Here is a 66,117-nt window from a genome sequence, read left to right on the forward strand (position 1 = left end):
CTTTGATTTCGGGTCTGACCATGATGCGATGATGGACAGTTGTTCCTGAGTAGACTCATCACCAATTGAACTTAAACCATTGGTAAGTCGGTCTTCCAAGGCTAGTAAAGGAGTTAGCCACCCTGAAGAAGTAGCTGAATTGGACTTATCTAAAATTAATTTGTTACCACCTCTTGCAATAAACCCATTGCCATTCCCTTCAAGTGAAAAGAGTTTCCACAGCAGGTTTGCTCTGAAGGAAAGTATCCCTGATGGCACGGCATAAGTTAGTCAGGACGGGGACAGTATGGACTGTGAAGTGATATCAAGCGAGTGGCTGGTTGACCCACATCGTTTTGAAGGTTCACATTGCCTCTTCGAGGTAGCAGAGGTAGATAGCCAAGAAGGTGTTGAAATTGGTCATCAATCCTTTTCAACATTTAAGGGGAAGGTGGATGGTGAATCCTGTGGTGGTTCAGCAACCACAGAGGCCAGGAAGACCCAAATCGTTTGTAGAAGCAGTGATGCCCCATACACTGTTTCTGCAAGTGGAGATGCAGGCAATGGTTATGAAAACTCTGATTAGGAGGTAAAAGTTGTCACCCCAGGTGCTTCTCAAGTCAACCAGCTCTGAGGGGACTGACCCCTCAGCTGCACTTGTTGCTGACGGTGGCCATGTGAAGGGCAAGAGAAAATGTAAAGCTGGTGGGGTTGCAAAATGTCTATCAGTCAGATGTGAACCCAATACTTCTCTCAACGTTGACAATCTTACTTGTAGTTTTGATGAAGGAGATCCTTGAAATTTGAGTCGACGTTCATTAGCTAGTCAGCTAGGACAGATAGTGCTACATGATGAACAGAAAGAGACAAACATAGTGAAATATAGGGAAGGTACCAAAGGAGCATAGATGAAGTTGTAGGGAAGCACCAGGGGCACTCTGTTATCTATCCATGCTGTGGGCCTCAAAACGTTTGAACCACCAAAGCCACCTCCTTCTTGACTAAAACCATAGAGACTAGCTCAGCAAGAGACTGAGGAACAATGCATGTTGGACATAGCTCATAACATGGCCTGACATTTGTTATTGAAAATATGGACAGATGTGTCATTTGAAACATGGAAGTCTGGCAATATCTGGTCTGAGAGAAACATGAGAGGATACAGGGAAAGATCCCACAAAGGGTTAACAGCAGCTGCCAGGGAACGATTGTAAAATGCAGATATCCTTGGTCAAGCAGGCTTAGCAAACAAGACAAACAGGATTTTGAATGAAGCCAAAGACAATGGCTCACACCTTCGTTGAAAGTAACTATCTTAGTAAGGATCTGGAAAAGAATGGATGAGCTTCAGTTGACTTTGGTGATAATTCTAGGTGTGAAAAGTTGCTAATACCAGGTTTATCAGTCTATGAGAAACATAATTCAAAGCCAAAATCAAAGTCAAAATTGAGCTGAGGACACAATTGGAAAATAAAACTATAGAAATAACAGGAATTAAAAGTAACACCTCTTGAAGTCAAAGCATTTTGAACATCACAAAGGAAACAATGTAATCAGATCTATGAGATGAAGTCATGTCAAAATGAATACTTCGTTGGATTAGACTGTTTTAGATCAAAAGATACTTTTTACAATCATAAAAACTTGATTGTTAGAAAGCAAATATAAACCGAGAGACCAGAGCAGGAACTACCAAAACGAGAATCAGAGCTCAGAGGGAGAGAGGGAGAAGCAGAGAAGGAACAAGCAGCTAGAGTCAGATTACAATCAGCTCGGTCATGGGAAAGAGACCGGGCAGAGCAGCCGAGCTAAAATAGCTAAGTACGTCTAAGGAAGACTAGAATTTAAAGAATAGGCAGATTCAGCTCAGAATCAGATCAGAGATAGCTCTCACAGCTCTGTACATGGGAAAGATAGGACACAGCAACTGAGCTAACCAGCGAATACATCTAAAGAAGACCAGACTTTAATGAAGATTGATTGTCAAGTTGGGCCTGAAGGTCCCTTCAACCAACCAGAAGGATCCAGAAGCAAGATCTTTTTACTTTTCTATAAAGACAGTGATTTCATCTTTTAAAAAGAGGAAAAAATACATAATAATAAAATAACTTAAAAGTTTTAACCTGAAACAGTGGTTATTAGTCTACTTTACTTACTTGGCAATGCGGGACCTAGGATCGATGCTACTAAGTGGTAAGTAGATGAAATCTTTGGTGAAGGTATGGGTTATACCGGGGGATAACTTGAAAATATAGTCTGACCTAAATAGCACCCACTGAAGCTTGCATCGGAGTCGGGGAGTGAGAATCCCTGATCACCATTTAGAATGTCGGCCCTTTTTGGTATAGGGGGAATTCTAAGAATATTGGTGAGTTTTCAAAAACACGTTTCATTCTTTTAGGGGGGGAAGTTATGTATGGAACTTGTTAAATCTTTGTCTGTTCCATGTTTCTCTTTTTAATTCCTGTCCTGCAACATTACAGATTTTTGGTTTTGAGCTGAAACTTTGGTTTTTAACTGGACAACCCCCCCCCCCGCCCCCCCGCCCCCACCCCCCCACTCCACCGCTCCTCGCGAGGCCTCTCACGAGACTCAACGGCCTCGTCCCAACACTAATTGGGCGACGAGACCGCTGACTCATACTCAAAGTATAGTTTTTTTTAATATAAATTTAGTGTACCCAATTCATTTTTTCCAATTAAGGGGCAATTTAGCATGGCCCATCCACCTACCCTGCACACCTTTGGGTTGTGGGGGCAAAACCCATGCAAACGGGGAGAATGTGCAAACTCCACACGGACAGTGACTCAGAGCCGGGATCGAACCCGGGCCCTCAGCGCCATGAGGCAGCAGGGCTAACCCACTGTGCCACCGTGCTGCCCTCGCAAAGTATAGTTTTAAGTGGGCTTAATATTTCTGTGCTTTGAAGGTCGATTTCGGCGGCGTGAGAGCAGCTGGTTAGTCAGTTTCAGCGGGAGCATTGCGGAAGGAGGTTGCTGGGAGGTAAGTCAACCTTTAAAAGCACTTCTCTTTGCAGGGGCAGGCCAGTCGATTTCGGCGGCGTGAGAGCAGCTGGTTAGTCAGTTTCAGCGGGAGCATTGCGGAAGGAGGTTGCTGGGAGGTAAGTCAACCTTTAAAAGCACTTCTCTTTGCAGGGGCAGGCCAGTCGATTTCGGCGGCGTGAGAGCAGCTGGTTAGTCAGTTTCAGCGGGAGCATTGCGGAAGGAGGTTGCTGGGAGGTAAGTCAACCTTTAAAAGCACTTCTCTTTGCAGGGGCAGGCCAGTCGATTTCGGCGGCGTGAGAGCAGCTGGTTAGTCAGTTTCAGCGGGAGCATTGCGGAAGGAGGTTGCTGGGAGGTAAGTCAACCTTTAAAAGCACTTCTCTTTGCAGGGGCAGGCCAGTCGATTTCGGCGGCGTGAGAGCAGCTGGTTAGTCAATTTCAGCGGGAGCATTGCGGAAGGAGGTTGCTGGGAGGTAAGTCAACCTTTAAAAGGACTTCTCTTTGCAGGGGCAGGCCAGTCGATTTCGGCGGCGTGAGAGCAGCTGGTTAGTCAGTTTCAGCGGGAGCATTGCGGAAGGAGGTTGCTGGGAGGTAAGTCAACCTTTAAAAGCACTTCTCTTTGCAGGGGCAGGCCAGTCGATTTCGGCGGGAGTGGAGCTGGCTGGTTAGTCAATTTCAGCAGGAGCTGAGAATTTTTCTTTTTTTTTAAATTAGTTTTTTTTTGACGGGAACAGGAAGTCGACCCGCGGACGTCTGGGAAGACCCTCACCAATAAATTCTGGTGGAGAGGAAACCCGAGACACTACACGTGTAGTGTCTCCCACCCGCCCTCCTCCTCTAACCTAATAATAAAACCCTTTGGTCTGAGGTAAGTACCATATTTTTATTATATTATTATTATTTTTTATAAAAATTTAATTTAGTTGTTAGCCAGATCTTGGTAGAAAGTTAGAGGAATGGCAGGGAAGGGAGTGCAATGTTCCTCCTGCAGGATGTTTGAGGTGAGGGATGCAGTTAGTGTCCCTGCTGATTTTACCTGCAGGAAGTGCTGCCATCTCCAGCTCCTCCAAGACCGAGTTAGGGAACTGGAGCTGGAGTTGGAAGAACTTCGGATCATTCGGGAGGCAGAAGGGGTCATAGATAGCAGCTTCAGGGAATTAGTTACACCAAAGATTGGAGATAGGTGGGTAACTGTAAGAGGGACTGGGAAAAAACAGTCAATGCAGGGATCCCCTGCGGTCGTTCCCCTGAGAAACAAGTATACCGCTTTGGATACTTGTGGGGGGGACGACTTACCAGGGGTAAGCCATGGGGTACGGGCCTCTGGCACGGAGTCTGTCCATGTTGCTCAGAAGGGAAGGGGGGAGAGGAGCAGAGCATTAGTAATTGGGGACTCTATAGTCAGGGGCACAGATAGGAGATTTTGTGGGAGCGTGAGAGACTCACGTTTGGTATGTTGCCTCCCAGGTGCAAGGGTACATGATGTCTCGGATCGTGTTTTCCGGGTCCTTAGGGGGGAGGGGGAGCAGCCCCAAGTCGTGGTCCACATTGGCACCAACGACATAGGTAGGAAAGGGGACAAGGATGTCAGGCAGGCTTTCAGGGAGCTAGGATGGAAGCTCAGAACTAGAACAAACAGAGTTGTTATCTCTGGGTTGTTGCCCGTGCCACGTGATAGTGAGATGAGGAATAGGGAGAGAGAGCATTTAAACACGTGGCTACAGGGATGGTGCAGGCGGGAGGGTTTCAGATTTTTGGATAACTGGGGCTCTTTCTGGGGAAGGTGGGACCTCTACAGACAGGATGGTCTACATCTGAACCTGAGGGGCACAAATATCCTGGGGGGGAGATTTGTTAGTGCTCTTTGGGGGGGTTTAAACTAATGCAGCAGGGGCATGGGAACCTGGATTGTAGTTTTAGGGTAAGAGAGAATGAGAGTATAGAGGTCAGGAGCACAGATTTGACGTCGCAGGAGGGGGCCAGCGTTCAGGTAGGTGGTTTGAAGTGTGTTTACTTCAATGCCAGGAGTATACGAAACAAGGTAGGGGAACTGGCAGCGTGGGTTGGTACCTGGGACTTCGATGTTGTGGCCATCTCGGAGACATGGATAGAGCAGGGACAGGAATGGATGTTGCAGGTTCCGGGGTTTAGGTGTTTTAGTAAGCTCAGAGAAGGAGGCAAAAGAGGGGGAGGTGTGGCGCTGCTAGTCAAGAGCAGTATTACGGTGGCGGAGAGGATGCTAGATGGGGACTCTTCTGAGGTAGTATTGGCTGAAGTTAGAAACAGGAAAGGAGAGGTCACCCTGTTGGGAGTTTTTTATAGGCCTCCTAATAGTTATAGGGATGTAGAGGAAAGGATGGCGAAGATGATTCTGGATATGAGCGAAAGTAACAGGGTAGTTATTATGGGAGACTTTAACTTTCCAAATATTGACTGGAAAATATATAGTTCGAGTACAATAGATGGGTCGTTTTTTGTACAGTGTGTGCAGGAGGGTTTCCTGAAACAATATGTTGACAGGCCAACAAGAGGCGAGGCCACGTTGGATTTGGTTTTGGGTAATGAACCAGGCCAGGTGTTGGATTTGGAGGTAGGAGAGCACTTTGGGGACAGTGACCACAATTCGGTGACGTTTACGTTAATGATGGAAAGGGATAAGTATACACCGCAGGGCAAGAGTTATAGCTGGGGGAAGGGCAATTATGATGCCATTAGACGTGACTTGGGGGGGATAAGGTGGAGAAGTAGGCTGCAAGTGTTGGGCACACTGGATAAGTGGGGCTTGTTCAAGGATCAGCTACTGCGTGTTCTTGATAAGTATGTACCGGTCAGACAGGGAGGAAGGCGTCGAGCGAGGGAACCGTGGTTTACCAAGGAAGTGGAATCTCTTGTTAAGAGGAAGAAGAAGGCCTATGTGAAGATGAAGTGTGAAGTTTCGGTTGGGGCGATGGATAGTTACAAGGTAGCGAGGAAGGATCTAAAGAGAGAGCTAAGACGAGCAAGGAGGGGACATGAGAAGTATTTGGCAGGAAGGATCAAGGAAAACCCAAAAGCTTTCTATAGGTATGTCAGGAATAAGCGAATGACTAGGGAAAGAGTAGGACCAGTCAAGGACAGGGATGGGAAATTGTGTGTGTAGTCTGAAGAGATAGGCGAGATACTAAATGAATATTTTTCGTCAGTATTCACTCAGGAAAAAGATAATGTTGTGGAGGAGAATGCTGAGCCCCAGGCTAATAGAATAGATGGCATTGAGGTACGTAGGGAAGAGGTGTTGGCAATTCTGGACAGGCTGAAAATAGATAAGTCCCCGGGACCTGATGGGATTTATCCTAGGATTCTATGGGAGGCCAGGGAAGAGATTGCTGGACCTTTGGCTTTGATTTTTATGTCATCATTGGCTACAGGAATAGTGCCAGAGGACTGGAGGACAGCAAATGTGGTCCCTTTGTTCAAAAAGGGGAGCAGAGACAACCCCGGCAACTATAGACCGGTGAGCCTCACGTCTGTAGTGGGTAAAGTCTTGGAGGGGATTATAAGGGACAAGATTTATAATCATCTAGATAGGAATAATATGATCAGGGATAGTCAGCATGGCTTTGTGAAGGGTAGGTCATGCCTCACAAACCTTATTGAGTTCTTTGAGAAGGTGACTGAACAGGTAGACGAGGGTAGAGCAGTTGATGTGGTGTATATGGATTTCAGCAAAGCGTTTGATAAGGTTCCCCACGGTAGGCTATTGCAAAAAATACGGAGGCTGGGGATTGAGGGTGATTTAGAGATGTGGATCAGAAATTGGCTAGCTGAAAGAAGACAGAGGGTGGTGGTTGATGGGAAATGTTCAGAATGGAGTACAGTCACAAGTGGAGTACCACAAGGATCTGTTCTGGGGCCGTTGCTGTTTGTCATTTTTATCAATGACCTAGAGGAAGGCGCAGAAGGGTGGGTGAGTAAATTTGCAGACGATACTAAAGTCGGTGGTGTTGTCGATAGTGTGGAAGGATGTAGCAGGTTACAGAGGGATATAGATAAGCTGCAGAGCTGGGCTGAGAGGTGGCAAATGGAGTTTAATGTAGAGAAGTGTGAGGTGATTCACTTTGGAAGGAATAACAGGAATGCGGAATATTTGGCTAATGGTAAAGTTCTTGAAAGTGTGGATGAGCAGAGGGATCTAGGTGTCCATGTACATAGATCCCTGAAAGTTGCCACCCAGGTTGATAGGGTTGTGAAGAAGGCCTATGGAGTGTTGGCCTTTATTGGTAGAGGGATTGAGTTCCGGAGTCGGGAGGTCATGTTGCAGCTGTACAGAACTCTGGTACGGCCGCATTTGGAGTATTGCGTACAGTTCTGGTCACCGCATTATAGGAAGGACGTGGAGGCTTTGGAGCGGGTGCAGAGGAGATTTACCAGGATGTTGCCTGGTATGGAGGGAAAATCTTATGAGGAAAGGCTGACGGACTTGAGGTTGTTTTCGTTGGAGAGAAGAAGGTTAAGAGGAGACTTAATAGAGGCATACAAAATGATCAGGGGGTTGGATAGGGTGGACAGTGAGAGCCTTCTCCCGCGGATGGATATGGCTGGCACGAGGGGACATAACTTTAAACTGAGGGGTAATAGATATAGGACAGAGGTCAGAGGTAGGTTCTTTATGCAAAGAGTAGTGAGGCCGTGGAATGCCCTACCTGCTACAGTAGTGAACTCGCCGACATTGAGGGCATTTAAAAGTTTATTGGATAAACATATGGATGATAATGGCATAGTGTAGGTTAGATGGCTTTTGTTTCGGTGCAACATCGTGGGCCGAAGGGCCTGTACTGCGCTGTATTGTTCTATGTTCTATGTTCTATGTAAAAGCTCTAATTATATTCATGCTGGATGAAAGTATTTGTATGCGTGGGATTGGTTCCAATTCCAACTATTATGCTTAGAGGGGGCTATGGGATCTTCCGTCCAGTTGGAACATCACCTGGGATCATAACACTAGTGAGAAGAATGTCGAACAAAGGATGCACTGTTGGACCTGGGTCTTGGAAATGAGGTGGGCCAAATGGACCAAGTGACAGTGAGGAGACCATGATCAGTCTTTTGTAAGGCTTAAGATAGTGATGGAAAAGGAAATAGGTAGTTCTGAGATGTGGTAACTTGAGACTACAAAGTAGGTAGTTGCTTAAAAGAAGGAACTTCTTTATATAAATAAATAACAAAGTTTGACAATAACAGTAATAATGATGAAAGCAGGAGCAGTAGTAAAACAGGCTTTGCTAGCACAACACTCTTGTCGGCTGCAAAAGCCTGCCCAAAACTTGCACATGCATCGTACCCTCAACAGACGCAAATACATGGGAGAAAGGCTTGTAAAAACACTCTGTACTCAAAATGAAGCTCTGTAACACTGAATAATTTTGAGCCAAAGTGGTCCTGTATCTTGCGTCGAAAGACTGCAACATGGAAGAGTTGTTCGCAGACACAAGACAATATTCATTTGCGTTATGACTCAGAGTCAGGAAAAGTTCAGTCAGCAATCATAACAGATAAATTGGCAAAAGGTAATGTTGCTGTGGGCGTTCAAGAGGAAGTGGTTCCTGTGTTTCCAGGTTTGATGGTTGACTGTGTAGGGGGCGTGGAAGAGGAACTTTCTTGTTCAGACTCTTAATCTACTACAACACCTCCGATTTCAGATCAACCATTTCAAGATTCACCTGTGGTATTGCATCGGTTGCAATGCAATTGCAACGCTCCTAACAGACTTCTATATAGTTAAGACATTATTTTCATTGTATTTTTGTCCTGATGGAGGATTGAAATTTAAGGGGCGAGAAGAGTTATAGAGTGCCATTTTCAGTACAGAGTGTTTCCAAAAGCCTTTCTCCTGTGTAATTTGTTTACAGAAAGGAGAAACCAACAGAAAAGTCAATATCAAATTTTAGAATTGGCTGCTTGCCAGCTCGTGTTTGAAAATGCTGGGGAAATTTCTGTCCTTCAAGCTTCTTGGGACCTGAAAGTATGTTAAAATGATGTGATTTCTTCGCCTCATCTGCCTCAACAAGATGCAGGCAAATGCATGACATTTGGTGAAATTCCCTTCGATGATTTCGTTATCAGCTACTCATGGATCTCAATATTTTGCTTCCCCGCCACCTCATTCCGCTCCGCCCCCAAGGAATAAGCACTGTCATTGCCAGATTGAGTGATTGACAGAGATTTTTTGCCGCAACCTCTAATCAATCCTTTTTAAAAAAAAGAGTTTAGGTGGTATGCAATTTGTTTCACACAGAATTTTCGGAATACTGTTCAGAATTTGGGTTTGCACTCATTATTCTCCAACTGTACCAAGGAATATCAAGGTGCAGATTTATTGTTATTTGCAAATGAAGCAATGTGATGTGAGAAATCTTTCACACAGTGAGTGGTTGGGGTCTGGAATGCACTGTTTGGCGGTGTGGTGAAGATTGTGTTTGTCCTGCCTTTGGACAATGGAAGCTTACTAAAGCTCAGAAAGTTGCCAAAAGACAAAAGGCCCTGTGTTACAAGAGTGGAAATGACACAAAGAAAACAATGTTACTAGCAGCTTTCAGGTTGAATTTTACAGCAGTTCTCGAAGCGGTAGAGGGAGGATGTGAGCCTTTAAGAGACTGGAACCTTAACCCAGAACATTAATCCTGATCCTAGGCAAAAAGAGCCCGTAAGGAAAAGCTTAGAAGAAAAGTCTGTAACAAGAGTAAAAATAATTAACCGGGACAGAGCCGACATCAATAGAGCAAGAATAGAGCTGGGTCGGTTAGATTTTCAGGAAAAACAGTAGCTGAACAATGGGCCATAAATGGTCTGGACACAGTCAAGGTATATTCACTTAAAAGAGTAAGGTAGGAAAAACAAATTCACAGCTCCCTGGATGAAAAAGGAGATAGAAATTAAGATAAGGAGCCAATGACAGGTGTCAGGTAAAAAATACAGTTGAGAACCAAGAGGAATACAGAAGGTTCAGAGGGGAGGTAAAAAGCTGAGTAGAGAAGCAAAGAGGGTTTATGAGAAAAGATTGGCATCCAACATAAGGGTGATTCCCAAAGTCTTCTACAGGCAGATAAATAGTAAAAGTGTGATAATAGGAGGAGTAGGTTCGATTAGGGCCATAAAAGGGAATTTACGCATGGAGGCAGAGGGCATGGCTGAGGTATTAAATAAATAACTTGAACCAGTATTTACCAAGGAGGTAGATGCTACCCAGAACATGGTGACAGACAGGAAATTCTGTCCTAGTAGGGTTCAAAATTGATAAGAGGAGAAGTGTTGAATAGACTGTCGGTACTTACAGTTGACAAGGCACCAGGGCCAGATGCACCCAAGGATAATGAAGGACGTGAGAAAGAAAATAGCAGGGGCACTGGCCATAATCTTCCCGTCTTCTCTAGACTTGAGAGGTTCCAGAGGAATGTTCAATAAAGGTTGTTAGGATAGCTCCAGCAATTACAAGCCCATCAGTTTAACATCAGTAGTGGGCACAATTTCTAGAAGTAATTATTTGGGATAGAATTAGTAGTCACATGGAAAAATGTGGGTTGATTTGGAAGAGGTAGTATGGATTTCTAACGGGGAAATCATGTTTAACTAACTTGCTGGAATTTTTTGAGGAGGTAACAGAAAGGGTCAATGAGAGTAATGCTGTTGATGTGGTGTACATGGACTTTCAGAAGACATCTATTACAGTGACATACTTCTGAGAAAAATTATAGCTTTATAGAATAAAAGGAACTGGAGCAGCATGGTGGAAGGTTTGTATTGGTGTGCCCCAGGAGTCGGTATTAGGACCCTTGCTTTTCTTGAAATATATGAATGATATAGGTCTTGGCATGCAGGGAACAATTTGAAGTTTGCGGACGACACAAAACTTGGAAGTATTGGAAACTATGAAGAGGACAGTTTAGAACTTCAAAAGTACATAGACAAATTGGTGGAGTGAACAGATAGGTGGCAGATGAAGATTACCGCGGAGAACTGCGAGGTGATGCATTTTGGTAGGAAGAACATGGAGAGACAATATAAAATGAGATAAAATTCTTAAAGGGGCGCAGGAGCAGAGGGACCTAGATGCATATGTGCACAGATCATTGAAGGTGGAAGGACAGGTGAAGAGAGCAGTTAATAAAGTATGTAGTATTCTAGGCTTCATTAATAGGGGCATACAGCACAAGAGCAAGGAACTTATGCTTAGCTTATACAAGACACCAGTTAGATGTCAGCTGGAATACTGTGCATAATTCTGGCTGCCACTTTATAGGAAGGATGTGAACCTATTGGAGACAGTGCAGAAGAGGATTACAAGAATAGTTCTAGGAATGAGAAACTTCAGTAATGAGGATAGATTGGAGAGGTTGGAGCTGTTCTCCTTGGAGAGAAGAAGGCTGAGAGGAGATTTGATAGAGATATTCAAATTAGGGTTAGGCTGGACAGAGTACTAAGGGGAAATCTATACCAGCTCATAAAAGGATCAAGAACAGGAGGGCACAGATTTAAAGTGATTTGCAAAAGAAGCAAATGTGATGTTCGAAAAAGCTTTTTCATACCAGTGGCTTCGGTCTGGAATGCACTGTTTAGGAGTATGGTGAAGGCATTTCAATCAAGGCATTCAAGAGGGCATTAGATGATTACTTGAATAGAAACAATGTGCAGGGGTATGGGGCAAAGACAGGGGAATGGCAGTAAGTCATGATGCTCAATTGGAAAGCCAGTGCAGAAGAGTGCCAAATGGCCTCTTTCTGCACTGTAACAATTCTGTGATACCAACACAGTGCAATAGTACCCTCATGAATTAAATGGACATTGATGACGCATTCTGCTTTGAGCTAATACTTTCTCGCAAAGTACTTTCTTGTTATGTCCTATGTGAAGACATTTGGAGCAATGCAAATATCCAACAGCTGAAAAATCCCACCTACCAGCATGTGTTGAATTTTGCAAATGTTACAGATTGCTGTGACATACACCAATATTGACGCACATTTCATTACAGTTTATTTGACTTATGTCTCACAACTTTTATTTCTATTTTAGGGAATTATAAAAGTCATTTCCTATGAGTGCCACGCATCTTCTATATAGTGACGTTAATAATTGAGAACATTTGCAAGTGTTTTCAAATTAGTAATGAAATTATTTTATTTAAACATTACAAAAATATATTATTAATAACTGATAAATTCCACCTGCCTTGTGCAAACTAGATACGGTTGTAATTCACCAGGCACTGATGCAGTGACATCTGGTATGTATCTATCACCCAACACTTTTTTAACATGAATGATCTGACAGATGGAGATAAACATCCTACATTCTAGTTATTTCTTGCAATTCCCAAATTAATTTGAGCCCACACTTATTAAGTTCAAGTTGATGGTAGGGGCAAACTAACTCATTCCCACTTCTACTCTCAACCCAAGAGGGTTGTAGATGCTCTGTCAGTGAATATATTCAAGGTTGGGACAAATAGGTTTTTGGGCTTTCAGGGAGTCGAGAGATATGGGAGTGAGCAGGAACGTGGAATTGAAACAGAATGACCATATTGAATGGCAGAGCATGGGCTATATCGTCTATTCCTGTTTCTATTCCTTGTGTTAGCATTGCAGCCACTGAATATTTAGTCACTGAAATGAAAAATCTGCAATATAAAAACAAGTAAACAGCCGATAAACAAACCATTCGGAATCATTCAAACTACTGTGATATTTTACGTTACGTCTCAGCCATTTTCTTTCTTCTCAGAGTTAGAGGAGCACACCATTCTTGAAGTGGTATAGGAGGTTACAGAAACAGGGAGGAACAAGGCAATGGATTGCAGGATGAATATATTTAAATGGAGGCATTCTGTAATAGAAGATGATGTAGGCGAGTGGGACTTGGTGAAAATTAAAATCTGATTTGCAGTTTTGAGAGAAGAGTTTAATAACATGAAGGGGGTCATATAAAAGTTCAGGATGCCCAAGAAGATAAATCCAAAAGAGGTTTAATTTGACAACACAGGTAAAGGCCGCAACATAGCTTACAGCTCCAAGGTCCCAAACATGACTATCGCTATCGCAGGTCCAAGTCCAGACTAGCTTTTATAGGTCGATTTCCACGAGCCCCAGCTGATGGGCCTCGGCCCACTAGTGGGGAGCTCGTGTTCCACGCGTCCCATGGTGAGATCAATTGGAGTGTCCCCGTGGGTCTCGTGAGGGTTATTTCAGTCACATTGGAAGTTGACCAAGAGAAAAATTGAGACAAAAACAGGGAATGCTGGACAACTTCAGCAGGTCTGACAGCATCTGTGTAGGGAGGAGGGAGTAAACATTCCCAGTCCGGACGACTCTGCAGACTGGAAATGTTAGGTCCCTCTCCGCAGATGCTGTTAGACTTGCTGAGATTGTCCAGCATTTTCTGTTTTTGTTTCAGATTCCAACATTCCAAATAACTTGCTTCTATCTTTATGAAGATTGAGATAATTGAGTCTGGGGGTTAAGAAGCGTGTGTGCAATAATTCAGGCAGAAGATGAACCAAAAATCAGGTCGAGACAGATGATGTATGGAGATGAAAATAGATCATCGACGTGGTAGAGAGGGTCTGACAATCAAAAATTCCTCTCTGGTCGAAAGAGAATTTCGAGCTTGGGAATAGTGTGTTTGAATCTAAAACAATTGTCAAAAGGCTGATGGAATTGATGGCTAGAGAATGGAATTTCTAGCAAGTGCGGAAAACTTCTGATTTTCCAATGTTAATTTTTTTTAGATTGGACTCATCCAGCACTGGATATCAGACAAGCAAGTTACAACAGAGGGGAGAGGTGATGTAATGGTGAGGTATAGGTGTGTATCATCAGCATTTATATGGAAGATGGTGATGTTTTTGGATGATGTAGCTGACTAATGAGAATTAGGAATTTGACAGATCCTTGCGAGACTCCAGCGGTACCGTGCAGATGTAGGAAATCAAATTTTTGCAGGAGATCCTCAGGTTATTACCGTATAGATAACAGTGGATCCAGACAAGGGCTGTGCCATTCAGCTGGACAACAGAGGAGTGATGATAGAAGAGGTATGGCCAACCATGTAAAAGATTGAATACAAGTCGAATAGGATGAGGACAATGAAACATGGAAGCTATTGTTAAAAATGTCACATGTGGTACTGAGAACATTTCAAAGCAATCAGGCAGAGTCAACATGGTTTTGTGAAAGGGAAAACATGTTTAACCAATTTATTGACGTTCTTCGAAAGAGTCACATGTGCTGTGGATAGCATTGTGACTTTGATTAGGACAGTTTCAGTGCTGTGACTGGGGCAAAAGCCCAATTAGAAAGGGTCCAAGCTTTGCATTTTAAACTTAAATAACGGCAATTATAAGGGCATGAAAGTAGAGCTGACTAAAATGAGCTGGCAAAAGAAGTTAAGGGATAGGAACAGAGATGCGATGGCAGACATTTAAAGGGAAAAATACCAATCAGACATATATTCCAACAGCAGTACCCACCATCCATGGTTAACTAAAAACTTGAAAGATAGTATCAAATTTAAAGAAAACGCATGTAATTTCACAAAAATGGGTGACAGGTCAGACAATTGGACAGAATATAAATAACAACAAAAAATGACAAAAATATTAATAAGGAGGGAAAAATTAGAATACAAGAGAAAGATAGCTCGAAAGATAGAAACAGATAGTAAACGTTTCTATCAATGTTTAAATAAGAAGAGTTAACAAAGTGAGTTAGAAAGTGAATCTGGGGAAATAATAGTGGAAGATAAAAAGATGGCAGATGAATTGAACAAGTATTTTGCATCAGTTTTCAATGCATAGGATAAATGTGGCATTGCGAAATAGTTGTAAATCAGGAGTTGGAATGGCGGAACTCAGGAAAATTACTATCACCAAAGAAGTAGAACTTAGCAAATTCTTAGCAATTATTTTCCTTGGATTGCCATCTTGCTGTGGTGGAGAGGGTTGAGTGTCCATTGCTTCCGAGATCAATGTCGTCAGGATTCTTAAATTCGTGGCAGGATGCCCCATGACAGTAAGGCCAGAGGGAAGGAAGCAAAGCGTAATCCAAAACAAGTCCTCAACGGTGGATCAGGCGGAAGATGTCAACGGCGGCGATTGCGGATGAAGGCTGCGGCAGGAGAGCAATCCACAGTTATTGCAGTTCCCTTGCCACTGGAACTGGACCTACCTTCTGTCAAGGACCAAATGTCTGCTGATGTGCAACGGCATACCCACGTTAAACGATATCCCGCACAAGATGTCCACCTAGATAGACGCCAAAGCCTGGGAGACTCTTGCTCAGAAGAGACCTACTTGGGGGAATCTCCTGATTGAAGGGACACAATTCTTCTAGAACATCCGATGGCAAGAGATGGTCTGGAAAAGGAGCCTGAGCAAGGATCACCGGTGATCTTGAGTCAAAGGACCAATCCCCCATCTTAGAAACAACTGACAAGTGTACGGTTGGAGATTCGGCTCTTAGACCGGGCTCATCAGCCGTGCAAGGACACACAGAACCCATGACCAATGACACAGAGTTTCTTAGGTGGACAATCATACTCATTAGCAAGTGATCACTGAAGAAGAAAAAGACTTAGCAAACTGTTGGCGAAGTGGGCAGACAGATTCTCTGACCGGATGGAGTTCAAGAACAAAGAACAATACAGCACAGGAACAGGCCCTTCGGCCCTCCAAGCCTGTACCGGTCATGATACCACCCTTGGCAGAAACCCTCAGCATATCCTTGCGCCGTAACCCTCTATACCTATCCTATCCATGTATTTGTCGAGATGTCCTTTGAACACTGTTAATGTATCTGCTTCCACAACCTCCCCTGGCAACGCGTTCCAGGCACTCACAACCCTCTGTGTAAGCAACCTGCCCCACACATTTCCTCTAAACTTTGCTCCATGGACCTTAAACCTATGACCCCTAGGGACTGACCCCTCCACCCTGGGAAAGAGTGTCTGCCCATCCACTCTGACCATGCCCCTCATAATCTTGCAGACCTCTATCAGGTCGCTCCTCAACCTCCGTTGTTCCAATGAAAACAGTCCGAGTCTATTCAGCCTCTCCACATAGCTAACACCCTCTAGACCAGGCAACATCCTGGTAAATCTCCTCTACACCCTCTCCAGAGCCTCCACATCCTTCAGGTTGTGAGGCAACCAGAATTGTGCACAATATTCCAAGTGCGGCCTGACCAAGGCTCTATACAACTGTAGCAGGACTTGCCAGTTTTTATACTTGATGCCCTGTCCAATGAAGGCAAGCATTCCGTATGCTTTCTTGACTACCTTGTCCACTTGTGTTGCCATTTTCAAAGATCTGTGGACCTGCATGCCCAGATCTCTCTGACTTTCTATATTCTTAAGAGTTTTGCCATTTACTGTATATTTCCCCTCTATGTTCGACCTACCAAAATGCATTACCTCACATATGTCCGGATTAAACTCCATTTGCCATTTCCCTACCCAAGTCTCTATGTCCTGCTGTATCTTCTGACAATCCTCAACACTATCTGCCACTCCACCAACCTTGGTGTCATCCGCGAACGTACGAATCAGACCAGCTACATTTTCCTCCAAATCGTTTATGTATACAACAAACAACAGAGTCCCAAGCACAGATTTCTCTGGAACACCACTAGTCACAACCTTCCATTCAGAGAAACTCCCTTCTACTGCTACTCTCTGCTTTCTGTGACCGAGCCAGTTCTGTATCCATCTTGCCACCTTCACTCTGATCCTGTGTGACTTCACCTTTTGTACCAGTCTGCCATAAGGCACTTTGTCAAAAGCTTTACTGAAGTCCATGTAAACAACATCCACAACCCTCCCCCACCAACCATCTTTGTAATCTCCTCAAAAAACTCAATCAATATAGTGAGGCACAACTTCTCCTTCACAAAACCATGCTGTCTATTGCCATTGTTTCCAAATGGGTATAAATCATGTCCCTGAGAATTCTCTCCAATAATTTACCTACTTACCGAAGTGAGGCTCACCGACCTATAGTTTCCAGGATTATCCCTGCTACATTTTTTCAACAGCGGTACCACATTAGCTATTCTCCAGTCCTCCAGGACCTCACCTGTCACCAATGAGGATACAAAGATGTCAGTCAAGACCCCAGTAATTTCTTCCCTCGCTTCCCTCAATATTCTGGGATAAATCCCATCGGGCCCAGGAGATTTATCTACCTTAATGTATTTTAAAACACCCAATACCTCCTCCTTTTTGAAGTCAGTATGACCCAGGCTATCCACACACCCTTCCCAAGAATCATAAAGTCCCTTTCTTTGGTGAACACTGATGCAAAGTACACATTTAGTACCTCGCCCATTTCCTCTGGCTCAACATATAGATTCCCCCGCTATCGTTAAATGGTCTAATCCTTTCCTTGGACACCCTCTTGCTTTTTACATATGAATAAAAAGCTTTGGGATTCACCTTAATCTAGTTGCCAAGGACTTTTCATGAGCCCCTTCTAGCCCTCGTAATTTCCCACTTAAGTACCTTCCTACTTTTTTTATACTCATCAAGGGTTTTTGACTGTCCCCACCCTTCTAGACGTCGAAAAGCCTCCTTTTTCTTTTTGACAAGGTTCACAATATCCCTCGTTATCCAAGGCTCCCTAAAGTTCCCATACTTATCCTTCATTCTTTCAGGAATGTGACTTTCCTGAATAATAATCAACTGTCACTTGAAAGACTCCCACGTGTCCGATGTTGATTTACCCTCCAACAGTCGCACCCAATCCAAATCCTTCATAGAATCACAGAATTTACAGTGGAGAAGGAGGCCATTTGGCCCATTAAGTCTGTACCGGCCCTTGGAAAGAGCACCAATTTAAGCCCACACCTCCACCCTATCCCTGTAACCCAACCTAAACTTTTTGGACACTAAGGGCAAATTAGCATGGCCAATCCACATAACCTGCACATTTTTGGACTGTGGAGGGAAACCAGAGCACCCAGAGGTAACCCACGCAGACATGGGGAGAAAGTGCAAACTCCGTACAGTGACCTGAGGCCAGAATTGAACCCAAGTCCCTGGAGCTGTGAGGCAGCAGTGCTAACCACCGTGCCACCCCAATGTCTTGAGGTCTTAAAAGAATTAGTTAGTGAGGTAGTTCATGTGTTGGTTTTAATTTTCCAAAATTCCTTAGATTCTGGGAAGGTTCCATTAGATTGGAAAATAGCAAAAAGGGAGACAGACAGCTTAACATCCGTCATAAGAAAAATGGTGGAAGCTATTATTAAAGATGCAATGCTGGGCACTTAGAAAAAATTAAGAAAATCAGGCAGAGTCAACATGGTTTTGTGACAGGGAAATTATGTTTAGTCAATGTTTTGAAGTTATTTGAAGGAGTCATACATTCTGTGGATAAAGGGGAACCGGTGGACCGGTGCCGCTGACATCTTGTTCCACCCCCGCAACGTGCGTTCCATGGGCGCCACCATTTTGTAACCCTCAAGGTCTTTGGGCGCCGCCATCTTGTCTACCCCTCAGCACATGGGCACCACCAGCGTTCCAGGACCCGGGCTCACCAGCCGCCCCATTATCCGATGACCAACCAAGACTCGCCTCCATGTCAATCGACCAGTCTCGTCTGCATAACCTGACCAACGCATCCACCAGCGTGAAAGTCGACGGACATGTAACCTCCTGCCTGCTGGACTCCGGGAGCACCGAAAGCTTCATACACCCGGATACGGTAAGGCGCTGCTCCCTCACGATACACCCCGCCAGCCAAAAAATCTCCCTGGCCTCCGGATCCCATTGCATAGTGATCCGGGGGTACTGTACGCTCACGCTTACGGTCCAGGGTGTAGAATTCAGCGGCTTCCGCCTCTCCATCCTCCCTAACCTCTGCGCTGCACTAATCCTCGGCCTGGACTTCCAGTGCAACCTCCAGAGGCTAACTCTGAAATTCGGCGGGCCCTTACCACCCCTTACTGTGTGCGGCCTCGCGATCCTTAAGGTCGACCCACCTTCCCTCTTTGCCACTCTAACTCCAGATTGCAAACCCGTCGCCACCAGGAGCAGACGGTACAGCACCCAGGACAAGATCTTCATCAGGTTCGAAGTCCAGCGGCTGCTTCGGGAAGGCATCATCGAGGCCAGCAACAGCCCCTGGAGAGCTCAAGTGGTAGTAGTTAAAACTGGGGAGAAGCACCGAATGGTCGTGGACTACAGCCAGACCATCAACCGCTACACGCAGCTCGACGCGTATCCCCTCCCACGCATACCTGGCATGGTTAACCAGATTGCGCAGTACCGGGTCTTCTCAACAGTAGACCAGAAATCCGCCTACCACCAGCTCCCCATCCGTAAATCGGACCATCCATACACTGCCTTCGAGGCAGACGGCCGCCTATACCACTTCCTTAGGGTCCCCTTCGGCGTCACAAACAGTGTCTCAGTCTTCCAAAGGGAGATGGACCGAATGGTCGACTGGTACGGTTTGTGGGCCACCTTTCCGTACCTAGACAACGTCACCATCTGCGGCCATGATCAGCAGGACCACAACGCCAACCTTGCTAAATTTCTCCATGCTGCTACTCTCCTAAACCTCACTTACAAAAAGGAGAAGTGCGTGTTCCGCACGAACCGCTTAGCCATCCTCGGCTATATGGTCCAGAACAGAGTTCTGGGGCCCGGTCCCAACCATATGCGCCCCCTCATGGAGCTCCCCCTCCCGCACTGGCCCAAGGCCCTCAAAAGCTGCCTGGGGTTCTTTTCGTACTACGCTCAGTGGGTCCCAAACTATGCGGACAAGGCCCGCCAACTCATACAGTCCACCCAGTTTCCCCTGACGGCCAAGGCCCAACAGGCCTTCGCCCGGATCAGAGCTGATATTGCCAAGGCCGGGATGCACGCAGTAGACGAGACACTGCCCTTCCTAGTAGAAAGCGACGCATCAGACGTCGCCCTTGCAGCCACCCTCAATCAGGCAGGCAGACCCGTGGCATTCTTCTCCCGCACCCTTCATGCCTCAGAAATTCGGCACTCATCCGTCGAAAAGGAGGCCCAAGCTATCGTTGAAGCTGTGCGGCATTGGAGGCATTACCTGGCCGGCAGGAGATTCACTCTCCTCACTGACCAACGGTCGGTAGCCTTCATGTTCAACAACACACAGCAGGGCAAGATCAAGAACGATAAAATCATGAGGTGGAGGATCGAGCTCTTCATCTACAATTACAAGATTATGTATCGCCCCGGCAAACTCAGCGAGCCCCCAGACGCCCTATCACGAGGTACATGTGCCAGCGTACAGGTAGACTCCGGGCCTTGCACGACAGCCTTTATCACTCAGGAGTCACACGGTTGTACCACTTCATTAAGGCACAAAACCTGCCCTACTCCGTCGAGGAAGTAAGGACAATCGCCAGGGACTGCCAGGTCTGGGCGGAGTGCAAGCCGCACTTCTACCGGCTGGACTGCGCGCGCCTGGTGAAGGCCTCCCGCCCCTTTAAACGTCTCAGCTGGATTTCAAAGGCCCCCACCCCTCCACCAACCATCACACATATTTTCTCAGTGTGGTCGATTAATACTTCAGATTCCCCTTTGCCATCCCATTCCCCGACATGACGTCTGCCACCGTCATTGAAGCCTTCAACACAATCTTCGCTCTGTTCGGTTTCCCTGCCTACATCCACAGTGACAAGGAATCCTCATTCATGAGTGATGAGCTGCGTCAGTTCCTGTTCAGCAGGGGTATCGCCTCCAGCAGAACGACAAGCTATAACCCCCGGGGAAACGGACAGGTAGAAAGGGAGAATGGGACGGTGTAGAGGGCCGTCCAGCTGGCCCTACGGTCCAGGAACCTTCTGACCTCCCGCTGGCAGGATGTCCTCCCTGATGCACTCCACTCCATTTGCTCATTACTATGCACTGCCACTAACAATATACCCCATGAATGCCTTTTTGCCTTCCCCAGGAAGTCCACATCCGGTGTTTTGCTCCCGACTTGGCTCACAGCTCCAGGAACCCTGCTTCTCCGTAAGCACGTCCGACTCCACAAGGCGGACCCGTTGGTGGAGAGGGTGCACTTGCTCCACGCAAACCCAGTACGCCTACATGGCGTTCCCCGACGACCGCCAGGATACTGTCTCCCTCAGGGACCTGGCACCAGCAGGTTCCACCCCACACCACCTCCTCCCCCGGCACCACCCTCCCCTCACCCGTCACTCCCAACAGCAGCCCCCCCCCCGCCCCCGCACCCCCAGGACCATCCGTCCACCCCCTGCCCACGCCCAACGATGAAGAGGATTTTGGCATGCTCCCAGAGTCACCATCGACCAGATCAGCACCAACATCGCCGACACCACTGCGTCGCTCCCAGAGGAACATCAAGGCCCCGGACTGACTAAACCTCTAACTGGTCCACCAGATATCAAAGGACATTTGTTTGCTCAAATCTTGTAAATATTAACTCATTGTTGTATATGGTTATCCACCACCACCGCCGGACTCAATTTTTAACAGGGGGTGAATGTGGTAAACTACTGTTGCACCTGTATTAGGTGATGTACGGCAGGACCTGTACTACAGGTTCGCCGTAGTCCCTTTCTGCTGGCTCAGCCCAGGAGGCGGGGTATAAATATGCGTGTCCTCCAGCCAGCAGCCATTTCGCCAGCTGCTGTGGGAGGCCACACATCTGATAGCAATAAAGCCTCAGTTGGATTCAACTATCGTCTTTGTCCAATTGATCGTGCCTCACTTATTATCAATAGGATATTTTCCATCAATAGGGTGTTGCCGTCGGTCCAAAAAGATGTTCTGCCTACTACACAATTGAGCAACGCTCTGCATGAATTTTCAGTGCCGGTGTGATGCCAGATACATAGGGTATAAATCCCAGTGATTGTCTGATCAAATCAAACAGCTTTGGTTGTTTGTAATACGCAGAGTACAGACCCTACTCAATCAATGAGTGCTTGCCAAACACAAAACATCCATTGTACGATGTGATTCCGTGATTGTGCAGCACTTGTTGGACAATCTTGAATGTGCTTACAGCTACAATAACAACAGATTTAAGATAATCAGTTGAGCTCATAACATGGCTCATTTACGCTTGCTAGAAGTGTCATACATTTTTACCCCAGGTCTGTTTGGTTTTGCACTTTAGGGTTGTTTACCAGCTTCTCAACTCGTTTATTTCCCATTTATCCTACATTTAACCATTTTAATCCCCAATGTAAAAGTTATACTTCAAAAGCATGTGAATTATAAAATCATACATTTATAACTACAACTCAAAAAGTGTGGAAAGTCAGGCAGGAAATGGGAATAATCAGTATTTAAAATTATACATCTGCCAAGCCTGACTCACCTAATGTGAAACTGGCTCATTTAGACATAATTGGATTTTTTTTCGCAAACGGGACTTATTTTTAGGAGTTTAAAATTATTTGACAGCAAGTTTCCTTTGGGATCCCACTCCCTGATCGTTGCGTTTATGTGGCTGGAATTGAATAAATCAATGTTAACACAGGAGGCGGTCACAATGCAGCTACTGTTCGGTTTTGAATGAAATTAACGAAAGGTTTCCATTGACGAAAATGATTTTAATGTTTGAAGATATCGAAGGTGGTCCCGGGTCACAGAATAAATACTGTCGTCTGGAATTGGGGGGGGGGGTCACTTTAAGAGCACCATGACCCGGAAGGAGTTTGAATGAGTGCCTGCAAGTGGAAAGTACATAGAATGTGGTGCGCGAGCGGAATGTTGGCCCGGGAATAGAAAGTGGCCCGGGAGCGGAATGTTGGCCCGGGAATAGAACGTGGTCCGGGAGCGGAATGTTGGCCCGGGAATAGAACGTGGTCCGGGAGCGGAATGTTGGCCCGGGAATAGAAGTTGAAGCTGAGGATTTCAAAGGGTAGGAAGAGTCTGTGCTGGACATATGCCCACTGCTGAGAATACTCGGTGTCACAGACTAACCAAGGGAGGGGGTGGAGAGATAAAAACAAAGTTCTTGGAATGCCTGATATTACTTACGTTGTTGATCCTTTGGAAAGTTATTTTTTAAGGCGTCCACTTGTTTAAAACCATGATAATGAAGATATGACGACGATTTCAGTATGACATTTCTTATTATGCAGAAAGTAAATTATTGTGCGGAGTTAAATATTTTTGCCTGGCACTTACAACACAAAAGCAGACCATTTCCCGCAGCATATCATTGCTGGTGTTTTTGCTTTGCTTTCTGCAGGAATCTCCCACATCTAACTCCATTGTTTTCCTTTCCTGTCTTTTTTTCCCCTCATGCTTATCTGACTTCCCCTCAAATGCCTCACTGCATCTCTGGTCCTAAGGAGGTCTTGTAGCTCAGTGGACAGGGTGGCACAATGGTTAGCATTGCTGCCTCATGAGCACCAGGGACCTGGGTTGAAATCCAACCTTGGATAACAGTGTGGAGTTTTGTCCCTGTGTCTGCGTGTGTTTCCTCTGGGTGCTCTGGTTTCCACCCACAGTCCAAAGGTGTGCATGTTAGGTAGATTAGCCGTGTTTGAGTGGCATGGTAGCACAGTGGTTAACACTGATGCTTCGCAGTGCCAGGGACCCGGGCTCGATTCCCAGCTTGGCTCACTGTTTGTGCAGAGTGCACGCTCTTCCTGTGTTTACATGGGTTTCCTCCGGGTGCTCTGGTTCCCTCCCACAAGTCCCGAAAGATGTGCTTGTTAGGTGAATTGGGCAGTACGAATTCCCAGCTTGGTTCACTGTTTGTGCAGAGTCTGCACGCTCTTCCCGTGTTTACATGGGTTTCCTCCGGGTGCTCCGGTTCCCTCCCACAAGTCCCGAAAGATGTGCTTGTTAGGTGAATTGGGCAGTACGAATTCTCCCTCAGTGTACCTGAACAGCAAGGTAGCACAAGTGGCTAGCACTTCACAGCACCAGGGTCCCAGGTTTGATTCCCCATGGGTTTCCTCCGGGTGATCCGGTTTCCTCCCACAGTCCAAAGACTTGCAGGTTAGGTGGATTGGCCATGCTAAATTGCCCTTAGTGGCCAAAAAGGTTAGATGGGGATAGGGTGGAAGTGAGGGCTTAAGTGGGTAGGTGCAGACTCGATGGGCCGAATGGCCTCCTACACTATATGTTCTATGAACAGGTGCCGGAATGTGGCGACGAGAGGATTTACACAGTAACTTCATTGCAGTGTTAATGTAAGCCTACTTGTGACATTAATAACGATTATGGGGTTGGAGGATTGGGCCTAGGTAGGGTGGTCTTTCAAAGGGCTGGTGTGGATTCTGGCTGAATGACCTCCTTCTTCACTGATGGATTCTATGACTGTGAACGCTGACGCTAAAATTCCACTCCTTCTACCTTACGCGGGAGTTCAGCTCTGTTATCCTGACGGCAGTTTACATATATCCCATGCAAATGTGAAAATCGCGCTGGTTGAAATATTCACCACCACAAATACCCTTGAAACGAAACATCCCGAGGCCTTGTTCATCGTGGCTGGGGACTTCAATCAGGCCAAGCTCCAGAGCATACTACCAAGTTACCACTAACATGTCACCTGTTCCACTAGAGGCCCAAACATCCTGGACCACTGCTACACAAATATCAAACATGCTTACCGTTCTATCGCCTGCCCACACTTTGCCAAATCTGACCACAAGGCTGTGCTCCTGCTCCCAGCTTATAAGCAAAAACTGAAGCAGGAGAATCCGTCAAAGAAAGTTGTGCAATGTTGGTCTGAGGAATCGGATAATCTCCTTAGAGTCAGTGGACTGGTCAGTATTTAAAAACTCTGCGACCAGCCTGAACGCGTACGCCACTACAGTAACTGACTTCATTAGTAAGTGTGTAGAAGACTGTGTGTGCAAAGAAACACATCCGCTTGTTTCCCAATCGGAAACCCTGGATGAAGAGGGATATCCACTGCTTGCATTGGCCTGAGGCATTCAAGCCAGGCGATCCTGACCTATACAAGAAAGCCAGATATGATCTAAGGAGACCCATCAAAGATGCCAAAAGACAGTACCAGACCAGGCTCGAGTCCTAAGTTAGCCACACGGACCCTTGCCGACTATGACAAGGTCTGCAAGACATAACGGGCTGCAAGATGAAGGCATGTAAAATCAGCAGCTCCAACGCACCCCTCCCTGATGAGCTCAACGCATTCTATGCAGGCTTTGGGCAAGAGGTCAGCGAGAGCACGCCCTCCACCACAGAAGCCTCGGAGGAACTTGTATCTGAGGTCACCATTGCAGATGTTAGAGCAGCCTTCTCGAAGGTCAACCCACGGAAAACCACTGGCCCGGATGGGGTATCCGGACGAGCTCCGAGGTCTTGTGTGGATCAGCTGGAGGGGTATTCGCAGACATCTTCTACCTCTCTACAAAAATCTGAGGTCCCTATCTGCTTCAAGAAGGCAACCGTCATCCCTGTATCAAAGAAAAGCCAAGCAGCGTGCCTTAATGACTATCGTCCAGTGGCTCTGACATCCATCATCATGAAGTGCTTCGAAAGGCTAGTCATGGCACGAATCAACTCCAACCTCCCGGATTGCCTTAATCCACTACAGTTCGCCTACCGCTGCAACAGATCCACAGCAGATGCCATCTCACTGGCCCTGATTTCAACCCTGGAACACCTAGATAACAAAGACACCTATGTCAGACTCCTATTTATTGACTACAGCTCAGCCTTCAACACCATTGTTCCTACAAAACTCATCTCCAGACTCCGTGGCCTGGGCCTCGGCTCACCCTCTGCGGCTGGATCCTGAACCTCCTAACCCACAATCAGTAAGGATAGGCAACAACACCTCCTCCACGATCATCCTCCACACTGGTGCCCCACAAGGCTGTGTCCTCAGCCCCCTATTATACTCCTTATACACCTATGACTCTGTGTGGCCAAATTCCCCATCAACTCGATTTTCAAATTTGCTGATGACACCACAGTAATATGTCGGATTTCAAACAATGACGAGACGGAGTACAGGAATGAGATAGAGAATCTGGTGTGACGACAATAATCTCTCCATTAATGTCAACAAAACTAAGGAGGTTGTCATCGACTTCAGGAAGCGTAGTGGAGAACATGCCCCTGTCTACATCAATGGGAACGAAGTAGAAAGGGTCAGGGGCTTCAAGTTTTTAGGTGTCCAGATCACCAACAACTTGTCCTGGTCTTCCCATGCCGACACTATAGTTAAGAAAGCCCCCCCAACGACTCTACTTTCTCAGAAAACTAAGGAAATTTGGCATGTCAGCTATGACTCTCACCAACATTTACAGAGAACTTAATATTGCCGAAAAAACGATTTTGTTAAAAGATTCTGTTGGGACTTATATCTTGGACTCATCAGGATTGACTCAGAACAATACAAATTGTAAAGAAAATAGCAATATAAACTGCATGAGAAGAGAGTGCTGTTTGGTTGGCAAGTAGACTCTGATTAATAGAGGTGTTGTCACGGGGAATGCACCAGGGAACAGTTAACTCCCAAGCTTTTGTTTAAATGAGGCAGGGTGACTGGTCAAGATATTGCCACGGGGTATGAACCAGGGAATCGCTGTCCCCCAAGCATTTGTTTAGTTGAAGGAAGTGCAATGTGTGGACATGCTCCTGTATGCAAGACAGGGCCCTGTGTGTGAAGTGTATGTAGCTTCCAGCACGTCTAAGTGAGCCAAGCCACATTGCGAGTCTGAAATCTTAAATTAGTTGTTGGTGTAATTTGTAGCACACACAGGATTGTTCAGTAGGTGCTGTCCAATTGCTGAATCACGGGCGAAATTCTCCCCCAACGGCGGGATGCCCGCCGACTGGCGCCAAAGCCGGCGCCAATCAGACGGGCATCGCGCCGGCAAAAAGGTGCGGAAGTCTCCGCATCTTTGGCGGCCTAGCCCCAACATTGAGGGGCTAGGCCGACGCCGGAGGGATTTCCGCCCCGCCAGCTGGTGGAAATGGCGTTTGTTGCCCCGCCAGCTGGCGCGGAAATGCGGCGCATGCGCGGGAGCGTCAGCGGCCGCTGTCAGTTTCCCAGCGCATGCGCGGGAGCGTCAGCGGCCGCTGTCAGTTTCCTGCGCATGCGCAGTGGGGAGAGTCACTTCCGCCTCCGCCATGGTGGAGACCGTAGCGGAGGCGGAAGGGAAAGAGTGCCCCCACGGCACAGGCCCGCCTGCGGATCGGTGGGCCCCGATCGCGAGCCAGGCCACCGTGGGGGCACCCCCCGGGGTCAGATCGCCCCGCGCCCCCCCCCCAGGACCCTGGAGCCCGCCCACGCCGCCTGGTCCCGCCGGTAAATACCAGGTTTGATTTACGTCGGCGGGACAGGCAATTCCTGGGCGGGACTTCGGCCCATCCGGGCCGGAGAATCCAGCGGGGGGTCCCGCCAACCGGCGCGGCCAGATTCCCACCCCCGCCCAATCTCCGGGAGCGGAGACTTCGGCGGGGGCGGGATTCACGGCGGCCAACGGCCATTCTCCGACCCGGCGGGGGGGTCGGAGAATGACGCCCCACATCTCATGTTAGATATTGTTTTGAGGTTTGACAGTTTTGAATTACCCTGGAACTTGAGGAGCCTATAGATCAGTGTTGCTTTCACCATGGCAATACCTCAGCCAATTAAAGTGGACTTGCCAACCAATCAGCACCCTTTCACCTGTAGTATAAATTGTTATCATTGAAATTTGGCATTCTTGTGTTAGTCATCATGAGTGCCATTCAAAAGACTTTGGCAACATGTCTCTTTTCAGCAGCATTCAAGTTATGTACCGGCAAATGTATTTATGTTTCATTGTGTTGAAGGCCCTGTATGAGTGGTGTCACAGACTGTATCAAAAATTCAATCTTATAAAGAACAGAAACTTAACCGCCACAGTAAACATTTGCTTGTGCTCGCCATGCCCCATAAAAGCTGTTTTTACTTAACCTGTCCAAGCTCCTCTCCTATTGCCTCGGTACTGCGACAAGTTATTGAACTTTCATTGTCCATCATCTTGACACTTCTGCCTTGTTTTACAGTCAAAGTGGGTTGTTCCATTTGGTGTAAATCCTGCAGCACGAGTAGTGATTGGACTTGCCTCTACCTTGGTGCTCACTAGTGTACAGGCAGTTAACTAACCACAACACAGTATCTGGCAGTTAAACCCACCGAAACGAGGGTCGGTGCAGACCGGCGAGGGTCCCTATATGTACAAGTGAATCATGGGAAGGATCGAGAGTACGATGAAGCAAAGTCACAATTGCAGTTTTGACACTTTTTCGTCTCCTGGTTATTTAAGACTGAAATGCTTCAAAACTATTCACCATGAATTTGTTCATCATTAGAAAGATCTGGTACCACAATTTGAAGTGAGCATGTTTAAATTTTTATTATTCTGAGCATTCCAATATTAGCACTAAGCCATATAATTTGCAACATTTATTCTTCACCACAAGAGGGAGCTTTAGTACTTAAAAAAAAATGCCATTCTTTCAGGGAATCCAGTGACCATCTTAATGTGTTCAAATGTTATTCTGTTCTCTTTTTATGTCTCCTGTTAAATATCCAGAAAATGAGAGAAATGTAATGAAATTCTTCTTTGCACATGCTTTCTTTACTCATCATTTCTGTTTCTTTTTTCCATTCTTAACCGAGCGCTGCAGGCATGTGACATGAGGGAGGGGCAAAGGAGATACTGTGTACAGTATGATCCCCAGAAACCAATAGAAAATCAACAAGAAATAATTAAAAACACTAGACCTCTTGTGCGATAAAAGAAGCTCCTTTGCAGGGAACTTCCTGGAGCTATCTAAGCTGCTTTATAAGATGGAGTGAACATGAAATAATGCTTTCAGAACCAGGAGACACGGGGAGTTGAGTGTTTCTGTACACTTGCCGACTGCAGTGGTTGAGGTGTAGGGTTAAGAGCAGCATGAGGGATACTGAAATGGGAGGTAAATAGGTTTGGGTTTCTGGAAGGGTGTGATCAGATGAGCTTAAAGACCTTTGTCATGTGGTGCAATTGTTCTTGGGCTTACCCAAATGTAACTAGCAGTGGAATACTAAAGAAAGGAATGCCCTATCTCCCTGTGGATTGATTATCTTCCACTCCCATGTTTTCCTGCTGTGGTAGAACTCACCGCAGAACATGTGGTTTGTATGGGAATAATATCACTACTACATCACGAAAGCGACTGATTTTTGTCAGACAGTTCCAGTGGTGTTTTCCATTGGACACTGGGTGTGTTTCTCTGTTTACATACTGGCAGGATTGATGTGAACTTTACCCACATCTAGGGCAGATTGCTAAACAGAAGTCCCCGGTGGAGGAAGTGCTGAATGCAGCCAGCACTGCATGCTAACTCTGTGGAACATTAATCCCTTTGCGAGAAGTTGGAAGCATTATTTTAACGTTTCTTCCAAAACTGAGATGGTTTTGAAATCTGTACTTTGCTTATGATGAGCATTTTTGGATTTATTTCCATGCCAAAAAAGTCTGTGTTTGTTTTCAGCTGATTTCACCACTTTGATTTAAATCTGAATGCAAGATAAACTTCAAGTTAAATTATCAGCCCATTGATCATTAACTTTTGTGATTTTAATTTACTCGATTTGCTCCTTCAATGATGACCTCTATCTTTTCAGCCCACCTTAGTTTCACTTGAACAGTGAGCTGAAGATGGATGCCGAGATAGCTCAGCTCATCGCAGAACAAGATGCTTCCACTTGCGAAGAGAGTGTTTGGGCAAGCTGCTCTCATCCAGAAATCCGTTTACCTTTACCGACGAGTATACTTCAATTCCAAAGTATGGCCAGCTCAGTAAACGATCTACGTCTAGCTTAATTTGTGTGCGGAGTCTGTATGCAGTGGCTCAGTAAATGTTGTTAAAGGGGTTAATGAAATCTGGGGGGAAAAACTGCCCAATGGAGCTGTCTTGCATATGTGCTGTGGCGATGCCATCTTTAGAAATGGCAAATGGTTAGTGTGGTTTTCCTGATCTAGGTGGTTGGGCAAGGTTTTTGAATGGTATCGGGTGGGGGTGGGGGGGGGTGGGGTGCGTTGCATCCACAGGTTTACAGAACCGTGGGTCCTGCCTTGGCTGTGTGGAAAGTCTTTGTGACTTTGAAGGATAATGTAAAGAAGACTTTTGTCTGACTATTAAAAGTAAACAGGAGCAGACCTTTGATTAAATGACTGAATTTCTTCCAAGATTTACAAATTTGCTGAATAAAAGGTGAGGTGTTTGATGTGATCGAACTGGATTTCGGGAAGGAATTTGTCAAGAGTAGATGAGCGTATTGAGTTTGAGGTTAGATAGAAGGAATGGCGATGTTGATTACATGTTGAATGCATTTCAATGGCTGAATTCTGTGCTCTTTGGAGCTGGTAAGAGGGCAATTAATGTTCTTTCAGTTGTGCGACTGGAGGATTAGGGATGCAGTTTAAGGTATGTAAAGAAATTTGGGCTTTTTTTTAGTTAAAAGGGTGATCATATTTGGAGCAGATGACCTGTAGAATGCAAATTGAACAATTGGATTAATTTCACCTTGGTTACAGAACTGCTGCCAGTAAAATTGAAGTCATTGGAGATCAAGGAGAAATTTCACCACTGTTTAGAGTTGTATATCACCACTTGAATTGCAGCAATTCGGGGGCAGTTAGTGCCATTGCCGCTGAAGGTGATTCTCCGAGGCAGTGCCACCACTGGGGTTTCAGTTGTTGTCCACAGCTGCGCTCAAGCCAGGACATACATTGCATTTTCAAATCACAGCACCTTGATGGACACATTTAGTTTACTGCAGTGGTTGCTTGAGATGTCACTGTCAGATGATAATCCATGCTCTGGAAAGTAGGCATTATTAACATTGCACATATAGAAAATAGGAGCAGGACGAGGCCATTCAGCCCGTCAAGCCTGTTCCACCATTCATTATGACTATGACTGATCATCATCCAACTCAGTAACCTGTTCTCATCTCAATCCTAAAAGTTATGACCTCTGGTTCTGGACTGTTACCCACCCCTCCATCATCAGGAGCATCCTTCCTGCATCTACCCTGTCTAGTCCTTTTCGGATCTATAGGTTTCGATGAGATAATGCCTCATTCTTCTATTCCCCTTTCTGTCTTTCGTTCTTGTCAGTGTTTTCCCCCTTCTCTGACTCCTAGTGCAGGTTCCCATCCCCCCCTTTCTTTTTATCTTAAACTCTCTCCAGCCACTCCAGCAAAGACTCCCCCTTGAACATCAGTCCCGGTCCTGCCCAGAAGTAACCTGTCCAGTTTGTACTGGTCCCACTTCCCCCAGAACTGGTCCCAATACCTCAGGAATCTGCCCCACCCCCGCCTCGCACCATCTCCCCAGCCACCTATTCGTCTGATATTTTCTGCTATTTCTGCTTGAGATCACTACCTTTTTTACACAGGTTGGTGGTGGCCTGGAATGCACTGCCAAGTGAGGTAGTTGAGGCAGATATGTTAGCGATCGTAAAGACTTATCTGAATAGGCACATGAACAAACTGGGTATAGAAGGATACTGGCGGTTGGCATGGATAGGGCACATCATTGGTGCGGGCTTGGTGGGCCAAAGAGCCTGTCCTTGCGCTGCATTGTTCTTTGTTTTTTTGAAGTCCTCATTTTCAATTTACTTCCTAACTCCTATATTCTGCTTTTAGGTCATTATCCCTTTTTAATCTTCGTCGTTTTGAACCAATGTGGACCATGATCATCTTCTCTGTTCAGAATGTCCTGTAGCCGTCCTGAGATACCCTTAGCCCAAGCACCAGGGAGGCAACATGCCATCCTGGAGTCTTGTTTGCTGAAACAGAAACGCCTTTATATTAACCCGTGCATTCCCACACATTTTACCCCCCCCCCCCCCCCTCCCCGTGTAGCAGAGCGAACCATGGTGCAACAAATATGTCTGTTTCTGCTTTCCCCTGAGAGGTCATACCCCTCAATAATAATAATAATAATCTTGTATTGCCACAAGTATGAAGTTACTGTTGTATCCAAAGCAGTCTATATATTTTGCAGAGGAATGGCTACAGGAGATTTATGCACTGCCTGCCTCGTCTTCTTGCTCTGCCTGATGGTCACCCATTCCCTTCCTGCCTTTGGAGTTTTAGCCTGCAGTGTGACCACCTGTCTATACGAGATATTGACAATACTCTCAGACTTGTGGATGCTATTCAGTGTCCCCAGCCGCTGCTACGGATGGGAAACCTGGGCTTCCAGGAGCTGCAGCTGGAGACACTTCTGCACACATGCTGGCCCCGGGCACTGGAAACTTTCCCAGCTTCCCACATGGAGCAGGAAGAGCACATCACAGCTTTGAGCTCTGCTGCCATGACCCACACCTTTAAAGTAAACCTTTTAGAAGATAGCCTAAAATCAAAAAAATATCAAGAAGGCCTTTCTTGGTCCTCGTTACTAAGAAATCCCTTACAAACTACAAGCAGTAAAGTAGTAAGTATTTAACCTGACCATACTCACTGAATCAGTTGCTTCCACTTGCCCTGCATCACTTTTGAATCTGGACATCACCTCAGGAGATTTAACTTTGTAGTTTATAGCCCAGATCATACGCTATAATGTATTTATTCTGTTGCTGCAGAGAAGTTGGGTGACGAATGAAACTACAGGGGCTCTGAGTTCTGCTACATTACCACATAATTGTGGAAAGTAAACTGGAGTTGTGTTTGGCACCCAACTAGCGAAATACCTGATGAAGCCCTGAAATATCGTAATAACTAGCAACCCGTCCTGCAGCAAGCTGACTTATTTCAGGGAATATTTGTTAATTCAGCAGTAAGTTTGTGTGGCTGTGCATCTTTGATCAGTTCTGTGCACGTGTGGTTACAAAGCCGGTGCAATCTTTAAGTCTACACTTGTGATATACAGATGTCAGCGATAGAAAACAGACTGGCTTCCGAAAGACGGTCCAAACCTGTCTGAATCGCATTCAGAAAGCCATGTTTCATCACCAGTGGCAGACCGCAGCAGAACTGATGACAAACTACTTCCAGATCTTAGAAGACAACACTACCAGGAAACAGGAATCTGCCAGTAAGGTATGGCCCATCCTGGAATGTCACCGTAATAATACAGACTTCTCTGAAACGATATGCTCAAAAGTGTGGGTGACTCTGGGGCAAGGGCCTGAATAGGCTATGGTGTTGCATGTTCTTGATTGCTGAGTGCCTCGCTAGGCAAATTCAGTGCACAGTTAAGTTCCAACCACATTGGTATAGGTCTGGAGCCATTATAGGCCAGACATGGTATGGGCAGCAAGTTCCTTCCCTCATGACGTTCGTGAACCATTTGGGTTGATGTGACAAATTGGCAACTTCATGGTCATTTTTTTACTGATCAACTTTTTTAGTTCCAGTTTCTTTTCAAGCAGAATTTAAATTCTTGAATTGATGTTGTGGGGTTTACGCGTTCCCCGGATTTAGTACTCCATTAGCATAAACAGTACACTGCTATACCCCCAATGCCCACGTTCGCTGTAAATTCTAAGTTAAATGTCGGCCCATTTGTGACTATTGCTGAAAAGCAGTTGTATCAGTTCCCCACACTGATACTGCTGCTCCCAACACTCCTGCAATGTTATTGCTTCCTGAAGTGGACATTTTGTTTATTCCCACTGTAGGATCTACTCTTTTTGCAAGTTGTTTGGAGTCTCTTTGTGGCTCTGAGATGAATTGGGTGAGGGAGAAGCTGAGAGAGCAAGAGGATTCATCAGGATTTTTGTTGCTCTTTTTGAAAATTTACGGTACCCAATTCTTTTTTTTTCCATTTAAGGGGCAATTTAGCGTGGCCAATTCGCCTACCCTGCACATCTTTTTGCTTGTGGGGGTGAGACCCACGCAAACATGGGGAGAATGTGCAAACTCCACACGGACAGCGACGCAGAGCCGGGATCGAACCCGGGTCCTCAACGCCGCAAGGCAGCAGTGCTAACTACTGCACCACCATGCCGCCCTGGGTTATTGTAACTCATGTTATAGGGCAATGACTCTTGGGCTCTATGTGAACAATGTCGTGGGACACCCACTCCTGTACACTAACCAGAACTTGCTCTATAGACTTTACCTTGTCTTTTCTGTGTTGTGTATATTTTATGATATTAACAATTGTTTTACTTTCAAAAATATATCTGGTCATTATAAGTTAGTACTATTCATGAGAAAATGTACTTGATTGAATGTTTATAGCTGCTAACTAATATTATTAAATAACAACTGCATGTTACATCGTAACTTAATACAGCACCAAAATGATTTAAATAGTAAGGGAACAGATTTAAGCAAGGTATATTCCCAAACATTCCCTTTATGATTTCAGATTGCTGCCCTATTATATCTGTGTCCTTTCACTGATGGGTATTAAAAAGACTTATTTTGTTTGATAAAACATTTTGCAGTGAAGATATTTCAGTGAAGAAATGTCTAAAAATGCCAACAAGTTTGCTTTTGGTTAGCTGTGTCTTGCTTTATTTTTGTGAGAACGTTGAGCAAAGGAATATTGAAATAGCTCTGGTGGTCTTTGTCCATCAGGTAGTTTGGAGAATGGGAACTGCAATACTCCAGCATCATCCCAACAGCTGCACTCAGGACATCAGTTTATTTGCTGGGAAAATGAAGAATATTGGAGTGAAGCATTACCTGAAGGTAACAAGACTTGGGACTTGTGTCGCCCTTATCATGGCCTTCTGGCACCCCAAAGCACTTTGCAACCATTGAAGTACTTCCAAAGTGTCGTGAATTTGGCTCTGCTCTTGTGATCCATTCAAACATTCTGAATGTTAAGATCTTGTCGTTCTCAACAAGAACAGCAAAGTTGTTTCTTTTACACACTTTCTTTCTTTAAAAATGTAAAAGCAATCTAAAATTCACTCATCGTGTAGTAAACTGAAGCAGCATTGCTGATTAGAGCCCAACTGGATTGTAGTGTGGCCTACCTTTGCATAGTAAACTGAAGCAACATTGCTGATTAGAGCCCAACTGAATTACAGTCTGGCCTACCTGTGTGTTTGGACTATTTCTGTGACAATTATCATCATTATTGAATGGTCATTAAGAAAACAGATTCTTTATTGAATGTGCATTCCATAAAGATATACCAGGAATCATGAAGTTGATGTTCAGTTGCACTGCTCATACTTAGTGCCAGATCATGCACTTTGTTCAAGTTTAAGTCTGGAACCACCTTGTTCGGCTCAGTGCCTTGCTGGACAGTGTGCATTTATCCAATAGGCCACGTGGTCTGCTTGTGCACATTTTTTAAACAGCTAGCTGACGAGCCCAACTCGCTGTGCCAGGGAAAATTATAATCTCTCCTGTTTTCTCTGTTCCTCAAGGTGTGCTTGGAGCATGCTATTCACCTTCTGTGCATTGGAAAGATGGATGAAGCCTACCGAGAACTGACACTGGCTGAAACATGGAGATACGGAGAAAAATCAGTAGATCAGCAAAAAGTGCTCAAACTCATACAAGGCTATAGGGCAATGCTTGACTATTACACATGGGCTAAAAAGAACGGTGTTCTTCACCAGACAGGTATGTGCATGTTTGTGGTGCCAGAAGTAGACATTCCTGCTCTTTAGTGTTTTCCTTGAATTTAAGAGGCATTCTCCTAATTGGATTTTCCAAATCCAGCAAATGCCTGCCCGTCTATAGAAGTGCACTTCGGCTGAAATGTTTTTAAATGACAACCCTGTTATTTATGGGGATGGGGCAAGGCGGTTTTGCAGTCTGGGTCCCTCAGGAACTTCAAATTCAATGGCAGGACCCCTTTAACGATTTGGGGGGCAGGCAATGTCTGGTGAATCGTGACTTGCAAGGGTTGGGGAAGCATGGCCGATTGTGGGAATGGTTTGCAGGTAGCTTGGTTGGGAGGGGGTAGATTGGAGTCACTGAAGGTGGGCTCCTGATCCTTTTGACCCCTATGAAGTGCGAGAGGGACACTTGACTGCCTTATTTCCTGAGGTCTGTGAAACCCGACTGGCTGGTGTAAAGTTGAGGTAAAATCTGACATTTGCAGCATTGTTAAGGTATTTAAGTGAGCCACCTGCCTCCTGGGAGAAGGTTGACTGCCCGTCCAATATTCCATACTCCATTTAAAACCTAGATTTGAGATGTGTTCGATTCACGGTTAGATTTTACTCTTCTTGGGCGCTTTAGCTAAAGATTAGTTTTCATTTTTAGAGAACTGAAATGTAAATCTCACCAGACAGGTTTCTGCCTTGGCCACCTCAATGAAACAACTTCAATTCAAGTCATAAATAACATTGACTGTGACCTTGATGCTCCATTCTTCCATTGCCTCTCTGCTGTCTTTAATATGTCGGCCACTCTATCCTCCTGCAGCTAGTCCAATAAGACTTGTCTTGTCACCCTTACCTGCCCAAATGGAGCCAGAATATCTCTGACAATGACTCTTCTTCCTGACCTCACACCATTTTTATCTCTGCCATTCTCCGAAAAATCCTCTTTGATCACTTCCTCCTCATCACAAATGTGATCCCTTGGCACACCGGCGCTGGTTTTGTCTGACTATACTCTTGGGGAACCCAATCGGACACTCTGCTGCATTGTAAGGTGTGATACAAATACAAGTTTTACCTTGTTTCGAAGAAGTAATATTTTGTATTCTAAAACCAGCTGATGATGCAGTCGATTCATACTCAACACAAGAGATACACAACTACTTCCGACAAGCCTCTATTGGTCTGCATGATGCTGTACAAATTCCTGGTGTATGGGATCCCTTTATACTCAGTTATGTAAATGTAAGTTTCAATACTTTTGGTTGCTTAGTACAAAATGTTATAAAATTTCAATGTTTTCCCTTTTTTTTTGAGTAGCCTTTCACAAGGAGTTTAATGCCATCCCAGTGTTATTTCGTATTGGTACTAAATACAACAGTTGAAATGAGTGTGGTTTGTGCACCAGCACTGGATCAGTGACAGAGCACTAACCGCTCAGTCAGGGGTTCAAGCATTCAAGCCTCACTCCAAAATCCTGAGCTCAATATCATAGAAGCTCTATAGTGCTGAAGGAGGCCATTCGGCCCATTGAGTCTGCACTGACCACCTGAAAGAGCATCCACCCAAGCTCAGTCTCCCGCTCTACCCCAATTACCCTTCAACCCAATGTACGCATCTTTTTTGGACATTAAGGGATGATTTAGCATGGCCAATCCACCTAACCTGCATATCTTTGGACTGTGGGAGGAAACCGGAGCACTCGTTGGAAACCCACGTAGACACTGGGAGAAAGTGCAAACTCCACAGACAGTGACCCAAGGCTGGAATTGAACTTGGGACCCAGGCACTGAGGCAGGAATGCTAATCACTGTGCCTCTGTGCCACATCCAGGATGTCACTTGGTGCACAGTATCAGATGACTGCTGCAGTGTCAGAGGGTGCCTTCCTTTGTATAAAACATTTTACCAAGGCCGAGTCTTCTGTCTTCCGTGGACAAAAAAAACAATTCCTTGGCACAATTCCAAGTACCGCAGGTTCGTCCTTCTGGTGCCCTGGTCAATATTCATCCCTCCGTCAATGCCACCAAATGACCTGGTGATTTATCTTGGTGTTGAATGTGACACCTTGCTGTGTGTGAATTGGCCATGTTTGTCCACATTACTGTAGAGGGTGCCATCTCCGCTACTCCACTACTGGGCCGATATCTGGGGTTTGGATGTCTGTGTGTGTCTCTCTCCAGCTGGCACTGAAACTTCAGAGGCCAGGGGATGTCGCACTGGGACACTTCCACTGAAGAGAGCACTGATTCAAGCCTGCCGTTTATTCCTAACCGACAGCCTGAGACTTATATCACACAGATCTCCAGACCCCTACCAATACCCAGGTGATTCTCTCTCTTGCCGGTGGTACAACACCCACCCGGTTCCTACTCCACTAGAGTAGCTTTCCCAAGAGAGAGAATAGGACACTGCTGTTTATTTCCTAACCAGCAGTCTGTCCTGAGTGAATCGCTCAAGATGACCCTCGATTCTTGAACCCGGAATTAAGGTGAGGAGTATTTTTAACAATGACTTGGTCAGAGATCGCTGGTGAAGGATTGAAGAATTTAAACGACTCCAATTAGCATCAAATCAAGGTTTATTGTAAAACCCAGGTCAAAATCATCAACAGAAGAAACACAATAAAATCTTATGCTCTAATACAACTAAGTCTATTCAAAAGGTAATATAGCGGACACAACGAAAATTCTTACGGTTACACAGGTTTTAGCAAAATCACAAGGCACAAAACAAGTTCCCTTCCCCAAAGCCTCAACCACTATTAAAATCAAGGGAGTTTCGCAAGCTGCTGCGGGTTACTTACGGTCACAGGCTGCAGAGGTCAAGTCAGGGGTGCAGAGGTCGAGCCAGGAACGAAGAGACCCCCAATTGAAAACACAGCCCCTTTTATATTGCTTTACCTGGCTTTGTTCTGTGATCGGCCAGCCCCTTTTGCATTGAAAAGGTAAGTTTTAAAGTTCCCGCTGGTCCCGCCCCCTTTGAGCCGGTCAGAGCTGTATGTTTCCGGGTATTCCTTGCAGGTCCGCTTCTTCCAGCTAGGCAGACCTGCGCGATTTGAATTTGGCGCTGGCTCCGCCCCCTTCTTTCAGTGAGTTTCTGCCGGCAGCTTCTGTCAAGCTTGGAGTACCTCCCCCAGGTCCGCCTCCAACTTGGTTTTTCTGCCGGCAGCTTCTGTCAAAGAACAAAGAACAAAGAAATGTACAGCACAGGAACAGGCCCTTCGGCCCTCCAAGCCCGTGCCGACCATACTGCCCGACTAAACTACAATCTTCTACACTTCCTGGGTCCGTATCCTTCTATTCCCATCCTATTCATATATTTGTCAAGATGCCCCTTAAATGTCCCTATCGTCCCTGCCTCCACTACCTCCTCCGGTAGTGAGTTCCAGGCACCCACTACCCTCTGCGTAAAAAACTTGCCTCGTACATCTACTCTAAACTTTGCCCCTCTCACCTTAAACCTATGCCCCCTCGTAATTGACCCCTCTACCCTGGGGAAAAGCCTCTGACTATCCACTCTGTCTATGCCCCTCATAATTTTGTATACCTCTATCAGGTCGCCCCTCAACCTCCTTCGTTCCAGTGAGAACAAACCGAGTTTATTCAATCGCTCCTCATAGCTTATGCCCTCCATACCAGGCAACATTCTGGTAAATCTCTTCTGCACCCTCTCTAAAGCCTCCACATCCTTCTGGTAGTGTGGCGACCAGAATTGAACACTATACTCAAGCTTGGAGTACCTCCCCCAGGTCCGCCTCCAACTTGGTTTTTTCAGACCTGCGCGATTTGAATTTGGCGCTGGCTCCGCCCCCCCTCCTCCCAGTGAGTTTCTGCCGGTAGCTCCTGTCAAGATTGGAGTACCTCCCCCAGGTCCGCCTCCAACTTGGTTTTTCTCTACCGCTGATTTTCTAGGGGCTTTTCCAGCGCAATATGCTGGACTCAGACAGTCTGATTTCTAGTTTAACGAGGTTAGGCTCTTCTGTGGAGAATTTCAGTGTCTTCCAGCTGCTCCGGAGATGGCTGCTATTCTCACCTCGCTGTGTTGATGGGGTGTTAATTGGATTCTGCTCTGGTGGAGGCCAGGTCATTTACATTTGCATGGGGCTATGACCATCCCATTGTCCTGCTTGCATGCAAGCCTCCTGTGTATTCCCGTGCCCCTTTGTCTGTGTCATGATGTTATCTTGTTGTCTGGCTCCTTCTTCCTTGTAGCTCCTAGGGGGGTGTTTGTAAATGTTTATGTGCTTATGTCCCCACTCAGCTCAGCGGGCCAAGCCTGCTGGGAAAACTGGTTCTGTTCCCTTGGCTGGAAAGTCAGTTTACAGTCTCTGAGTTTCTCCAAAAGGGCCGAATTGCCCGAAAACCTTACATTACACAAATGACCATACATCAAAAAAATACTTTGCTGGAGTGCAGTGCTTTGGGATGGCCCGAGGTCACCAGCGACCTTATTAAGAAAGGGCAAGTGCTTTCTTGGGTTTGACAGTGAGGCCAGACATCTCCACCCAAAGTCAACGGATGTTTGGCTGCTCCCCAGATTTTTCGGTCCCGCCCATGCCAATTCCGGCCACAGGCCGGACTGGAAAATCCTGACCTGGGTGAGTGGTTAGAAAATCCGTGCGGCCACTGCTAGCTATTTAAATTATTTCTTCCCAAGGTACGTTGGGGAATCAGGAAGTCTTGCTGATCGTGGCCAAGGAAGTCAAACTGCAAAGGGGGAAAACACTGAATACTGACTGAAGTGGAGGTGGTAATTTCGCGAACCTTTTTCCTCACATTTTCAATTGCCCATAATCTTTACTGGTGGAGAACCTTGAGCATTTTCAACATGAATCTTGCATGTACTTGTCCACTAGATGGTGCTTTCAGACTTGCATGCAGGCTTCATTTATTTAAAAGTTTAGTGAATTTTCGTGCTCCATGCACTGTTGCATGTAACCCAGCTTGCTAGGCTCTGAGGAAAACACACATTGTTGCGATCCGTATGCTGCTGAACCACAGTATGCAGAACTGATTTGAGTTGTCCTCAAGCAAGATGGGCAGTTACTTGACGGGCTCGCATCCACCGTTAGGAAGACTGGATTCTTGCATCCAACCGCGACCTTTCAATCCACTTCGGAACAACTCTTTGAAGCAATGCTGCAGCAAACAGCAGATTAAATGCCCGGTAATTTGAACCACACTCCTGGAATTCGAACCATGTTAACTGTGTCCAATGTGTAGCTGAGTTTGGCAAGGTTGTGGCATCTGCAGACGGAGATATTGGAACTGCTGCTTGGTTGGGAACATCGTTCATTGGGTGAAGGTGGTGAAGCTGCTGGGATCTATATTTAAGAAAAGCTAGCATTATATATGTGCAGCAATAAGAGGAAGCATGAAATGCAAGATTTTTTTTTTTAAAGCTTCCCCTTGCTCAATTAACTAAGCCTACTGCCTTCTCGTGGTGCTGCATTCCACCCTTGCTTCGAAATAATGCTAACTCTTGGAGATTCCTGTAGACAATGGTTTTAGTGCTCTCTCGATTTGTTGCGTGGAAAGTCAAGACTTGGAGCTTGGAAGCACAAGCCTGTGTGAGTTCAATGGGCGGATCATATTGGATCAATGTGGCACTGAGATTAGATGATCTGTTCCTATCACAAGTAATGGAAAGAGTTTCCACTGACCCATGGAAAAAGGCATTTTAATTCCATCCATTTTATAATCCCTTAGATGTAGATATGTGCTCTGTTTTGGCATTTGTGCTAGAAATGTCAACTCCTTTCACTTGGCTCGTACTCTCTGTCTTTGGAAGTTTCCTTGTCTAAATTTCATTGATGTCCAAGGTGTCCCGACAGCTGCCTCCTACACAGGCTCCCGCTTCCTCTGGTGTAATATTTTCAAGTCTACAGAAGATACAGAATGATTACCTAGCTAGTTGGTTAAAATTTGCCTCTTCAGAAACTGTCATGGATGTGCATGGGTAGATAATCTTGTATGGATTTAATTTGAAGCTCTGTCGGTATTGTACCTCTTACTGTAAATGTTGGTGACTTGCCTTGTTTTTGATTTCAGCTGCTTGACTTCTATGATGGTTTTGAAGAAGCCCTGACGGTTTTAAACAATTACGCTTACAACAGCAAATTTCCACCAAACCCAAATGCTCACGTGTATTTGTACGAATTTCTGAAGAGACATGAAGCCTCACCTAAAAAACTCATGAAAGTACTGAGGGTAAGAACACCACTAGAAGGTTCTGATCTGCTTCACCGACTGATTTATAGCCTGTATCGTTTTACTTTTTTGGCACAGAAACCACATTTGCCCACATAACACGAGTTGGGTGTGTGGCGTTTATGCTCCTGCTGCCTTGTTCCTGCTCTTGGATTTGTCCATGTGCAGTATCTCAAGGCAAACTTTTAAGACTTGTTTGCACGCAGTTCTTTGGTCCGTTCCCTTGTCGAAGGGAAATCTCTCTCCTGGGGTGGAGGGAATGTCTGGCGCTTTGAGAGCTGTTACCTTAGCTGCATGGAATGGTCAGTCGTTTTCTACATGTTCTAGTCTGTTTCCTGCATGGGGAGGCATCTGGGCGGTCCAGAGCCGGGTTAGAGGGGTGGGGTCCAGCAGGGTCAGAGATGAGGGTTGGACCTGTGGACGTTGATGAAATCTAATGGGGAGGGGGATCGGTGGAATACAATGCCGGTGGGGGGTGTCGATGGAATACCATTGCAGGGGGGCGCGGAGGGATGGGGGTCAGGGATGTTGGGGTGTACCGTGGTGGGCTGAGGGGGGATGGATACTGAGACGGTAGTTAGTCATGGGGTGGGTCGGACTAGAGGGGTTTACCTTCTCCTCTTGCTCAGGGACCCTCCCCACACTCATTATTGTCCGTGACACCAGATTCTCAATTGTATGGCTTCAATGCAATGACCAAAGAGACCGGTTCTGTCTGATTTTTCACAATAGTGTTATTAAATCACCCACCACCCCACAGTAAAATACCCCAAAATTTAAAACTACCTGACAAAGTCAAGTTTAAACTTAGACAAATACAGGCAAAACCCCACACCTTGGGCGGGATTCTCCACTCCCGCACCGGTTGGGAGAATCGCCTGGGTCGCCGAATTTTCCCGCGACGCCGTCCCGCGATTCTCCCAAACGGCGAGAACGGCCCCGTCGAGTTCCGCACGGCGCAGGCCGGAGAATCGCCCGAGACACCCAAAATGGCAATTTTCCGGCACCCCTGCTATTCTCAGGCCTGGATGGGCCGAGCGGCCAGGCCAAAATGGCGGGTTCCCCCCGGCGCCGTCCGCACCTGGTCGCTGCCGGCGGGAACGCTGGGGGGGCGGCCTGCGGGAGGGGGAGGGGGGATCCCGCACCAGGGGGGGCCTCAAATGGGGTCTGGCCCGCGATCGGTGCCCACCGATCGTCGGGCCGTCCTCTCTGAAGGAGGACTTCCTTTCTTCCGCAGCCCCGCAAGATCCGTCTGACATCTTCTTGCGGGGCGGACTCGGAGAGGACGGCAACCACGATGTGCGGGTGATGCCAGTTATGCGGCGCCCGCCGCGTCATGTATGCGGCGGCGCCTTTACGTGGCGACAAGGCCTGGCGAGTGTAAATGACGCGGCCCCGCTCCTAGCCCATTATCGGGCCCTGAATCGGTCGAGATAGGGCCTGTTTCGCGCCGTTGTGAACCTCGACGGCGTTCACGACGGCGTGGGCACTTCGGCGTGGGAGTGGAGAATCCCGCCCAGAATCCTGCAACATGAAGGAAAAAACCCTCAGACCAATATCACTACAATTTGGCTAAAAACACTTTCAATCCTCAACATGGCTGCTCTGTTCACTGTTAATTGTAGGTCCTGAGACAATGACCAACCCTGACCCTCTTTTCGACTGCAACTGAGATATTTGGATATGCTTTTAGAATAATTTAACTCGGACGGTAGCCTTTGATCTCTAAAAATGGTCGGGATGGCTGTGTTGAAAGTCCAGCTTCAGGCTGGAGGTCTAAATTCTTGTGGAAAACTGTCGATGACTTGAGCGGCCAGAGATACGTTTTGCTATTCCTTTCCAAGGATCAATTGCCCAAGGGTGGAGCTAATAATCTGAGGAGTGAGGAGTTAATAATCCTGGTTGTATCTCTACTAATTATATGGCATTCTGGGCACAAGCGCAAAATACACCCGCAGATACTCAAACTCTCGATTAACCACAAGCTCAGTTAACCAAGGGTTTAATCTGGCGTTTACTGCAATGTTTATACAATTAAAACAAAGAACAAAGAAAAGTACAGCACAGGAACAGGCCCTTCGGCCCTCCAAGCCTGCGCCGACCATGCTGCCCTTCTAAACTAAAATCTTGTACACTTCCGGGGTCCGTATCCCTTTATTTCCATCCTATTCATGTATTTTTCAAGATGCCCCTTAAGCGTCACTATCGTCTCTGCTTCCACCACCTCCTCCGGCAGCAAGTTCCAGGCACCCACTACCATCTGTGTAAAAAAAACTTGCCTCATACATCTGTAAACCTTGCCCCTCGCACCTTAAATCTTTGCCCCCAAGTAATTGACCCCACTACCCAGGGAAAAAGTCTCTGACTATCCACTCTGTCTATGCCCCTCATAATACAGCTGCAACATGACTTGTCAATTTTTATACTCGGTGCCGCGGCCAATGAAGGCAAGTATGCCGTATGCCTTCTTGACTACCTTCTCCACCTGTGTTTGCCCCTTTCAGTGACCTGTAGACCTGTACACCTGGATCTCTCTGACTGTCAATACTCTTGAGGGTGCTACCATTCACTGTATATTCCCTACCCGTTTTAGACCTTCCAAAATGCTTAAAATTCCTCGGTTGTCTTTAATAACAATTGGAAAATTTTCCTTGATCTTTCTTTTCTTCTCTAAATCGTGTTCTATGAAAAGACAAACTCTTCCCAGAAACCAGGATCTAAGACCCCATTGATAAAGTACATCCTTGACTGCTAACTTATTCAGGGTATATACTCATCTTTGCGTACAAGCGACCTGTTGTGGAAGCAGCCATTTTTTGAAAAGTTTCTGTGTGGCATAACCTTTCAACAAACCTGTAATGCAGCTATTAATAGGAAGTAACATTTTGTTAGCCTTGTGCCCTCCTGGTTCAAAAATACATTGCATAACGTAAAATAAAGGGAGATTTGAATCTGTGCCATCCTGCTGTACCCCTTCAGGGTGTTGCGTTTGTTGAAATGTTTCTATTGAATCTCTCCAGATATTGTATCAACTGGTTCCTTCCCATGAACTGATGTTGGAATTTCATTCACTCCTGCTGCAATCAGGTTAGTACTTTGGTGAAAATATTGTTTGTGCTGAAAATCGTGTGTACAATAGGAATTTGAACTCCAGTGCCAGACTTGAGACGCGAGTGGTATCTACTGACCAAGGTGACGCTTTGGAACTGTGAAGCCAGTTGGTTGAAGGAAACCTATCATTGTTAAAACCAGATGCCTAATCCATGTGATCTTAGTACTTTTATTCTTACAGAAAAAAAGAAGCATCATAAGGAGGCTCTGGGTGTCCTCTTCTGCCTTCTGGATTTCCCGACCTGGAAAGAAAACGACTGCACGTGGAAACGTTTAATGAAGCAGATGAAGAAAGCTATAGCTCAGTACGTACACTTGGAAAAGCATCAACTATTTTATTACTTTGTCGGCTTTCACTGAATCCTTTGTTCAGTCGTGTTGCAGATTGCAATTTCTGATTGGTAAAATGCTGTATAGATAGGATCGCAATTGATCCCATAAAATGCTCGATCAAGCAGTTGACTGTTGATTTCTGCTTGGGTATTAGTGGCAAAGGAGCGACTTCACTTGAATCCTAGCGGTAGCATGTTGATTTGAAGGCTTAGCCCAGTTTGTGTTGCCAGTTCTCAGTTTCCGTCTACATATTACTGAAGTACAAATCCTTAAACTAACTGAAGTTTTGTTATTGATGGTTTAATCTGAAGACACTTTCTCAAATGCTATAACATTCAGGCTCAGATTTTTACTCCCAATTCAAGTGCAGAGAGACTGGAGAATTCTTGGCTCCATGACCCCAACCTGGTTGCCCAGACGTTGGATATTCAGTCTGGTGGAAGGGGAGGGGGGGGACTAGACTGGGAGATGGATGGATGACTGGATAAGAAGTGAGGGGCTGGGTGAATAGCCTGCTGGCAGCAGGATTCACTGTTCCCGCAGAGGGCCAATTGGGTTTCCCATTGTGACCACCCACGCCATCAGGAAACCTGCTGGTGTGGGTGCACTGCCAATGAAGCTGAGGATCCTGCTGACGGAACATCCCGCAGAGTGTCTTTCACATTCCTATGACATCCACAAGGACTTCAGTGTGACCATTGGCTTACATGTTTGGCTATGTGATAGCAATCTTTTTTTTAATGCTTTTATTGGGATTTATGCATATTATACTTACAAATGTACACACCGAGAAACAAAAAATACCAAAGGAAGTATATATTTAAAAAAATCAAAGAATATCGCAGAAAAGGGGAGCTTTCCCCACCCCTCTTTTTTTTTTACATAAAACAAGCAAATCAACACCGGGTGAAGGGGCAGATGTCACTTGCATCTCTTGGTCTTTTGTTTTTTTGTCCATTTGCCTCCGCTTCGGCCATCTGCCGTTCCTTCTTCCTGTTCCTTCTTTCCTTCTTTCGCCTTGCAGTCCTTGTTATGGTTGTTGTCGTTTCCTGCGCTCTCCCCGCAGTTTATGCTCCCTATTCTTTCCCCCCCCCCCTTCTGGTTTCCCTCTGTTTTTCTCCTTCCCTCATCCTCCCTCCTTGGTTCCCCTCCCACCTGCTTTTTCTCTGCTACTCTTTCTTTCCCGCTGGTTTTGGCTACTACCTCTTGGCACCCCCCCTCCCTCCCTTCCCTCTCTCCTATCATGTCCTGGCTACTTTTCCCTGGCTCTTGGCTACTTGTTTATTTGTTTGTTAGCTGTAAACAGGTCCCGGAACAGTTGGTTGAATGGCTCCCATGTTTTGAGGAAGCCTTCTTCTGCCCCTCAGATGGTGAATATGATTTTTTCCATTCGGGGAGATTCTGAGGTCGGACAACCAGTCTGCAGCTTTGGGTGGTGCTGCTGACCGCCAGCCGAACAGGATTCTAAGGCGGGCGATCAGGGAGGCAAAGGCAAGGGCGTCCGCCCTCCTCCCAGGAATAGATCTAGCTGGTCTGATACCCCGAAGATGCCACTTTTGGGCATGGCTCCACCCTCATCCCATGGACATTACCTCGAAGAAGGCTGTCCAGTACGCAGCAGGTCTGGGGCAAGACCAGAACATGTGGGCGTGGTGGACCGGGCCTCCTTGGCACCGTTCACATCTGTCTTCCATCTCCGGGGAGAACCTACTCATATGGGTTCTTGTTAAGTGGGCTCTATGTACCACCTTTAGTTGCGTTAGGTTGATTCTTGCTCACGAGGTGGAGTTAACCCTGTGCAGTGCTTCGCTCCAGAATCCTCACCCTATTTCGAACCCCACGTCTTCCTCCCATTTCCTCCTTTTTGTTCAGTTTGGTGATGGCCCTCTCTATCAGTTGGTTGTACGTGTCGCTACAGTTCCCTCTGCCTAAAATGTCTGTGTGCAGTAGTTCTTCGAGTAGCGTCCGTTGTGGTGGTCGCGGGTATGTCCTTGTCGACTTCCGTAGGAGGTTTTTAAGCTGCAGGTACCCGAGTTTGTTGCCCTTAGCTAGCTGGAATCTCTCCGTCAGTTCATCCAGTGTTGTGGTCCTGCCGTCGGTGTATAGCTCCTTGACTGTCCGTGTCCGCCCACCCTGTCTCAACCTTTTAAAGGCGGTGGTGCCAGTGAGTGCTGACGTGAAGCTATGGTTATTGCAGATGGGGGCTTTGTCCGAGCATTCTTCCCTGCCTCCCTGCCAGGGAGAGTGGGGAATGTGTTCCACTTCTGCAGGTCCTTTTTGACTTCCTCTGTCAGGCTGGTCAGGTCCCACTTGGGAACCACCGTACAGTCGCGAGCGATTTGGATCCCCAGGTAGCGGAATTTGTGTTGGGCTTGTTTAAACTGCAGCCCCACCAGTGCTGCCCCTCCCCCTTACTGGTTCACCAGGAAGATCTCACTTTTGCTCACGTTGAGTTTGTCGCCCGAGAAGGCACCAAACTCTTTCAGGAGCGTGATGATTCCTTCCCTGCTGCTTCATGGGTCTGAGATACAGAGGAGCAGGTCATCTGCATAGAGCGAGACTCGGTACTCTCTGCCTCCCCTTTGGATTCCCCTCCAGTTCTTTGCTGTTCTGAATGCAATCGCTAGGGCGAACAGCAGCAGGACAACGGGCATCCATGCCTCGTGCTCCTGTGCAGCTGGAAGTACTGGGAGCTGGTGTTGTTTGTCCGTACACTCGCCATGGGAGCGTTGTACAGTAGTTTTACCCAGGAGGTGAACCTTGTTCCAAACCCGAACCATTCCAGTACCTCTATGAGGCACTTCCACTTGATTCTGTCAAAGGCCTTTTCTGCGTCCAGGGAGATGACCACCTTAGGTGGGGTCATGATCATGTTCAGCAGGCGCCTGATGTTCGAGGCTAGCTGTCTACCTTTGACAAAGCTCATTTCATCCTCTGCGACCACCTCTGGTACACAGTTCTCCAGCCTTTTGGCTAGGATCTTGGCCAGTATTTTGGCGTCCAAGTTTAGTAGTGAGGTGGGTCTGTACGAACCACACTCCGTTGGGTCTTTGTCTTTCTTGGGTATTAGCGAGATTGAGGCTTGCGCTCGTGTAGCTAGCAGTGTGCCCCTCGCCAGCGAGTATGTGAACATCTCCCACAGATGTCCCACCCAGCACTTCTTTACCCGCAGGCGATCCTGCTCTCTCGGGTGTATCACTTGGAGGAAGACTATGTCGGTTTTCATGTTTCTTAGGTGGGTGAAGACTGGATCTTTTCACTGGGCCGTTAAGTCCCCTGTCGTTCCAGGTGGCTGTCCTGATGGGCTTTTGTCCCCTCACTCTTGTGAGATTAATCATACTTACCTGGTGGACGCGCTCCTACACTCCGGGGTTTCACTTTGTTCGGGGGCCGTCCTAGATGGCCACTGACACTGCTCTCCCCATGCAGTCGGGTCCCTGTGCTCCATGGTTTCCCTTTGTCCAGGGGGCACCCAACATGGCCGCCAGCTGTGTCCGCCATGTGGGTAGGCCCCTGCACTCTGGGATCTCCCTTCGCCCAAAGACCATACTAGGCGGTTGCTTGCAGTGCTTCCTTGCTCTGGGCCCCTGGTTGCGGCCCTTTGTAGCCATATTGCCGCTTTCGTTCTGGTCCTGTTTTTCCCCCTCTCCCTATGAACCCCTTTCCCCAGTTCTTTTGCTCTTTTCTCCCTTGCTCCCCTGTCCCTGTTGTTTGTTCCCCCACCCCCTGCCTGGTGCTGTCCCCCCTGTCGGAGGTGCACCACAGCCTTTATCCGCTGCATGCTCCCGGTGTTAGCTTTCCCACTAGTGTGGTGACCCCCTTCTTGGAAATTACTGTCTTGTTTTTCCCTCGCCTGCTCTCTATAGTTCCTGCCCGTTCTTTCCCTCTCTTACCCTGCTCTCCTCTCGTTTGCCATTCCGCTTTCCCTTTTCCACTGCTCTCGAACGAGGCCACGTTCTCCCACGCGAAGCGGTCTTTCAGGTGTCAGCTTGCTACTTGTCGCTCAGGATATGTTTTGGGGAGGGGGGTTGGGGAGCGGTGGGGGGGGGGGGGGGGGGGGGGGGGGGCACTTCACAACGAACTTGTCTGCCTCGCCAGGGGCTGTGAAGAAGTGTTCCTTGCCTTGGCATGCGACCCACAACTTTTCGTACAGCATACCAAAGCATACGCCGTTCTTGTACAGTGCTGCCTTCGCCCTGTTAAATTCCACCCGTCGCTTGGCAGGTCAGCCCCAATGTCCTGTTATATTCTTATTTTGTGTCCTTCCCAGCGTAGGATTCTTTCTCTGTCCTGGTTCTGGTGCAATTTGGCTATTACTGCCCTCGGTTGCTCCCCGACTTTGAGTTTCGGACGCAGCGACCGGTGGGCCATGTCTATTTCTGGTGGGTTGGGGAAAGTCTCCCTTCCCACCAGGTTGGCCAGCATCTGGGCCACGTAGTTCGTGGGGCCCCTGCCCCCGAATCCCTCAGCTAGGCCCACAATCCACAAGTTTAGCCTCCTTGAGCGGTTCTCCTGGTCCTCGACTTTACCCCTCAGGCAGACCTGCATCGCGACCAACCTAGCCACGTCTTTCTCCAGTGCCACAATCTGATCGCTCTGGTCGGTTGCGGCTTTCATCAAGCCCTTGATGGTAGCCTCCTGGGCCTCCAGTCTCTTTTCCACTCTGCTCAGGGCGAGCTGTATTTGTGCCAGAGTTTCGCGTGCCCCCCCCCCCCCTCCTCCCATTCCTGGCCCCTTCCACTCCTGGGGCGGGATTCTCCCCTACCCGGCGGGGTTCCGGCGTAATGGAATGGCGATTCCTGCCCCCGCCGAATCTCTGGTGGCGGAGACTTCGGGACGCGGCGGGGGCGGGATTCACGCCAGCCCCCGACGATTCTCCGACCCAGCATGGTGTCGGAGAATCCCGCCCCTGGTCTCTGTTCAGTCCCTAGACTGGCTTTTTCCGGGCATTTTGTTTCCCTCTTTTTCTTCCTTCCCCAGTCTTAATAAGGTTGGGGAATGAATTGCCGGGTTTTCTGGCAAGTTTTCGTTAAAAAGTGGCTATTTTTCAGATCCACGGGAGGAGAGCAACCTGACGTCCAACTGCTCAGCACATCGACGTCACTGGAAGCCCATGTAATAGCGATCTGCTCACAGTAAGATGCCACGAGTAGCAATGAATTGAATGACCAGATAATCTGTTTCTGTGGCAGTTGAAGCTTAAATCTTGATCGAGTCATTGGGAGAACTACTCAGGTTGTAGCTTGGATACTGACATGAGATTCTTTTATATTGGTTAAGGTAGCTGGGGCCTTAGTTTAACCTCTCACCTTAAAGAAAGTTCCTCGATGCACGGACATTCTCTCTCCTCGGGGACTGTCCTTGCCTTCAAATCTGCTGTGACCACCCCTCTCCTCAAAAGACCAACCCTTGACCCCCATCTTCCATTGCAAACTCTCACCTCCTTTTCCTACCCAAATCTCTTCCCATCTGTTTCAGAGCTCGATGTTTGAATCTGTTCAATCGAGTTTTAACTCCTGTTATGGGATTGAAAACCAAACAATCTCTACAGTGCAGAAGGAGGCAATTCGGCCAGCGAGTCTGCACCAACCCTCTAGCATCCTATCCCTGTTACCCCACCTAAGCTGCACATCTTTGGACTGTGGGAGGATACCCATGTAGACATGGGGAGAATGTGCAAACCCCACACTGACAGTCACCCAAGGCTGGAATTGAGCCCGAGTCCTTGGCGCGTGAGGCAGCAGGGGTAACCACGGAGCTTCTGTCAAAGTCACAAATTACTTCCTAAGTGACTGTGACAAAGGTAAACATTCCCTCCTCGTCGCCACAATTTCTTCCAACTCCACAACCAACCTCCAAGATCGCTGCGTTTGTTTAATTCGGACAACGGTGATTCTAATTGCTCCAGGATTGGTGGCTGTGCGTTCAAATGGCAAGGCCCCAAACTCTAGGGTTTGATCCCAGAACCCCTCGGCTTCTCTCAATCGCTTTCCTCCTTTTAAGACACTCCTTAAACCCTATCTCTTGACGACTCTTTTTGTCTGATCTGATATTTCCTTATGTGGCCCAATAGAAGATTTTGTCTTTTATTGTTCCCGTGAGGGAAGTGAGGAGTTCTTGTTATTTTAAAGCTGTTTTATAAATAACTAATAGTCAAGTGAGGTTGGAAGCCACAAGTTGCTGGTTCATTTTATTACCATAAGTTTGAAAACAATTATTTTTTTGATCAGATTTTACAGTGTGATTATTTTCTGTTTCTTTAGGGGTCACTCTGACTGGATCAAAGAGCAGTGGGAGTTGAGACAAGATTGGTGGCCTGCATTTCATTTCAGTGAATTCCGAGCACATCGGGACTTTGAAGAAAATGAGAGCTCCGCTTGTAGGAAAGCGATGATTGCAGGAATCCTAATGGGGAAAGGTAAACTTCAAAATCCCACTTTCAGGCCAATGCTATGGTTGGGGAATAAAAGCAAATTGCTGCAGATACTGGAAGTGTGGAATAAAAACAGAAAATGCTGGAAAGATTCAGCAGGTCTGGCAGCAGCTGTGTAGAGCGAGAGGCAGACTTAACTTTTCAAGTCCGTTCGACTCTTCAGAGCCTTTGAAGAAGTCACATGGATGTGAAATGTTAACTCCGTCTCTCTGTCTCTCTCTTTCCTCCCCCAGATGATGCCAGATTTGCTGAGTCTTTTCAGCATTGTCTGTTATGTACATGGAGTTGAGACTTATTTGGCTAAGCCCATAGTATTGTAAAGACGATGACGGGTTCCACATTTTACACCCCATTGTTGCTCTTATTAGCCTTAGTTTTATTAGCTCTAATTCTGTCACCTTTGCTCACGAGTCGCCAGGTATCTTTCTGATACCACCACGTGGTTCAAGCTGTAGTTATGATTAATAAGTCAGCACACCGCTTAGTAAGATTAAATCAATGGTCATTTATTATGTACAGCAATAAATACTTACACAATAATCCTACTTTCTATATCACTACCTACCACTACTGGCCAATACTTAACTTTTGGGAGTGGCCCACCAGGTCAGGGAAACAAATGGCTTATCGAATTGGGTCTGGCCTGCGGGATTCAAAGGCTGATACAGGTCCATGGCTAGGAGTCTCTATCGGGTAGCGATCGCTGGAGTCAAACTTACGGTTGCTGGTCGATGGTTCTTGCGAAGGTTGCGAGCAGGAGAAGAAGGGAGAGAAGGGTCGATCTGAACTTGGCCCCTATCTTTTATAGGTCCCAGGGGCTTCCCGCCTCTCGGGGCGGACCTTACCATGGTCACAAGTGATTGGACTTGTTCCCAATCACTGGGTTCGATATGCTCCAATAATGGGGCGATTCCTTGATCGGGGGGTACCGAGAGGTCTGGATCGGCATTCAATTGCTAATATGTTGCAATTGTTCACGGCGATAGCCGATTAAACTGCAGATGTCTGAGTTGACGTGCTGCTAATGGTCGCAGGTATCAATCTGGGCCGACTTCCCCAGAGCCGAATACGCTGTTCTGTCTGCAGCTGTCCGTTTGTGCCCTGTTGGCTGCTTTTCCCATCAGCCTTTTCGGTTAGCCATGTTACATCGGGTTTTGGCCAAATTAATCGGGAATCAGCCATTTTAGGTGGCTACACCATAAATTTCAGGTCATCCAAAACTATTACTTGTGTCCCAACTTAACTAAATCCCATTCGTCCCTGTGCTTGCTGACCTGCATTGGCTCTCAGTTAAGCAGTGCCTTGACTTGAAAATTCTCAAACCTGTTTGCAAATCTCTCCCTGGCCAAGCCCTTCCCAATCTCCAGTCACACAACCCTACATGATCTTTGCCCTTCACTAATTCTGGTCTCTTGAGCATCCTCAGTTTTGACCACCCCACATTTTGGTGGTCATGCCTTCAACTGCTTTGGTGCTCAGCCCCGGAATTCCTTCCCTAAACCTCTGTCTCTCTACCTCTGTTTCTTCCTCCTTCGCTTCTCAAAGCCCATCTCTGTGACACGCTTTAGGTCACCTGCCTTAATAGCACCTTGTGTGGCTTAGTGTCGTAATTTAGTTTATAATGAAGAGCATTGGTATATTTTAATATGTTCAGGGCACTAACTAAATGATTACAAGATGTTGTTGCTCAAACTTTTTTTGATGACTAAATTAGAAAAGTGATGAGAAGCGAAGTGTGAATGAGGCCCCAGATCTCCAGTTGTATCTGGAACTAGTATTTAAAGTTGTGTGGAGCCACACAGTCATGCTTGCTTGAGTTGCAGCAAAACGTTATGTGAGTTGCTTGGGCTGTCGTTTCAAGCCAGTCTTTCATCTACTTGCTTTGAGATGAAATCGCAGCCATTTGCTAACACTTGAAATATTTGGTAAGTTGGTGGCAAATTGTCTGTGCAAATTTATTTTACAGTTAAACTTTGAATGGACTCATCCATCTGATTACATAGGGAATTCTTATGTTGCTTAAAAATTATAATCAAATATTTAGCGCCGCAAAACCTTATTCAAAAGATGTAGGGTGTTTAAAATTAATCCACTTTGTGAAGTCGAAAGTGCTACCTACAGCTGTTGCTGCCTAACTTGTGGTCCTTAATACCAGCTATGAACCCAGAAACAGAAATTCAACATAGAATGGAAATGAACCGCAGGACCCTGTGGTCTCTATGGCTTAACAAAACATTGGGCCAGATCTTTCAGTATCAGGAGTGGTGATGTGAGCTCAAGTTTTTGGTGCGTCTTGGAACTCTGAGGAAGTTCTTATGCTGTGTAATTTCCCAGGACGTTTAAATTTGCAATGGGCTTACTGGCGCTACTATGGATACTATATCTGTTACCTCGGGTCGGAGATTTGGGCTAGTTACATTCTACCCAGATACTTGCGCACAAAACATTACTGTTTAAGTTCTGGTTTAACTCAACCCACTACAACAACTGATTCTCAGCCACATTCATGACCTGACTACTACTGCCGATCCTCGCCCTGACTACCTGCACACATGCCCCCAGCCGCTCACCCACTGAAAAACATGAGACCTTTAAAATCTTGCTTGAATGCAGTAGCTGATGTAAAAAGGTGGGGTGGCGGGAAGAGGGGGGGGGGGGGGGGGGGGGAGGTCGGGGGTCGGGGGGTCGTCTGCACTACTTCTCCAGTTATCTGCCTGAATCTCTGCATTGAGGCTAGAGGTCCCGGCTCAAAAGGTAAACACACAATGATCTCCGGAGACAGCAGTAATACACTCATCATCATCAGGAATCGAAAGATCTGAATCATATGCTACATCTAACTGAGTCGTGGTAAAATGTTCACACAAAGGCCTTTTGGATGAGTAAAGAAGCAGTTTATTGTATCAGAATTCTGGGAGAAAGGCCTGCGGCTCCGCAGCCTTTAGTCAGCATTCTTTCTCATTTGAGCTGAGGCTCACACGGGTTAATATACAGATTCGAAAGCGAAATCAGTTTGTAATCTCATTTACATACAGCCAATCACCTTTATTCGTGTCACAATTCATTAAATGCAACTAATTAGTCCTCCGTCATCTCAGTCCATGCCATAAATGGTTATTAGTTTTTAATCTACGGCCTTTTCCTGTTGCTACTAATTCTTCAGCTTGTGGCTAGCCGGGCAGAGCAGGGATATTTTAAGGCATTCAGACCTTGGGCAGTTTGTTAATAGTCATTGTCTCTGAGTGCGCACCTAGTGATGAGTCATTTGTTTTGCTCACAGGGTTGTTATTCCAGTAGCAGACACAGAAAGTATATCGAACTGTAGAGTTAGATACAATTTGCAACATAGTTAAGAATTAGTTCGATATTGTAAAAAGCAAGATTTCCCACCAACAGTCCCACAATCATATAATGTGAGAGACAGAATTTTCTCATCAACACCCCCAGCCGCTCACCCACTGAAAAACATGAGACCTTTAAAATCTTGCTTGAATGCAGTAGCTGATGTAAAGTGGCGGGGGGGGCGGGTGTCGTCTGCACTGCTTCTCCAGTTTTCTGCCTGAATCTCTGCATTGAGGCTAGAGGTCCCAGCTCAAAAGGTGCAAAAGGTAAACACAATGATCTCCGGAGACAGCAGTAATACACTCATCATCACCAGGAATCGAAAGATCTGAATAATATATTACATCTAACGGAGTCGTGGAGAGCTCTTTTTTCAACGCAATTAGGAGTTCCTTTTATAAGTTTCTGTGATTCTCCCCTCCTGCACTACTTTTCTATGTTTCCATTTTACCTATTCCCTTTCTCTGCTTCCGCTGCCCCAAATGTGGCTCACGTAACATTCTCCTCGAACTTGTTTTTTCCTCCCATTTTTCCTCTTGAGCTGCTTGTCTGCTTTTCTCTTGTCCATGTTCATCTTCCAGTGTAAAGCCAGGGAAGGCTACTAAGATATAAACAATATCTAGAGATAGTGATGGAAAGGCCTGAACCTTTCTGGAATTTCCTTCCCATTATTGGGTGCAGTTCCCAGCATAGTTGCACTGAATACGTATCTCAGCCATGTAGGTAGCCCAGGAGGCCTGTAGATAAGCTACGGGTAGAATCCACTGGTGCGTTATTCTATTCCAATCGTCATGACCTTTGATCTTCTTTCCTTCCTCTCCTTTGCTATTGCGATCATCATCCAAATACAATGACTCCTAAATCACCGCAGCTGTACGAGTTATCCAGTTCTTATTAGCCAGGTTTGCTACGTCCTCTTGCTTTGTCATGCATCTGTTGATTCTCCATGGCGATCACCTTTGCCCTTTTCTAGCCATTTTGCCCCCTCTTTTTCTGAAATCCTTTTGCCTCTCCCAGTATCCTCGTATGCTAAAGAATGCTTGACTTGGTTGTTACCGCCTACTATGGAGGAGCTTATCTCTGTCCTTTGTTTAAACGTGCCATCATCTAATCATCCTTTCCTAATCTACTTTTATTATTTAGGTGTGCTCATATCATCAGCAGTTAACTTTACCCCCTCTTTCCCCCTTTTCCACCTCCTGCCCTTCTCTTTCCAAACCATATCAATAATCGTTCAAGTCAAATCAGTTAAATTAGTTGTTTGTTAAGGATTAAAACATTTGTTAAATGAGAAAGATGGAAAATAGTAGGACGCCAAAGCATACATCTGAAATTGGACAGGGAATAAAAATAACATTAATGAAATTTTCTGTTTAAAAACAATGGAGTACAATGGAGTACAACGGGGTAGGGGCTGGTTTAGCACACTGGGCTAAATCACTGGCTTTTAAGCAGACCAAGGCAGGCCAGCAGCGTGGGTTCAATTCCTGTACCAGCCTCCCGAACGGGTGCCGGAATGTGGCGACTAGGGGCTTTTCACAGTAACTTCATTGAAGCATACTTGTTACAATAAGCGATTTTCATTTCATTTCGTTTAAACCACGGCAGAAACTGTAACCAAATCCATCTCCATTGCGGCTAAAATGATGATCCTCTTTAACAATTGTAAACGTCTATTTTCACAGTCTAAAGATTATTTATTTAACCATCAACGTCTAGTACTTTCTTCAGATTGCTGCGGCTTGTAATTAAGTAACATGAGTCAATCTCATGTACCTGGCCATAAGCAGTTTTGGTCATGTAGGCATAATGACTCCGCGACTGAAGTGACACACAAAAGTTGTCTCTTTGGGAAAGCCATTAGTAGAAAGATTCATGCAATCAGAGTGGGGGAGTGATTAGAAAGCAGACTACATCATTGTCTAATCCATCTGGATTCTACTAAATTGTAGCTTTTGGGTTAACGTGCATGGGACATTCCGAGTACTTGCATTTGAAAAAAGTAACGCAAGTAATTTTCTGCAACTCGGAATTTTGGAGTTATTTTGTTTTATTTCCCGAGCTGAGCCTTGGAAACCTATTTCTCAAATGGGGTTGATCGAACTGTTGCGGGCTGCGGAAGAGCAGCTTGGGATTGTTTGTCTCTGTTTTTTGTGCTTACGAAGATTTGTGCATGCACCTTGCTGAACCCAGCTAATCTTTCCAACGTTTGAATCTGTTTCTCACTCCTCATTTAGGTTGTAAGTACTTTGCCACCATTTACCGCCTGGGATATAAAGTCCAAAATGTGAAACTGAAGAAGATGAGGCAATATGTGAAGGATCACAACCTGCTGCAGCTGAGCGCATGTTGAATTGGAAGAGTCTGAATTGGAGGAGTCTGCACTTACAGTTTATAAAACTTGAAAATAGAATTGACCTAAATTTTTAACATTTGGGGGAAGGATATAGCTTTGCAAGCATTCTCTAACTCTCTCACCTGTAAGAAAAATGCGGCTTTATGATACTTTTTGCACTGATTTAGAAACTATTGGCTGGCAGCTTCCTCTTTTGTTAAAAGGAAATAGGAATGTGACGTGGGGTGGGCAGGGAGAGCATATTATTGGGGTTGAGAGGTGGGTTATTGCCTCTTCCAACAGGCAACGGTTTTCTTCAGTGTGAGGCATTAGTTATTTTTGTTCCTTTATCAGAGTTACAAAGTCAAAGCAGAGTGGACAGGGGCAAACCCTAATCCATCTCCTCGCCTGTTCCCAAAACCAATTTAAATTCAAATTGAATCCCCACAATTCATGGTCCCCACAAGAGAGACATACCAAATCCAGGCATTACACCTGACCTCACGTTCGATCTTAGCCAAAAGACCAAAAAGCGATATGTGAAGCATTAGTTGAGATTGTTTTGGAGAACATTCCATAAGAAACCATACGGTGCCACAGTGGTTAGCATTGCTGCTTCACAGCGCCAGGAACCCGGGTTCAATTCTGGCCTTGGGTGACTGACTGTCAGTGTGGAGTTTGTACATTCTCCCCCTGTCCGTGTGGGTTTCCTCCGGGTGCTCTGGTTTCCTCTCACAGTCCAAAGATGTGCGGGTTAGGTGGGGTGACCATGATAAATTGCTCCTTAGTATCCAAAAGGTTAGGTGGGGTTACTGGGTTATCAGGATAGGTTGGGGAGTGGGCTTAGGTAGGGTGTTCTTTCAGAGGGTCGGTGCAGACATGATGGACCAAAAGGCCTCCTTTTGCATTGTGGGTTGGTGCAGATTCGATGGGCTAAATGGCGTCCTCCTGCCCTGTCTGGATTCTATTCTATGATTCTAAGATATCCATGGTACGTAAAACTGCTCATTGGAAAAGAGTAAAAAAAAGTCTAGTTTTTGACATTTTATACTGTTGCAAGCCCATAATAGAAACGTTGAATGATATTATTTTAACAAAAAAATGTACAAACTAATGTATTTGATACAGCAAAAAAGAAATACACTTAAATAAAATGATTGTGCTTGGGTTTTTGGTGCTTTTTTCTTTATTAGGGCCGTGCAGCGGCAGGGGTGGAATGGACGGAAGCTTATGGTGGGTTCGAGTGTCATAGAATTCAGCTGAAATGAATGGTTTGAATGCTAAATGCAATTAATTTTGACTTGGCTCCTGGTAATCAAAAAGGCGAATAGAATGTTAGCGTTTTTTACCTAGAAGGTTCGAACATAAAGGAGAAGAGGTGTTATCACAGCTGAAGTACTGTCTACAGTTCTGGGCACTAACCATTAGAAAGGATGTATTAGTCTTGAAAGGTCAGCGTCACCAGAATGTGTTTTCAAGGTTCCAGTGATTAAATTGAAGAGATTACAGGACCTATACATGTATTTCTTGGAATTGTAAAAGGTTGAGGGGTGATTTTGATTGAGGCTTTTAAAGTCGAGACAAAAATTAATGGGTTCGATGGCAAGAAACGTTTTCTGTTGATGACAGAGTAGCACGAGAAGATGGGAAACATAGGGCGGGATTTTGTGGCCTCTTCCCCGGCGTGTTCTCCCGCTTGCCATTGACCATTGGCGGGATCTTCCTGTCCTGCCAATGTCGAAATCATTTTTGCGGGGAATGGGGGGGTGGTGGAATCCTGGGTTATTTAGGAGAGAAGTTGGGAAACACCAATTCACGCATAGTAGTAGAAATGTGGAAGTCCCATCCACAAAAGCAAGCACCAGATGCTAGCTCAGTTAAGCATATAAAACGGAGAGAGACGAATGGTTAACATATTGCGGGACATGTAGCCAAAGCAAGTAAATGGAGCTCGGAGTCGGATCAGCCATGATCATGTTGAATGGCAAAACATGCTCAAGGAGCTGATTCTCCCACTCCTCTTGCTGTGACTCCAAAGGGCAGAATTTATTTTGCGTTAGAATTATCAAATTAATAGACCTCAATATTTGCTGTGGGAAGTACAAAATAAGTCATGTTTTTGTTTATTGAGATGGGAGTGGAAGGAGCCTTGCTCTGCATCCAAGTTGTCCTGTAAGTGAGCTGATGATGCTTGATTCTGACTTTTGTGATGAAGTGCCCGAATCCATAAATAATGACCTCCCTCATTATGCAATTTGCCTTCCTAATTGAGTGCTGTACTAACCACCTTTGTTCCTTAAATGAGTGCATCCAACGCTCTTTAAACATGAAAATTTACAAGTTTCACAACCTTTAAAAAAGATATTCTGTTTTTTTATTCTTACAACCACATTCTTCCTCACATTTTACTCTATGCCATCTTGTCCCCCTCTCTTTGCAGCTTCTTTATGTCCTCACAACTTATATTTCCACCAGGCTTTGTATCATATGCAAACCCAGATATACTACTCTGTCCTTTCATCCAAGTCATTGATCATAAATAACGGACCCCAGCACTGATCCTTGCGGTACTCCAGTACTCCAACTTGAAAATTTCCCATTTATCCCTACTCACTGCTTCCTGTCCATTAACCAATCCACTATTTATGTTACTATATTACCCTCAAATCCATGAATCCTTATCTTGCCTATTAATCTTTAATGTTGCACCTTAATGAATGTCTTCTTTGAAAATCCAGATATACTACATCTTCTGGTTTCCCTTTATTTATTAGTTACATCCTCAGAAAATTCTTAACTTGACAAAAATGATTTCCCTTTCGTAAACAGTGGTGTAAAATATCTCCTGATGAAGGAAAGTAATGGCTTGCAACAACATCTATAAGCATATTGGCAAATCCTTGAGGCAATTCATCTGCTTGTACTCACAAGAGGGCTTAATGTACCTGTAAAACAATTTAAGATTTTCCTGTATTTTATCTGCCAGTATCCATTTATGTCCCCTCTTTACTCCTAATTTACTTTTTAAGTTCCCTTTTGCACATTCTATACGTCTCTAGGGCTTCTGCTGTTCTGAACCATTGGTATCTGCTATAAGCCTCCCCTTTTCTTATCTCAAGGATTACTGTAGGAAATGAAAGCAGTTTAAATGCTTACCCTCAGGGCATTCCCGTAGCTGCTGCAGGACAAGGGGGTCTGGTTACATCGAAACTGAGCCACACTGGTGCCTGCATACCAGTCCCGCTGGAGGCCCAAGGCTGCCGCTGGATCAGGAAGGTTCACTAATTCCTCAGCACAGGTAAGTGCACTTTTTTCTTCCAGTATCAATGGATTGTGGCTTTCCACCAATGGTTGAAAACTACGGGCCTCTGTCTCAGAATTGCTTCCAATAGTTTCCTCCCCCCATTGAGGTTCGACTGACAGGCCTGTAGTTTCCTGGTTTGTCCTTTCCTCCCCTCTTGAATAATGGTACAACATTGGCTATCCTTAAAACCTCTGGTCCTGTGGCCAGAGAGGAATTGAAAATTATTCCCTGCTATTTCCTCCCTTGCCTTACTCAACAACCTGGCCCTGAAGATATGTCTACTTTTAAGCTTGCCAGACCACTCAGAACCTCTTTATGTTAATCTCTTTAATTTTATCACATTCTGTCTCCCTAACTTCTGTACCCACACTGTCCCTCTCATGAGTGAACACTGACACAAAAAATATTTTTGTGGATAGGATATATATGTTTCTGGAACACAGCTCTTCATTCACCTGAGGAAGGAGCAGCGCTCCGAAAGCTAGTGACATCGAAACAAACCTGTTGGACTTTAACCTGGTGTTGTAAGACTTCGTACTGAGCTCACCCCAGTCCAACGCCGGCATCTCCACATCACAAAAAATATTCATTTACCTACATCCTCCAGGTCCACACGCAAATTACCACTGTGGTCCATAATGGGCCCTACTCTTTCCCTAGTTATCCTTTTACCCTTAATGTACCTGGAAAACAATTTAGGATTTTCCTTTATTTTATCTGCCAGTATCCATTCATGTCTCCTCTTTGCTCTCCTAATTTACTTTTTAAGTTCCCTTTTGCACATTCTATACGTCTCTAGGGCTTCTGCTGTTCTGAACTCTCGATATCTGCCATAAGCCTCCCCTTTTCTCCTTATCCAGTGCTGTTCACCCCTCGATCTCCAGGGTTCTCTGGATTTGTTGGTCCCACCCTTTTTCTTGATTGGAACATGTTGGCCCTGCACGCTCCCTATTTTCTTCTTGAATGGGTCCCACTGTTCTATCATAGATTTACCTAAAAATATCTGCTCCCAGTCCACTGGCCAAATCTTATCTGATTGGCCATCCCTCAGTTTAGAACTTTAATCTCAGGTCCATCCATTTTCTTTTCCATTACAGTCTTGAATCTAATGGAGTTATGATCGCTGTCTACAAAATGCTCCCCCACTGATACTTCAACCTACTTTGTTAGCTAAAGATAAGACCAGGACCACCGCCTCTCTTGTAGGACCTCCTTCGTACTGAAGTAAAAAGTTCTCTTGGATGCATTTTAAAAATTCCGCTCCCTCTAAACCTTTTACACTATAGCTACCCCAGTTAATATTGGGGAAGTTGAATCATCCATTATCACTACCCTATTACTCTTACATTTCACTGACATTTGCCTACATTACTGCTCTTCTATTCACCTCAGACCATTAGGGGGCCTATAGAGCACTCCCAGAAATGTAGTTGTTCCTCTGGATTTTATGTTCGACCCATATAGCTTCAGTTAAAGAACCTTCTCAGATGTTGTCCCTCCTTACTGCAGTAAATGGTTCTCAGATCAAAATTACCACACCCCCTCCTCTTTTACCTCTTTCACTATCTCACCTGAAGATCCTGTATCCTGGAATATTGAGCTGCCAATCCTTCCCCTCTCTCAACCATGTCTCAGTGACAGCAATGGCATCATGCTCCCATTTTTAATTTGTACTCTCAATTCATCTGCCTTGTTCGTCATTCTTATTGCATTAAAATAAATATCATCCAGTTTTGCCAAACTGCTTTGTGACTTAACTGGTCGAGATATTCTATACCTTCCTGACTCACCTCATGTCTCTTCGAATAGGGGCTGGTTTTGCACAGTGGGCTAAACAGCTGACTTGTAACGCAGAACAAGGCCAACAGCGCGGGTTCAATTCCCGCACTGTCCTCCCTGAAAAGGCGCCGGAATGTGGCGACTCGGGGCTTTTCACAGTAACTTCATTGAAGCCTACTTGTGACAATAAGCGATTATTATTATCATTTATTTTTATCCATCCCTGCTGAACCATCTCTCAGTCCCAGCCCCTGCCAAGTTAGATTAAACCCTCCCCACTAGAACTAGCAATCCTTGCAAGGACACTGGTCCTATTTCAGTTCAGGTGCAAACCATTCCCAAAATCCATCCTAGAAGTACAGAATAGAATAGATTCCCTACAACGCAGTAGTCAGCCTATCAGCAGCAAACATGGGGAAGAACGGCCTGTGATTTGAGCACCTCCTTGGAGAATTGAATAAAAGCAAATTACTGCGGATGCTGGAATCTGAAAAGAAAGAGAAAATGCTGGAAAATCTCAGCAAGTCTGGCAGCATCTGTAGGGAGAGAAAAGAGCTAACATTTCGAGTTCAGATGACTCTTTGTCAAAGGTTGACAAAGAGTCATCGGACTCGAAACGTTAGCTCTTTTCTCCCCCTACAGATGCTGCCAGACTTGCTGAGATTTTCCAGCATTTTCTCTCTCTTCCTTGGAGAATTGTCTACTCTACTGACCAGTCTAACCAGTATTTTGAAAACTGGGTCCGGGGGCCACATAGAATGGCTTTGGAAGCCATTATCTAGATGGACAAGCCTCGAGTAAACTCTGCAATATTGACATCCTCACAAGGATTCCTGTCCTCATCCCTGATTGACAGTATTTGCTACTAAAGAGAGCATTGCTTTCGCTGCAGAAAACTGAGCAGCAGATATATGTGTGGCATTCTAAATTTTGAACTTACTGCCCACTGTAAGACTGCCATTATTTCAGACCGTCGTTATGAAATTACCCAGTTTTATTTGCTAATACTCATCAGTTTTATACATGGGCAGCAAATTAAAAATTGTGTTTTCAGTGCATGGTGATCTCAACCCCAGACAGAAATCGGATTACTTTCTGAACTCCCTGGGACTTCTCACTTCCCCTCGAGGGAAAGCCCAGCTTGGGAAGTTATATTCTATTCTAGCTCCAACTTTCCCATTAAGAGCAGGCTGATGGAAAAGGCATGACAGAGCTGTTAATGTACAAGGTTTTAATTTAATTAAACAAATCAGGCAGTTTAACAGTAACACTGAGGCCTTGCAGCTCATTATAATGTTCATCAGCAAGATTGGAGGAGTCCCAATGGGGGAGGGGCGCAGCTTTCAGGGAAAGGGGAACAGGGTGACTGGGGAAGGACGGTTTGATGTGGAGGCTGGGGGGGTTGAGCTGACGGACACTGAGTCTCCTGTCATGCAAATCTGGAGGTATGAAGGCCTCCCTGGTCCTCCTGGCATGTCGGAACCTTGCAACCGTCTGTCCTCCATCCTGCGGGTCTTCCTCAGACTTGCCCTCCACTCCCTCCTGATCCAGCTCCTCTTCAGAGGAAGCTGCATGTTCCTCTTCCTCCACCACCATGTTCCTCCTCCTCCATCACCAGCATGTTACACCACTGCTGCACCAGATTGTGAAGGGCACAGATGCCTACTGCAATGTGAGAGACCCTCTGGGGCCTGTACTGTCGAGCAACGCCAGAGCAATCCAGGCATCAGAACCACTTTTTTAGCAGCCCAATGCACTGCTCAATGACAGTACGGGTGGCAACGTGAGCCACATTGTAATGGGTCTCCACCTCAGTCTGGGGCTTCTGCACTGGCTTCATCATCCATGACGTCAATTGCTATCCCTTGTCCCAATGAGCCAACCCCTCAGCCTAGAGTGGTCCTCAAAGTCCCCGGGATCTCCGAGTGTCCCAGGATGTAAGTGTCAGGCACGCTTCCAGGATAGTGGGCACACACGTGCATGATCCTGAGGCAGTGGTCACACATGATTTGGACATTCGGAGAGTGGAACCCCTTCCTGTTAATAAAGAGAACTCCTGAATCTGCAGTGCTCACAGGCCGATATGCGTGCCATCAATGGCCCTCTGGAAATGGGGTGTCCCAGTGATGGCAGCGAATCTTGCAGCCCAGGCAGCTTATGGGCATTTTCCAGGTTGCAGTTGATATAATCGGATGCCCGGGCACACGGAGCATCCATGAGCTCCCGGATGCACCTGTGGGCTGATGACTGCAAGATGGCACAGACGTCCCTGCTCAAGTCCTGGAATGGCCCATTGGCGTAGGAAGTGAGGGCAGCCATAACCTTCATGGCCACAGGGAGTGGGTGTTCTCCTCCTCCACCTGTACCAGGTCTGCGAGAAGTAGCACAGGTGCTATACTGTCCCTGTTGCGAAGCAGTCTTCTACGGCACATCATGTCCGCCATCTCTTTGAAGGACCATTGAATTCTGTAACCCGAGCTCGTCATCGGTGTACCCTTCTGGCCCCTCCTTAGCCTGATGGGGGCCGGGTCTTGAGCCTGAGCGGTGGTCCCCTGTCGCTGTGGTGCAGGCTCCAGCCTGCGTTGGCATTGATGCCTTCGGCAACGTCTTCCCACCTTGGTTGAGATGACAGCCATTGCAGCTGGATCAATCCCAAAATTAATCTTTTATTTGGTAGGATATGGAGGAGAGAGACTGACAGTTAGCAGGTCATCAATTCTCTCACAGTGGTGAGTCAGGCGACTACAACCACTTGGCCATTATCAATATGTCTCGCCACTCTCGGCTACATCACTATCCAAGTTAGGGTGAGGGGAAGACTCCCTCAATGGCAAAGGCTAATGGCCGCGGGTCAGGCACCTGCGTGGTTGCCAAGGGTGCCGGGCACAGTGATGGGTGGTCAGCTACCAGGATAATGAGGATAAGGGATGTGGGGAGAGTTGGGGGGCTGGGGGGGTTCAATGGAACTGAAGACCAAACAGAGTCAAAGAGGGGAGATACAACAATAAGCGACAATATCCAGATTTGACAACCCTTATTGCTATCATCACACTCCATGCACCCAGGCTGCCTGAGCTTGCCCTGTGCCTTTGAAGCCGATGGGGAGTCCATGCTGCAGCCTTCCCCACCCTTAACATGACTGTCTCACCTTCTCTCAGAGCGCCATCCAGCGAGTCACTTGTGCTCTGGATATTCCCACCCAATAAGGAGTCCTTAGGCCCAGGCCACTGCCTGCTACATCAGCTCTCTTCCGTTTAGCTAGATAGTTACCCTTTGGCCGCGAGAGGGTCGTCAGTGGTGAATCCCTGCTCTTTGACGTATGAGTGTTGCCAGCTGCTTCTATGGTGCTGATGCAGCTACAGTGCAGGTACACTGTTCTGGCATCAAAAGTTGCAGGGCACCAGACTAGAAAAATGCCTCTCAGACGGGACACCTGGGGCGGGATTCTCCCCTACAAGGCGGGGCGGGGGGGTCCCGGCAGGATGGAGTGGCGTGAACCACTCCGGCATCAGGCCGCACCATAGGTGCGGATTTCTCCGCATCTTTAGGGGCCAAGCCCTCACCTTTAAGGGCTAGACGCGTGCCGGCGTGGTTGCCGTCCTGCCGGCTGGCGTGGAAAGCCTTTGGCGCCATGCCATCCGGGGCCGAAGGGACTCCGCCGGCCGGCGGAAGTCTGCGCATGCGCGGGAGCGTCAGCGGCTGCTGACGTCATCCTCGCTCATGCGCAGGGGTGGGGGAATCACCTCTGCATCGGCCATCGCGGAAGCTATGGCCGCC

At 46.3% G+C, this 66,117-nt stretch overlaps 1 protein-coding gene across 5 annotated transcripts; it reads left to right on the forward strand.

The window, feature by feature from the left end:
- The first annotated feature begins 22,676 nt into the window (after positions 1-22,676).
- taf1a (TATA box binding protein (TBP)-associated factor, RNA polymerase I, A) lies at positions 22,677-58,425 on the forward strand. 5 transcript variants are annotated; one of them, XM_072508231.1, is made up of 11 exons: positions 22,677-22,878; positions 29,590-29,750; positions 32,846-33,015; positions 34,504-34,617; positions 35,307-35,505; positions 36,610-36,737; positions 41,545-41,703; positions 44,724-44,790; positions 44,996-45,119; positions 51,411-51,565; positions 57,160-58,425. In XM_072508231.1, the coding sequence occupies exons 2-11, from the start codon at positions 29,624-29,626 to the stop codon at positions 57,273-57,275; spliced, it is 1,359 nt and encodes a 452-aa protein (XP_072364332.1). In that variant the 5' UTR covers positions 22,677-22,878; positions 29,590-29,623; the 3' UTR covers positions 57,276-58,425. The 5 variants fall into 5 exon arrangements, with proteins under 5 accessions (XP_072364332.1, XP_072364362.1, XP_072364372.1 ...); XM_072508242.1 differs by lacking the exon at positions 22,677-22,878 and adding an exon at positions 22,935-24,163; XM_072508251.1 differs by lacking the exon at positions 22,677-22,878 and adding an exon at positions 28,718-28,817.
- Positions 58,426-66,117: the final 7,692 nt, after the last annotated feature.

Source organism: Scyliorhinus torazame, chromosome 1, assembly GCF_047496885.1.
Source record: "Scyliorhinus torazame isolate Kashiwa2021f chromosome 1, sScyTor2.1, whole genome shotgun sequence".
Classification (NCBI taxonomy): Eukaryota; Metazoa; Chordata; class Chondrichthyes; order Carcharhiniformes; family Scyliorhinidae; genus Scyliorhinus; species Scyliorhinus torazame.

Coding starts and splice junctions, on each gene's coding strand:
- taf1a (XM_072508231.1), top strand. CDS start 29,624: ATGGATGCCGAGATAGCTCAGCTCATCGCAGAACAAGATGCTTCCACT. Junction 36,738..41,544: donor TTATACTCAGTTATGTAAAT/GTAAGTTTCAAT, acceptor TTTTGATTTCAG/CTGCTTGACTTCTATGATGG. Junction 44,791..44,995: donor TTCACTCCTGCTGCAATCAG/GTTAGTACTTTG, acceptor TTATTCTTACAG/AAAAAAAGAAGCATCATAAG.